General features: G+C 36.3%; 2 protein-coding genes across 2 annotated transcripts; one reads left to right on the top strand and one right to left on the bottom strand.

Annotated features, from left to right (window-relative positions):
• Positions 1–26,798: 26,798 nt before the first annotated feature.
• SIGA (sigma factor A) lies at positions 26,799–37,923 on the top strand. Its single transcript, XM_006878597.4, has 10 exons — positions 26,799–27,170; positions 29,990–30,792; positions 31,621–31,819; positions 31,944–32,036; positions 34,895–35,023; positions 35,834–35,887; positions 35,977–36,054; positions 36,146–36,208; positions 36,896–37,008; positions 37,579–37,923. The coding sequence occupies exons 2-10, from the start codon at positions 30,137–30,139 to the stop codon at positions 37,685–37,687; spliced, it is 1,494 nt and encodes a 497-aa protein (XP_006878659.1). The 5' UTR covers positions 26,799–27,170; positions 29,990–30,136; the 3' UTR covers positions 37,688–37,923.
• An 8,056-nt stretch (positions 37,924–45,979) lies between these two features.
• LOC18422718 (S-adenosylmethionine decarboxylase proenzyme) lies at positions 45,980–47,587 on the bottom strand. The gene has a single exon (XM_006878595.4). The coding sequence runs from the start codon at positions 47,406–47,408 to the stop codon at positions 46,275–46,277; it is 1,134 nt and encodes a 377-aa protein (XP_006878657.1). The 5' UTR covers positions 47,409–47,587; the 3' UTR covers positions 45,980–46,274.
• Between the last annotated feature and the right edge of the window lie 16,007 nt (positions 47,588–63,594).

Raw genomic sequence — 63,594 nt, 5'->3', positions numbered from 1 at the left:
ATCTCAAGACGATATTTGCCGTCATTCGATATATTATTTGATGTACATAAGAAGGGCAATTAGGCCTCGAGATACAGGAAAACAGATATGTCTTTTTTAATGTTCCTAAGCTCTATGCACTCGAGCTTGGAACCCTCACAATAGATACCAGAGTCTTAATAGTTTAGAGAGAGATATATAAAATCGAGTAGAGAGAGAGTTAGGCTACTGGTTTGCTTGTTGGAATTACAGAGAATAGCCTATTGAGAGATGCTAAAAAATTGTTTTAAGTATCCCAAAAAATGTATGGGTTGGAGGGCCCTTGTTATAGAGCACCAAGAAGTTGCTCATTGAATGTTGTGGTGGTTACATGCATCACCCAACATCTATATGTTACATGCACCTCAGCAGCTACAAGTTACATGCACCTCAACAACTACAAGTTACATGAGTTACATACACTTGGATGCTATTACAAGCCTCCATATCATCAACGGCTAGATGACCATTGGATGTCCCACACGCATCAACGGCTAGATGACCGTTGAATCTCCCTACGAGTTGGGCTCACAAAAAGATAACGAGCCACAAGCCCAACCCACTCCCGTGCTCTATGAGCATGCGAAGTGCGCAATCAAGTGCCCTAGCGCACTCGCACACTTCACCTGTTCCGCACAGGCACCTTCTTTCACATTTGTACTTAAAGTATATTGCATGAGAAAACGTGCTCTTAAATACGGTTCAACAAACTCTCTCATCTTCAATGTGAAACTAAAACCGACATCTTTCTCTCTCTACGAAAGCATTTTAGGAAAGTAAAATGTTTGTTTTGAAATATATTTAAGCATTTTTAAACCAAAAATACTAGCAATGAAGACTATAAATTAGATGGATTCTAATCAAAATTTCTTAATTTTAATTGAGATCTTCAATCTTATGGAAGATAACAATTTGGAAGTTTGAAGTTACCTTTGTCCAAAAAACATAAAAAAAAATTAAAATAAAATTGAGAAGTCCGAGCGTATTAGGTTTCCTCCAAATATATTTCCAAACTTCACATGAGGCGATCCAAATTAAAAATAGTTGTTGCTATCACTTGGGGAAGAGAAAGAAAAATGTAAATAGAAAGGGAGTGAACTTTTAAGAGAGGAGTAAACGGTAATGAATGAAGAGGCGAGTGTAACGATTCTTTTTAAGGAAGAAGTTTATATAGAGCCGACGCTCTATACAATCAAATTAGATCTCACCTCAAAATTTTCATTAGAAGAAGTTTGTTTTGGTGCCTGAATTTCCTCAAATTGATCATCTTGATACCAAGATGTATGGACCCGAAAAAAAATGGATTTCAAGTTTTAGAAATAGTGCATCTTGTATAATTTTTTACTGTCAATATTTAAGATTTTCAAGTTTTCATATATATGTTCGATCTACACTATTTTGAAGCTTTAAATTTTATAATTAAAGATGAAAAAATATTTTAAAGCTATCAATTTAATTTAATTTTAGACAAGGAAGGCAAATAGAGAGATTTTCGGAGGTTTGAAATAATTTGACATCCTCCAAATCTAATTCGAAAAGGGAAATTTCTCATGTTTATCCAAACTTTAGGGCCTGTTTGGGTACATGGATTTTAAAGCATAGATTTTTAATATCTTAGATAGTACCAAAATCCACCGTTTGGATTGCTTAATGACTAGAATACTTAAAACAAGAAAATCAAAATCATAATCACAGAAATAAGACTTACCTTCCACGATTTCATTTCCGCACCAAAATCTGCTTTTTTGAATTTTCAAGGCCCATGAATTTCGCTCATTGGCTCACTCAACCCGAAACATAGGGAACATTTGGCAGGTATGAAAATTTTAGAGAGAAAGTACCTAATTTTTTTTAAAGAAATAAAAGATCTCAAAATTTTTAGAGAGAAAAATTATCTCAAATTTTTAAAATTTGAGAGAAAGAAAGTACCAAAATTTTTAGAGAGATAAATTATTTCAAAATTTTAGAGAGAGAAATTATCTCAAATTTTAAGTTTGTGAGAGAAACTATCATATTTTAGAGAGAGAAACTGTTTCAAAAAATTTAGAGAGAGAAACAATCTCAATTTTTATTTTTTAGAAAGAGAAACTATATCAAATTTTAGAGAGAGTACCTAAAACGCTTTAGAAATAGAAACTATTTCATAATTTTTAGAGAGAGAAACTACATCAAATCTTAAATTTTAGAGAGAGAAAGTATTCTTAAAATTATGGAGAGAGAAACTATTTTTAAACTTTTAGAGAGAAACTATTATAAATTTTAGAAAGCGAAACTAGCAAAAAAATTTAGAGAGAGAATTATCTTAAGTTTTTTAGAGATAGAAACTATCTCAAATTTTGAGATTTAGAGTGAGAAAATATATTAAAATTTTAGAGATAGAAATTATATCAAATTTTAGAGAGAAAAACTACCTAAAAAATTTTAGAGATAGAAACTATTTCAAAATTATTGGAGAGAAAAACTATCGTAAAATTTATGCTGTAGAGAGAGAAAGTATCTTAAAATTTTAGAGAGATAAACTTTATCACTTAGATAAATAAAGTACATGAATTTTTTAGAGAGAGAAACTATCTCAAAAAATTTACACAGAGAAACTCTCAAAATTTAAGTTTTGGAGAGAGAAAGTATCTCAAATTTTAAACTTTAGAGGGAGAAAGTATATCAAATTTTAGAGAGACTATATCAAATTTTAAAGAGATAAACCATCTCAAAATTTTAAAGAGAGAAAGCATCTTAAAATTTAAGAGAGTAACTATATCAAATTGTAGAGAGAGAGAGAGTACATAAAAGATTTTGGAAAGAGAAACTATCGCAAATTTTTTAGAGAGAAATTATCTCAAATTTTAACCTTTAGAGAGAAAGTATCTTAAAATTTGAGAGAAAAATTGTCATAGGTTATAGAGAGAAACTACTTAAAAATGTTTAGAGAGAGAAACTATCTCAAAATTATTGAAGAGGGTAACTATCTAAAGCATTAAGTTTTCGAAAGAGAGTATCTTAAAATTTTAAAAAGATAAACTATATTAAATTTTTGAGAGAGAAAACACCTAAATTTTTTACAGAGAGAAACTATCTCAATTTTTAGAAAAACAATTTCAAATTTCAAGTTTTGGATAGAAAGTATATTAAATTTTAGAGTAAGAAACCATATCAAATTTTAAAAAGAGAAACTATCTCAAAATTTTTATAGACACGCTATTCCAAATTTTGAGTTTTAGATAAAGAAAGTATATTAACATTTTAGAGAGAGAAACTGTATCAAGTTTTGTTACCAAACAATGGACATGGAAGTGATTTTAAGGAATCCATGAATTTTGTACAGTTTATCCAAACAAGAGATTTGCAGAATCCATGACAAAATTCCTTGATATTGAAATTTCATAGATTTTCTTGGATTTCAAATACCTAAGATTCATAATTTCCTCCTATCGAAACGGGCTTTTAGATTATCATTATGCAAACTATTAATCACTTGAATCCACGGCTTAAGTCACACTTAAAAATATCATGTATAGTTGCAATTATAATGTAAAATTACCGTTTGCAATACCACCAACCAGTGTTTCAAAAAATGTCGAGTGGCTCCTAGGCTATCAAGGGTTGGCCCCCTAGATTAGTGTGGAACATGAGTAATACATCATGAGTAATACATAATTAAGAGAACATCATTTTCTCATATGCAGGTCCTTCTGGCATTGCCGCATCAAACTATGCTAAGTTTTTTATTTGTTACAGGGCCAGAAGATTATGTTAAATAAAGGGATTGTGGGATCCATAGTTATAGAGGGAGATTCTTTTAACATGATAATCTGGAGCACCTATCAGTAATCAGTTCTCTCATCTCTTCGTTCTATTTGGCTACAAATCCATGATTTATGCTCTGCTGGCTCTTTGTTAGTTATCTTGTTCATACCAATGTAGGAAAAATCGAACCAGAATGGATAATTGGACATGGGGTTGAAAGCGGTTCAACTGGCTCAATCGGTAAATCGGTTGGTTCAACCGGCCTAACTGAGCAAGTTCAGGGTGGCAAAAAAAATGTAAAAAAAATAAAAAATAGAAAACAAATCTAATAAAATATAAAAGTATATTTAAAGTATGATTAAACAAAGCACATCCAAATGAAGTTGAAAATTAATGAAAAAAATGTATTTTAAAGAATCGATTTGTGTCGCAGGGGTCTGTTTGAAATGTACAAAAAAGATGAGAAAATATAAAAATAAGTATTAATAGCCAAAAAATTCAAATATTTTCCAAAATGATAAAAACATTAAAAAATACATTACAAACAAACTCCTTATTTTTTAGAAATTTATATAATTTTTTTTGAATGTTTTTAAATACCCAACCGGTTCACCAAAACCGCTTGAAACCAGAAATCGCCAGTGGCTGGTTTCGATCTATCCATATGGTTACAGTTTGAACCGCCTGATTTTTCCCACACTGGTCCATACTTAGAAGACAAGACAATGAGTTGGCAAATAAACTTGCAAAATTTGGTGGCTCTCTACCTACCATTCTCATAGTTGATGATCTGATCTCTTCATTGTAATTCTTTGCGTTATGCACATTATCAATCAAGTGATTTAATCTTGTCAAAAAATACATCATTAAATATTAAAAATTTAATATTCAATAATCTAATGTTCCAAACCATTGCAAATGTATAATAGACTACTAGAAAAATCAAAAATAAAATATAATAGTAAATTAGTAATGCAGACACAATCTATATTCCATACTTTATAAGCTATACTCCATACTCCACAGTTCATACCATTCCATAATTCATAGTTCCCTCTTCAACATAATACTCACTATCCTCTGTTTCTTATGAATCTACCTCTTCCTCCTCTTCTTCTACCTACTCTTGCTATGTGCAGATGATCTAGATGCCTTAAGAGTTTTGACTGCTCTATGTAATGCTTCTTTACCATTTCTTGTTTTTTGTGTTTTATTAAACTCAAATATTGATTAATTTCCCTCGTAGTAGCTTCAACAACATTTTTATAAGGGGTAATATCTCCCCTAATATCGGCAAGGTGAAAATACTTTCATTATTATTTTCATGTTAATATTCTTTCCATAATTATTATACTTTATACAATTTTTGTTGGCCAGATTCGGGTTAGAACCATACTTCCAACCGGGATCACTACTTCTAGAAGAACCTCAAGATTCCATATAACAACACTCATTTTATTTCTTTTCTAGTTTTACCAATTCAAATATTGTCTAATCTTATCCCTAATAGCTTCAAGAACCTTATGACAATAAACAACACTACTTTTAATACTAGTAATGTATTTTTTACATCGGTTAATTCCTGCATTGATATCTTTTTTATAAAAATTACACCTTAGATAATTTTTATCAATTGGATTCAGGTTATAATTATACCTCCAACCTAGATCACCATTTTTAAATGAGCCACAAGAAGAATTATCGAAATGACTCTTGAGCGTCTCGTCCCATGAGGGAGCGGCACCAATGTAAATTGCCAAACTAGAAAAGAGCAATTTTGGAAAGTAAAAAAAGGATAACTTATTAACCAAATCATTATCTCATGAAAATAAGAAGTTTTACGTGATTAATAAAGGGATATGGGTATAGATATCATCTCTAAAGTGATATCCTGTCCCATATGAGATGATATAAAGATAAATATGGTGGTTAAATATTCCACCCTATCTATTCTAGAGAGAACACACCATAAAAGTCCATCACGTGAGGGTGCCATTGTTTGCTTGTGTTTTAACCAAAGCCACATCTTCTACGCCATTTTTGGGCATGTATCTCTCTTGGGCCATTTCTTTGGGCAGACTCTTTTTAGTGTATTGAAAAATTATTAGTGTATTAAAAAATACATAAAGCTTTTTGTTGCAGAGAAGAAGAAGGGAGATAAAGTTGTAATTCTCTTAGAGAGAAGAAAGAGAGAGAATTATCCTTCTTGAGAGAGAAAAAGAAGAGAGATAAAGTTATCATTCTTCTTAGAGAGAAGAAGAAGATGAGAGAGAGCAAGCAATCCTATTCTTAGCCCTTTTTTAGTTGAGGGATAAGAGAAGAAAAATAAGAGAACGATAAAACATTTTCTTTTAGAGAGATAAAACCTCTAAAAAGAAAAGAAGTCTCTAAGAGCGAAAAGAATACCAGAGAGGGAAATCTAGAGAGAAAGTCTTTAAAAGAAATCAGTGAACTCAAGAAAGTTTGTTTCTTGGAAAAGTATTGTAACCATTGTGTTAATAGTGATTTCATCTCTTTCTCCCGTGGACGTAGCCTGCAAAGATGAACCACGTAAAATCTTGGGGCTAATAAGCTTTATTTCTTATTTGCTTTATTTGCATGTTTTTCCACTCATACATATACACACATCAACTTCGACAAAATTTTGTGTCCCACATATTTGCGTTCTGCTATGCGCATCTGCATTCGTATAAGAGGGATCTAATTGGGTGAGCCCAACAATGATGATGCTCATTTTGTTCTTTTAATTGTTTTACCAAATTCAAATATTGATTAGTCTCCTTCCTGGTTAGGAATATTTTTAGAGAAATTTAAGTACGGGCAATATTGGAGGGGTCAATTTCAAAATGAGAATACGGTTGTCCCAAATTAGGGGCGGCAAACACCCCCCCCCCAGGTTACCCCCCTCATCGGGTAAACCAAACACCGGACAATTGATGTTTTTAGGTTTAAACAAAAAACAATTGTCTGATATTTGAATTACCGGACAACTCTTTAAGCTGCCCCATGTCCGGCAATACAAATACCAGATAGGGGCTATTATTTCATAGTTGTTAGGGATGGCAGTTAAAGAGAGAAAATGAGGTAGCGAGTGTTTACGATGAAAATCTGACAGATCTTCCGATGAAGATCTCTCGAATTTTAACACCTTAAACTAATTAAAAAGTTGTAAATCAAGTGGTAGAGAAAGTGGGATATATCGAATTCACATCTGAGGCCAGATTTGTCCGGAAACGAGCAGATCTACTCTCAGATCTGTGGTAGAGCCAGCATGATCCAGAGCATTAAAGTACGATTTTTAAGACAAGTTAACAGATCAAAAATAAATAAAAGAAGCAGAATAGTAAAAAGAAGAAGAAAGATAGAGGAATAAATAATACCAAACCGGGCCAGCCGGCCTCGGGATTCCAGAGCCTTCGAAGGCTCCCCCGCATCAGAACCGGTCATTTTTGCCTCTCTAATTCGGATGTTCACCAACAGATCTCTGGTGAAAAGGGTTAGATCTAGGGTTGTTGTGCCCTAATTCTAGTTTTGATCTAGGGTTTTTGTGCCCTAGGTCTAAGTTTTCTCAGTCTAGGAGGTCAGGACTTCAAGAGACTAGGGTGTCTATCTTCTCTAGGGTTTTCAATCTAGAGATTTTTCTAAAGCTGTCAGTCTTTCTCGGGATTTGGATGAGAATTTCTTTAGTTTTCTAAGGGTTTTGTGATCTTCAGAGGTTGAATATGAATTTTGAGATTTTCTCTAATTGTTTTGAGATTTTTGGGGATTTTTTCTAAAATTTTTGGAATTTACTAAGGGATTTTTCCTATTTTTGGTATTTTTGGGTAATTTTCCTATTTTTGAAAATTTCTAAGGTTTTTTTGGTCTCTTTTTCTCTCTCCTTTTGGGTTAAGGAGACAGAGTATTTATAAGATTCAATTGGTGATTTTTTAAATTTTTTTTGGAGTTTTTTCGGAATGTTTTTTATTTATCTTGAAGTTTTAGCCTTATCTAATTAAAGAAAATACGTTTATTGCATCATAAAACACAGTAATTGCATCATAAATATCGCATCTGCATCATCAGGCCGCGTCTAGGTCTGTCGAGCCCGTTATAGCCTGGCCTGCAGCCCGACAGTTGGGTCTCATAGGGACTAAATTGTTATTGTTGTATCGTTTTATCTATAGGTCCGATTCAGGCGATTCGTGGACCGTTGGAAAGCTCTTGGGCTCTACTTCAAGTTGGGATAGGTTTTAGGTTAATTAAATTGAGTCTACTAAGATAATATAGTCCTGAGGGTTAAAAAAACTATAGAATTTGTCAGATTTAAATTGAGGTGTCTATAGTTGCTCCTATTTGGCACTCTATGTCCTTCGAGGGATAGGTGAGTGGCAAAGAAGTAGACACTTTGGTGTTCCTTGTCCTTCGAGGGGCAGGTGAATGTCAAAGATAAAGCAAACATTTTAAATTTCTTCCTGAGGTCACGTAGTCAAGGGGCACACCAATTATCCCTCCAAGTCATTGTGCTCACCGAGCCCACCTACCTAGGGCATTTTTCCTCCTAGGGTTTTCGACATGAGATGTTGATGAGTTACACAAGCTTGAAACTCGAGTTGGATTTTCTAGCCATGTCACTTAACTTCAGGGGTTTTTGTAGTTTGAATTTTTAACCCTGGCATTTTCTTCAATCTCCTTAGGGTTTCCTAAGGCTGTCTATAGGAAAAAGGATTTCTGTAGGAAGAGACTTGTTTGGCTGAATTCGAAGTGAGAGACGAGGCAGCAACGGGACAATTGCGGTAATCATCATATATGGGTGCCTAAGTTCCTTTGTTTTTTAAAGATCCGTTTTAGACTTTTTATAAGTAGGGGGAGATTTGAAATAGAACCCGGAGCAAGGACATGTTACGATTTTAAAAAGGAAATTAAAGTTTTTGAAAAACACAAGAAACATAGTGAAATTTTTGAAATGAGAAAGATATTTCAAAAAACAAGGTTGGTTAGCCGTTTTAACTCTTGCAACCATAGAGCTCCCTAAGAGTTTAGCGTCATGCAGCGATGAACCATACACTCGACCATTTTACGTCAATATGGGTATAGACGGAATCCATCGAACACGGTGGTTGTGCCCTGGATACACCCGACCTTTTTGAGTCATACGGGGCTAGACGGTACCTACCTCAGCTCTTTTACGTCGCACGAATTTGACTTTTTCCATCGAACAGGGTGGTTGTGCCTTGGATATACCCGACCTTTCACATCATACGGGGATAGACGGTACTCGCGTCGGATCTTTTACGTCACATGAGTTTGACGTTTTTTCATCGAACAAGGTGGTTGTGCCTTGGATACACCCAACTTTCATGTCATACGGGGATATACGGTATCTGCCTCGACTCTTTGACGTCACACGAATTTGACGTTTTTTCATTGAGCCATGACAGTTGTGCCCTGAATACACCCGACCTTTCACATCATACGGGGGATAGATGGTACCTGCCTCGGCTCTTTTATGTTGCATAAGTTTTGTTGTGCCCTGAATGCTCTCGACCTTTCACGTAATACGAGCGTATACATATATATACATAGATATGTATGTACATATGCATATATGATATCTGCCTCAGCTCTTTTATGTCGTACGAGTTTGACGTCTTTCCTGTCTCGGCTCTTTAACATCGCACGGGTTTGATGTTTTTCTTGTCCCGGCTCTTTAACGTCTCACGTGTTTGATGTTTTTCTTGTCTCGGCTCTTTAATGTCGCACAAGTTTGATGTTTTTTTCCTGTCTCGGCTCTTTTAACGTCACACGAGTTTGACGTTTTTTTCCTCTCTCGGCTCTTTAACGTCGCACGAGTTTGACGCTAATCATGTCTCGACTCTTTTACGTCGCACGAGTTTGATGTTTATCATATCTCGGCTCTTTTACATCGCACGAGTTTGACGTTTTCTGATTAGACTTTGGGACATCATACGCACACATGGCGATGAGCTTGCCTCATTTCACCTCAGGGGAACTAGTCGAGATAAAAAGACTCCCTGACTAGCCAATATCGTCATTGGCGGGGTTCACTCATCTCCGATATGTGGTAGTTGGTAGTTATACTCATACAACCATGGAGTGCCTGGCTAGTTTCAAGCCTTCATAACAAGCGTAGGAAGTTGGCTTCGAGAGCGAGGCCAGATCAACTAACAGTTTAACCTCTTTTAGTGATAGAGGAAGTCCTTTCTAAATTTGGAAAAGGAGGGTTTTAACAATCAGATTGAAAAAACATTTTTAAAAGGGATGACCTTACAGTTTTGCGACCTGTGGCCCCTTTGGTGGTCATTTTCTTTATTATATTTTACACAAAGATGATGAAAGGATTTCCTTGTGGGATCGTGAGAACTCAAAAGTCTCGAAGTTGTCTTTTTGCCTTTGGAGCTTTCATCCTGTGCTTCGCGGGTCCATGAAGAGTTCTCTGGATTATTGCTGAGCTTCCATCTTAGAGAGGTCCCGATGTTCTTCCAAGATTCGATGAAGTCATTTCGGTTTTCCTTTCATATCAAACTCCCACATCTTTTTGAGTTGGTTCTGTTGAAACTTGTAGGGTTTAGGAGGAATCTTCGTCCTCAGGGGCTGCTTGTACCGTATTGTTGGAACTTGCAAGTACTTTGTTTGTACTTAAGTGTTTTTGAATTAGAAGCTCCTTCTTGGAGTTTTTTATTTTATTTATTTTATTTATTTATTTATTTTTTTATCCGTGATGTCCTTTCAGGTTTTCACCATGTCCATTTTATTTTTTTTGATGCCTTTTCAGGTTTTCACCACTCTTTTGAGCCCGTTACAGGTAGTATTTTATGAGATACTTCGCATTGATAGGGTCGTTGGGCTCTCGCCCCTCCTGATTCTTGATCTTGTAAGAATTGTTTGCATGCACTCGAGTGACCACGAATGGCCCCTCCCAATTATGTTTGTACTTGCCTAAAGGGTGTGGGTTTGCAGGAGTGTGGAGATTTTCTTGAGTACCATTTCCCCTTCCTTAAACTGTCGAGGAACAACTTTACTTTGGTATGCCCTCTCGATTCTACGCTGGTAAGCAACAATATTTTGTGTTGTTCATAGTCGTCTTTCATCCAAATTAATGAGGGCAATGATTCGTACTTCGATCTTTTGTTCCTCATCTGAATCTTTATGAATAAGCATTCGGAGAGACGATATCTCAACTTCAATGGGTAACACTGCTTCCATACCATACACCAATGAGTACAAGGTCATGCCAGTAGGAGCCTTCTCAGTTGTCTGATAGGCTTATAGTGTGTAATTTAGCTTTTCGTGTCAATCTTTGCCACCTTCTATTATTCTATCTATAATTTTGAGAAGTCCTTTGTTTGTAGCCTTTGCTTGTCCATTTCCTTGAGGGTAGTAAGGTGTGGAGAATTTCTGCGTTATCTCAAACTTTTTGTACACCTTAGAGACCTTTTCATTTTTGAGATTGGATCCATTGTTAGTAATGATTGACTCAGGAATACCTAACATGCATACAATATTGTTCTTTACGAAAAGGGCAACATGTTGTCCCTCAATTTTGACAAATGATGCGGCCTCTACACATTTGGTGAAGTACTCTGTAGCCGTTAATTTAAAACGGTGGCAGTTTGAGGCTTTCGGTGCGATCATTCCGATAATATCAAGACCCCACATGGCAAAGGGCCATACATGCAGTGTTGAGTTGAGTGGTACGAACGATGCATGAATGAGGTCTCTATAAAGCTGACATTTGGGACACCTCTTTACGAACTTCCAACAATCTTTAGCCATGGTAGTCCAGTAATAGCCTTGGTGCCTGACTTTCTGAGCTAAGGCGGCTGCGCCAGAATGACCTCCTTCATTGTGTAACTCTGTCAATACTTGGTTGATCTCTGGCTGATCAAAACATCATAGAATGATGCCATCGACGGACTTTTTGAACAGGAGATCACGTCTCACTAAGAATCCTATAGAAAACCTTCGAACGACTTCTTTATCCTTTTTGATGGCTTCTTCAGGGTATAACTCATCTTTTAACAAGGACAGAACATCATGGAACCATGGTTTTGCCATAACTAGCGTATCTGAAGCCACGAGAGACACTTCCCCATCGTTCTCATTTTCTTGCTCTATTTCTTCTTCGATCCTTGGTGGGGAAGGATCATGTTTGTTCCTGATATATAATGGCAGCGTGGTGATTTCTGGAGGAATATCAACCATTGAAGCAAGGGTCGCAAGGGTGTCAGTGAATCGATTATTTTCCCTAGTTACATGTTGAAAGATGATTTTCTTGAAATATGGGATCATCTTTTCCACCTTTTCTTGATAGGGCTTGAGCTTTTCTTCTTTCACCTTCCAAATCCCTTGAACTTGGTTTACGATAAGTAGGAGTCACTAATCACTCGTATTTGTTGGATTTTCATTCCCTTGGCGTTCTCGAGCCCGACTATCAAGGCTTCATATTCAGCAACGTTATTGGTATATGAGAAATTCAATCTGATGGCTGTTGGCATTAAAATCTTCTCGGGTGAGCATAATATGACTCCTATACCTGACCCGTATTCATTCCTTACACTATCGAAGTATAGCTCCCAAATTGATTCCTAAATTGTGAAGAGGTTCTCATCAAGGAGATGCTTGGTGACAGGAGTATTATCTGACAGTGCATGTTTAACTAAGTGGTCAGCAATGACTTATCCTTTGATTGATTTTTGAGTAACATATTCGATCTCGAACTTGCTCAATAGCATTCTCCATTTTGCCAAACGTCCATTCAGGATTGGTCTCTTAAATAGGTACTTGAGTAGGTCTATTTATGAGATGAGCTTGACTGAATGAGATAAAACATAGTGTCTTAACTTCTGCATGGCCCACACAAGCCTCAAGCAATGCTTCTCCACATCCGTGTATCTTGTCTCATAGTCCACCATAGTCTTACTGATATAGTATATCGTTTATTCTTTTCCATGGTCATCGTATTATCCTAACATTACTCCCATGGTCTTGTCTCTCACCGACATGTATAGGAACAAGGGTTTGTCTGGACTAGGAGGACTAAGGCTGGGAGGATTTGTAAGGTACTCATTGATTTGATCAAAAGCTTCTTGGCATTCATTATCCCATATGAATGGGGTATCTTTCTTGAGTAGTCTATTAAACGGCACACACTTGTCTGCTAGTTGTGAGATAAAACGCCGTATGGCTTATATGCGACCTTACAACCCACGAATTTTTCTGACGTTTTAGGGAGAGGGCATTTCAGTGATGTCTCGTATTTTGGACGGGTCCACGTCAATGCCTCTTTGGCTTACTATAAAGCTTAGTAATTTGCCGGATTCAACCCCAAAGGTACATTTTTGTGGATTGAGTTTGAGTTGATGTTTTTGGAGCCTTTCAAAAATGGTTCTTAGTTTGGTGAGATGATCAGGCTTGGTCTTTGACTTGACCAGAATGTCTTCGACATAGTCTTCCATGATGGTGTGCATTAAGTAGTGGAAGATGCTAGTCATTGCCCACTAATAAGTTGCCCCTGCATTTTTTAGGCCGAAGGGCATGACTTTGTAGCAGTAAGTTCCTCATTGCGCTATGAACGAAGTCTTGGTCTAGTCTTCTTCTACCATGAAGATTTGGTTGTATCTTGAGAAGCCTTCCATGAATGACAACATCTTGTGCCCCGCAGTGTTGTCGACCAATGCATTTATGTTTGGTATTGAAAAATTGCCTTTTGGACATGCCTTGTTGAGGTCTATGTAGTCAACACTGACTCAGATCTTCCCGTCTTTCTTGGGTACGACTACCATGTTGGCCAACCATTCTCAGTAATCGACGGGGGTAATGAACTTCATTTTGAGCAGCTTGTCGATTTCTTCTTTAATTTTGAGCTCAAGGTGGGTCTTCTGACATCGAAGTTTTTGTAAGCAGGCTTGGCCCCTTCATTGAATATTAGGTGATGTTGCACCAATATGGGATCTAGCCTTGGCATATTATCGTACGACCAGGCAAAGACATCGCGATATTCCTTGAGAAAGGAAATCATATTTTCCCGCTCCTCCGGAGATAGGGAGGTTCCAATCTTGGTTAACCCTCGGTCCTTCTCAGTTCTTAGGTTTATATCGATCGTCTCTTCGATGATAGCCGTTGGATGAGCACGTTTGGCTGTATAAGAGCCAATTGTGCATACCTTCAAATCCAAGTAAGCAAAAAGGTCTTCAATTCCCAGTTCTTGTGTGTGCTGAGATGTGGAAGAAGGTTATTCCCTGTTGGGGATTCAAGGATCACCTTAGGTCATTTTGAAGGACGGGTATCGAGAGGATCGAGGCTTTGAATGCCTCCAGATACAAAGCCCGGATAGCTTGAAGGCTTCATCCAGCTTTGCAATAAGGTGAGAGAACACCCGAGACCTCTTTGATCTAGGTTTTTAATTTTGGCTTCGAATGATTCAGAAATGGCCTCTATTATGCCTTGCTCTTGACTATCCAAGCTTTGGTCTGGTTGGAAGCCTTGGGAGAAGAGCATGTGCCAAGCTTCAAGGGACCCGAAACCGTATCGATGTTGACATTGAATAATGTCATCCATCGATGTAAAGTTTGCAAAATTTGAGGAATAAGGTTGCTGGCCTTTAGGTGTAAGGTAGCACAATCGGCTTACTCGAAGGAAGCGAACAGGATTTCTCCGAGCTTTACCCTACAACTACCTTCCCGTTATGTGTACTAGGATTGAGAAAAGCAGGGGGTTCAACACATACCTTTGCGATGCCATTTTTAGTTGGAAATTTGAGGCATTGATGGAGTGTAGAGGTGACCACGAGGTTTCATTCAGCCACGGTTTTCATAACAGCATGTTGAAAGAAGTTTTTATGTCCCAGACATAAAACTTTATCACTTGGATGGTAGGGTCGATCTTGAGTGTGAGAGGCAGTATGCCTTCATCTTGTCTTTTGGTTCCGTCGTATGCAGCGATAGTTAGTTGACATGGCTCGAAGTCATCTAGGCTTTTGCCTATCTGCTTCACTGTTTTCGTAGGGCATATGTTTAAGGATGCCCCATTATCAACAAGTACTCTTCATATCTCATATCCTTGCATGAAGACGGTGATGTGTAGAGGTTAGATGAGAAATCAATTGAAGCTAGCTGGGATGTCATCGTCTGTGAACACAATTGGTATTGGTGCCATCAATTGGTTGATCATTCCGTACAATTCATCATGCTGTGTGTTGCTTGGGATGTGTGTCTTGGCAAGGACCTTCTCAATCTGGGCTCTATGTGCTGGTGAATTGGCGAGTAGCTCCAAGATGGAGATTTGAGCTTGGATCTTCCTGAGATGAGCTGGTGGATCGTAGGTGGTTGCAGATCCTTAAATTTCCTTGTTCGGCTCGTGATCTACGACATTTGCTGGTTGTTTGGTTTTTGAGGTATTTCCCATTTTTTCATCGAGAGTATCGGCCATCAATTGAATGGTTTTGAACACTCAACCTCTTCGAGTTAAGGAGTCGACCTCCCCAGCCTGAAGCTCGATAGGGTTAGCCCTAGCAAGAGTAATGGGAGACTTTGGGGTGTTGGCCCCTTGTTTGGAAGATGAAGTCTTTTCATTGGTCCTAGCCATATCAATATCTAGTGTGTCATCTTCGTTATATCAGTCCCATTTGGGAAGGCTATTGAGGTTTGGAAATGAAAGGCTTCCTCTTAGGAGGCTCAAAATATCTTCTTCGGGTTCTTGAAAGTGATGATCACAAACCAATATGAACTGACTGGGATCCTCTTCTTCGTCTCCACATTCAATCATGTGAATGACAACATTCTCTTTCGAGTTGTCTTGAGCTCCCGACTTTTCGATCATTATGACCATATTTTGAGGAAGAGGATTTATGAAGATACCTATCTTTTGATTAGGCTATTCGACAGGTTGATTTCTAGGTACGACAGTGATGTCCCCCCTATTGATTAACCCTTGAATTGCCCATTTCAAATATATGCAGTTTTGAGTATCATGAGCATGGTTTTGATGCCATTAGCACCACTTGCTCTTATCCGTGACTTGAAATGGTGGTTCAGATGGTGGCTGGAGATAAACCATATTCTTAACCAAGAGTAATTCCAACACTTTTTCTAATGGGTCTTTGAGAGGGGTGAAATTATCCTATCGCATTTGGTTATTATTTTGAGCGTTGGCTTTAGGCTGACCCCTTCGGTTTTGATTCTGATTGTTGTGTTGAGCAGCTAAACCTTGAGTCGATTCGTTAACGAGGATCTCATTAACCTAAACGGAAGTATTCCCCTTGTTTTTGTTCTTATTTAGGGAGCTGTTATCGACTTGTTGTCGGGCTTGGCGCTGAGGGGTGTCCCTTTGACTCTTCCATGTCGTGCCACTCGCTCGATCATGGAGTCGAAAGAGTGGGGGATAAGACCTTGACTGAAGAAGGTCTTGTACTCGGAAGTAGCATTCTTTAAGACTATGGAGATCTTGGCTGGGTCTGTAAGTGGACATTCTATGACCCGCATTGTCGCCTCGCGGAATCGACCGATGAAATCCTTGAAGGATTCTCCTTGGTTTTGTTTTGTTGCACTGAGTTCGCTCAGGGAAAAAGGTCTTGGTGTCGACCCGCGATAGTGAGAGACGAATAGGTTGAACCAATGGCTTAAAAAGCGGATCGGTGACCTGGATCGGGCACCTCAAAAACCGATCCAGATTGGGAGTCGGTTGAATCGGTCGGATTAAAGCTTCAAAGAAATCTGAAAAAATTATTACAATTCATTATAAATGTTGTTTTTTAGGAATTCAATAAGAAATGAGGGTACATTATTAACTTCCATTGTTTTCATCAATTTATGAATATTGAGATGTTCTTTCCCTGTATGAACTTATGTTGACCATTAAATTTACATCACACAAAATAAATCATAGAATTATCATGGATTAAGTATATCATCATATATGAACTACAATAAATAGTTGACTAAATCGATGAAAAATTGGCCATTAAAATCTCGAATTGGTAGAAAACCCTAATCCGCTAAAAAAACCCAAATTATTACAACCTAACTAACTATAATATTATATGACAACAATATTTTATTATATAAATAATAACAAATCTAAAATATTTTATAATATCATCTAATTTTAAATGTATTATTGACAACTGTAAGAAAAATAGTACACTACATGATTTATAATAAAAAATTAATAAATAAAATAAAAGATTTGGTTATCAATGTAGAAATTATTAGAATGTGTATCAATTTTCTTTAATTTTTTAGGATTCTAGAATAAATTAGTGGAAGAGATTGTTAGTAGAAAGAGAGAGATTTCAAATGGCCTCATTGTATGAATCCTATCTTTAAATTAATATTACTAAATTTATGTTAAAGACCATCATGTTATAAAAATAAAAAATATAATTAGACCATTTATTCCTAGGTTGTATTAAGAAATACCTTTTATTTTTTTGACAAGAAATACTTATTGTGTTATCTTTTATTTTTTTTTTAACAAGAAAAATATGATACTTGTTGACTATCTTTTTTTTTTTTTTTTGACAAAAGAAGAAGATGTTGTACTACATTTTTTTTTCTTATTGTATTACTTTTTATTTTTTTTATCCTATGAGCTAGTACTAATTTTTTAATCCTAATTAACTAATTAATTAATTATTACTCATATAATGGAATAATACCACGATATAGTAGCTTAATAGAGTTTTTATGTTTTTTTGGTAAGTAAATTTAAATTTTTTTAGTGAAAGATAGGGGTGATGGGCACCTAGTTATTATTTTTAATAAATTTTTTTTTTTTTTATCATCAAATTTCATTGCCACAATCAGACATACAACTTTCTTATTCATGACGAGCATACACCGTCGTGCGTGCACCATCGCACGTACACTATCTCACTGCAATTTATCCCAAGCTAATAATATTTGCCAGCGTTTTTTCAACTCACAGATATATCCCACATTGAAGCGATATGAGAAGAGTGAATACTATTAAAAAACCCAACAAGCTGATTTGTTGTATGTTGTCTTGGCCATGTGAGGCGTGCGTATTGTACGTTGAGACTTTTTAAGCTAGCAAAAATTTGTCAATCACGTGGGGGGGGGGGGGGGGGGAGTAAAGTGGAGAGTAAGGTGGCAAAAATTTGTCAATCACGTGAGGGGAGTAAAGTGGAGAGCAAGGTGGCAAAAATTTGTCAATCACGTGGGGGGAGTATAGTGGAGTGCCAGTTGGCATAAATCACATTTCAAAAAAACTAGGGTGGGTTCATAAAAAGAAAACCGGATTGAAAAAAAAAAAAGTAGAAACTGCCCGATTTTACCGATACTGCATTTGGATCGGTTATAATCGATACCCGATCCGGATCGCCCGATTCCGGATTGGATCAGTGATTTTTGAAACTCTGGGTTGAACATTTCGTCTGGAGTGATGTGTGGTCGAGCAGACATTATTCTCTGATGCCAGTTCAAGGCCTCACCGGTCAATGTTTGTGAAAAGATAGCCTTTAGTTGGTTAGGTCTGTCTCGCAAAGCCCGAACGGAGAGGAGGTATGCAATGCTGTGAGTATCTAGATCGCTCTTCCCATTGAACTTGTTTCTAAATTATGGGACGACAAATCCTAGGGGAAGGTCTTCCATGCCTCCAAGGGTCTCATGAACATAAGCCTTTGGGGGTATAATTTCATGCATGCCCATTCTTACAAGCATATCCTGAATTGCTTTTAAGGTGCCTTCTTGTTGAGTATTTGGCATGGCAGTAGGCCCACTGGTTAGTGGGTTCCTATTCGTAGACTGATAAGTTGAAACTTGGGATATATGTTGGCCATCATGGGCTTGAGATTGATGAGCCGCAGTCACCAGGGCGGTTTGATACATTGGTGCTTGAGGGACGTACTGACCTATAGGTGTCGCCACCGGTTGTGGAAATTGCACAGTTTGTTGGATCAGATGAACCAGAGGGACCGATTGAAGAATCGTTTGACTCGTCTGTAGTAAGGGTTGACCTATACCACTAACTTGGTTTGGGATCGACCCGTAAATTGGGGCATGAATAGTATAACCTTGGTCAACTAGACTTTTGAGATCAGCTTGGACGCTTATCTCTCCTTCGGGTCTGTTTGAGTCGACACCTCTGCTTCGTACAGTGTTCAAGACATCATGAGCTGTACTATAGTGACTCGAGGTTGGGTTAGATCCCCTAGACCTAGGTGGGTCTTGGTTTTGAGATCGTTGCAACTCAGAGTTATCTTGGTTCGAGTTACGAGAATTGGCTTTAGATGTTGCATGAATTTCTTCCCTCACTCGACTTCTACTTTGGTTACCTAAAATCCCCTGTAAGACGACACCTGGTCGGACTCCCTGACTATTCAAGGTTTTTCGAGTGGAGCCGGCTTTTCAAGCCACACAGATCTCAGGATTAGGAGTGGATGCTTGGGACTGCCTTTAATTGAAGACTTGGGCGTTGGATAATGGATTGTCCTGAGGTCTGTCTATAACTCCAAGGGATTGCAGCATACTGGTACCCTAGGTTTGGGCATGTTAGGCTTAGAGTCGGTCGTGGATCAGTCATCATGGTTGCCTTGAGTGACTGACATGGTGATTGCTTTTGGATGGGTTCTAAAATCTAAACTTAAGTAAGATTTAAACTCGATGACTTAGGGCAAACCTAGCCTGACACTAGGGGCAAAACCTTAGCTAAGACTAGACTGGAACCTAAACTTACTATACTCAATGGATTTTGGTTAAGACCCTGAACTAGGGTAAGCTTAGTCTAGCTCCAGAGGCAACTCTTAAGCTTAGACCTATGCTAGAACCTAGACTAAGATCTAGACTAGATGGTGCATGAGTCTTGGCTCGGGCCACGAGTGGGTTTAGGTTTAGAGGGGTAAGCAACCCTAATGTATATATTTTTTAAAATTTTTTATCTTTTTAATTTTGATGAAACACATGTAAACTAAGCATGGTGAAAGCAGTGAAAATATGATTTCGGTCAAAATTAACAAACTAAAATAAAATCAAAAGGGCAGAAACAGAACAGACCTATCTGAAGTAAAATATTTTTTTTTATATTTTTAAATTTTTTATTATAGGTAAAAAATTGGTCAACAGGGAGCCAAAAGTCCCTGGAATGGTCTTGTGGGGTCCCATAATTTTTCTGGGACACTTGCAGTTGGGCGACACGGGTGGTGTCGCCCTTGCAGGGTGGGTGACATAGTTGGTGTCGCCCAAAATTTATTAATTTTTATTTTTTAATATTTTTATCTTGTTAATATTGATGAAAAAAGACTAATTTAAACTTGAAAGAAGTAGGAAATAAAAATATTTCCGATGAAATAAATTAAAATAAAGTAAAATAGAAGAGTCCAGATTGAACTAAAAATATTTTTTTTGTATTTTTATAACTTTTATTTTGATTTGAATTTTTTGTACATTCACAAAAGAGTCACTATAATAGGTCCACAAAGTTACAGCGGTTTCTGAGACCTTTGAATTTGGGCGACACTGGGAGTGTTGCCCAGAAAAAAGTAAGGTTTTGAAGCACCGAAACCCATGATTCTGGTCACGGCCGCCTTTTGGGACATTTTGTGACTGAAAACAGTGAATAAAAATCGTATTTTGAAGCTTGGATCACCCTACGGTGGGCACCAAACTGTTTACGATGAAAATCTGATAGATCTTCTGATGAATATCTCTCAAATTTTAACGCCTTAAACTAATTAAAAGGATGTAAATAAAGTGGTAGAGAAAGTGAGACATATCGAATTTAGATATGAGGTTAGATTTGCCTGGAAACGAGCAGATCTACTCTCAGATATGTGGCAGATCCAGCATGATCCAGAGCATTAAAATACGATTTTTAAAACAAGTTAACATATCAAAAATAAATAAAAGAAGCAAAACAGTAAAAAGAAGAAGAAAGAGAGAGGAAGAAATAATACCAAACAAGGCCGAATGGCCTGGGATTCCCGAGCCTTCGAGGGCTCGCCCGTATCAGAATCAATCCTCATTGCCTCTTTGATTCGGATGTTGACCAGCAGATCTCTGGTGTAAAAGGTTAGATCTAGGGTTGTTGTGCCTTAATTCTAGTTTTGATTTAGATTTTTGTGCCCAAGGTATAAGTTTTCTCAGTCTTGGGGGTTAGGACTTCAAGAGGTTAGGGTTTTTATCTTCTCTAGGTTTTCAATCTAGAGATTTTTCTAAAGCTGTCGATCTTTCTCGGGATCTGGAAGAGAATTTCTTTAGTTTTCTAAGGGTTTTATGATCTCCAAATGTTGAATATGAATTATGAGATTTTCTTTATTTTTTTTGGGATTTTTCCTAAATTTTTAGAAATTTTCTTAGGGTTTTTTCTAATTTTGGTATTTTGGGTAATTTTCTTAATTTCTTCTAAGGTTTTTTTGGTCTTTTTTTCTCCCGCCTATTGGGTTAGGGAGATGGAGTATTTATGAGATTCAATTGGTGATTTTTTCTAATTTTTTTTGGAGTTTTTTTGGAATTTTTTGTATTTATCTTGAAGTTTTAGCCTTATCTAATTAAACAAAACACATTTACTGCATCATAAAACACATTAACTGTGTCATAAATGCTGCGTCTAGGCATGTTGGGCCTGTTACAGCGGGACCTACTGCTCGACAATTAGGTTTCACAGGGACTACGTTGTCATTTATTATATATTTTTATCCGTAGGTTCAATTCAAGCGATTCTTGGACAGTTGGAAAGCTCTTAGGCTCTACTTCAAGTTGGGATAGGATTTGGGTAGATTTAGGTTAATTAAATTGTGTCTACTAGGATAATGTGGTTTTAAGGGTTCAGAAAACCATAGATTTGCCAAATTTAAAATAGGGTATCTATAGAGAGAAACTGTTACGTGCCTAATATGTAGCTAATTTTCTTTAATGATAAGTATGATAAATAAGGCAGGCATGGGTATGTATATCTCATGTAGAGTTGTGTTGGAGTAGTTAATACAATCGTGTATATCGGGTTGATGGAGTCTTTGGGTAGATTTATATGAGTAGTTAATAGAAGCTGATATTTTGGCTATGTTTTTGGGTTTATCGGGTAGATTACATGGGTAATTAGTAGAAATTGATCTTTTGGCTATTTTCTTGTAATCAACGTCACTTGAGTATTTAATGAGAAGTAATCTTGCAGGAGGGGAAGCTTTTGAATCCCAACCAACACTTGTATGTTAACAAAGCCAAGTTTTCTCCATTAAACCAGAGGCCAGGTTTCTTCCATTAAACCTATTTTACTCACTACTCATTAGTTGTTATTATTTTCTATTGCATTAGTAAGATATGTACGTCAAAGAACAAGAAGAACTCTTCTTAGTACGTACAATTGTGGCATCAAAGCAAAGACATTGATCAACGAGGGGAGAAGTTGGAAGATGATATGAGCCCTCTCAATGTTAGATAACAACAGATAATGAACAAACTTAACGAGTTGTTCAAAAATATTCGTTCACGTCCAGCTAATAGTGAACCTGAAGTAAGGGAGAACTCAAGGGCTCCACTCTAGAACCATGGAGTACAACCTGGGAACACCAATGGAAACCGTCAAAATGGATTGCAGCAATCCTTTGCTCCAAAGCTTGTCAAACTCGATTTTCCCCGCTTTAATAGTAAAGAAGACACGACGAGTTGGACTTGTAAGGTGGAGCAATTTTTTCAGTTCCATCAAACACCAAAGGAAGAACATGTGGCTCTTGCGTCCTTCCATTTGGAGGGTGACGCTCAGCTGTAATACCAACTATTAAAATAAGAAGGAGGCAAAATGACCGGATGTTTTGTGACGGGTTGTAAGCTAGGTACAGTCTCACAAAATTCCAAGATTTATTTGGAGAGTTAGCTAAGTTGCAACAAATTGGAACTATTCCAGACTACCAAACTTAATTTGAATGGTTACTCACTAAGGTGGGGTATCTTCCTCCTAATCTCCGAGTCAGCTGTTTCATTAGCGGATTAAGGGACAACATCAAGGCAGACGTGTTAGCAGGGCGGTCTACGACCTTATCAGCAGCTTTCGGACTTGCCCGTTTGTACGAGGCCCACAATTTCTCGCAGCGGCGAGATGTTCCAATGTCCGATGCGAAGGAGTCCATCACAACCAGCAAGGAGGCAACCAACATCGGTCCTATGCTTCCAGTTAGACAGATGACACATGTTGAATTGCAAGAGAGACGTACAAAAGGGTTGTGCTATAATTTTAACGAGAAATTTGTGACGGGGCATCGATGTAAGAAGTTGTTTTTAATTGAAGCCTATTATGAAGAAGAAGATAACATCGTTGCAACATACCAGCAATTTCCATATTTTGGTCTTGAGGACAAGACCGAATTTTAAGGAGGGAGGAGATGTTACGTGCCTAACATGTAGCTCATCTTCTTTAATAATAATCATGGTAAATATGACAGGCATGATTATGTATATATCATGTAGAGTTGAGTAGGAGTAGTTAATAAATTCGTGTGTATCCGGTTGATCAAGTCTTTGGGTAGATTTACATGAATAGTTAATAAAAGCGGATATTTTGGCTATTTTCTTGTAATCAACGTGGCTTGAGTACGACCGAGTCTTTAGGTAGATTACATGAGTAGTTAATAGAACCTGATATTTTGGCCATTTTTTTGGGTTTATCAGATAGATTACATGAGTAGTTAGTAGAAACTGATCTTTTGGTTATTTTTTTATAATCAACGTAGCTTGAGTATTTAATGAGAAGTAATATTTCGGGAGGGGAAGCTTTTAAACCCCAACCAACACTTGTGTGTTAAGGAGGCCAGGTTTCCTCCATTAAACCAGAGGTCATGTTTCCTCTATTAAACCTAGTTTACTTACTACTCATTAGCTGATCTTGTTTTTTGCTGCATTAGCAAGATATGTACGTTGAAGAACAAGAAGAACTCTCGTCACTATGTGCCAAAAACACAACAATAGCCTAGTTCTTATGGACGGTAGCTAGAGAAAGAAAATGAGGCAGAGAGAGAAATGCAACAATGGCCATGGGCCAAAGCCCATCATGCAAACAAAGAGAAGAAGAAAAAGAGGAATGGGAGAGCTCTTGGAGGTTTTTATGCAGACCTTTTGAGTTTCTATTGTAAGGTTATAGGAGAGATATAGGTTACGGGAGAGAGAGATGATTAGGGGGGAGAGAGTGTGAGAGAGAAGGGTTGAGAGAGATAAGAGTTGAGAGAAATTCACGATGTTTGGAGAGAGAGGCTTGTTGGTTTTGGGGATAGCAGATAGTTGTCTGGTATTTTAAACACCGGACATTTGTTTTGCTTTGCACGATATAAACTCCACATATCCGATGTTCACATTACCAGACAGGGGTAACTTGGAAAGAAAAAAAACCCCATGAGGGGGGGTTTCACCTGTAATTTGGGACACACGTGATCCCATTTTGTAATTGACCCCCTCCAATATGGTCCATACGTAAATGTCTCATATTTTTATGAGGGAAGCATCCCCTCTAATAATGGCAAGGTGTTTTTTGAACCAGTTTATACTGCCTTTCTTCTTTTTCGCTCAAAAGAAAGGCAATCTCTAATGCTCCATAATTTTTTGTTGCTCATGTATAATTGGTTAATTAAATTGATTTTGGTATTTTCTTTCTCATGGTATCTTGAGGATTAATATGTTTAGGATATGTTGTGCGCACTAGTTTCTATCGGTTGAAAAAATATTATCTTCAAATAACATCCTAAACGTGCCTCAAAACTAACACCATCTCTTTTTTTTCCTTTTCTACCAATAATGCACTATGGTTATCTCACTTGCCTTTGGAGGGACACTTTTTTTCTTTGTCCGTTTCACCAACTTCCGAAGTTAACATCATCATCCATGGTCTATTCCAATTATTTGGAGTCGGCTAGATTATGTTCCTACATTATTCTCTATCAAAGGCCATACCCACTTCCAAAGTCCAACATATAAAATTTCAATTGTCAACCGATTTACCCTATGCTTAAAACACATCACATACAAATTGCGTGTAAAGCATAGGGTCAATGAGACCATTCACCTTTGGTACATGATGTTCACAATTGCTTACAACCATCCAATGTGAAATCTGATAGCTTGGGTGTGTCACAAGTTCGAAAAAATTTCTTTTAAACTTTCAGCTTAGTCAAAGAAATAAATGCAGCCAACCAATTTCACATCTAATGGTCAAGATTAATTGTAACCACCTTGTACTAAAGGTAAATGGTCTCATTATATACTCTCCTTCAATTTCACACTTAGTCATTTATACATTTGCACAAATTCATGCGAAGTCCTGGGGAATTCTTCTCTTGCAGAATTAGATTGCAAATGCTGGATCCTACTCAAGACTGTATCAACAGTTGGTTAGATATAAAATAGATGAATACACACACAAATCAAGCTCAAAAAATGAAGATTCAACACAAAATGGCTATGTCCTTGGCAAGTCCAAATATGCTATCAATCAAAATCCATGCCCTTTTCAAGAGATATATCTCTTTGACAAAATCAGTATTAATTTTGCCTTCTAAACTCAACCTGCCAACTAATTTTCCGCCAATCAATCATCCTCATTCTTTCCGTTATTAGAAGAGAACATTGAGAGCAACTAAAAACTTTTCCCTAAATGGAAAGTTAACCACCCAAAATCCCATGAAAATGTTGCCTTAATGTAGGAGGCTATATCTCTCTATCCAAAATGTATCTCTCAATTGAGATCCTTTTTTGTATGACTCCAAAGGGGGAACCTTCAAAGGATAAGGATCATGATCGATATACAAAGCTTACTAGGGTTTAGTCCTAGGAAACCCTCTTTATTTTTACTAAAAACTACAATAATTTCAAGTGCAATTGTTTTATGGGGACTAATATGCGATCCGAAGGTATAAAGCATCCATCTTAAAGATGGATGCAAATAGGTGGTCTATTTAAAAACAATTGAAACTAATGGTCCAAATGTTTTTTTAATATTTTTTTTTTTTTCAAAATTTATTTCTTTTTTCATATTCATGATCTCCATGTTAGATATTGCATGTCCCATTACAAATTAAGTCCAAAAATCCATCTCAAAAATAAATTTTTAAAAAGTGACTCATTTCTACATGGACTCATAGAAACTGTTAACCACCCAAAATCTGACAAAAAAGTTGCCTTAATGTAAGAGTCTATATCTCTATCCAAAGCGTATCTCTCAATTGGAGATCCTTCTTTCTCTGACTCCAAAGGGAAAACCTTCAAGGGATAAAGATCACGATCGATCCCTTTATGCAAATCTCACTGGGGTTTAGTTCTGAGAATCTTTATTTTCACTACAAACTACAATAATTTTAATATTTATAAACATAAGGGTGATAAATTGAGCAATCATAAAAAATTTCAAATCAAATTTTCATAGAAGAGCTTAAGTAACATCTCGGTTAGGGGTGGCAACGGGTCGGGCATGGGTTGGGTTAGGCTGGGCCTAGACTCAGATATGAATGTATTCGGATCTAGGTTTTGTACCTGGACCCAATCCGTTGGATCAAAAAGTTGGACCCATACCCATATCTGTCGGGTCCATTGCCACCCTCACTATAAGGTTTTTTTTTTTTTTTTGCTATTTCTTTACTATCATCAACCTAAATTATTAGCAACAAGGTCACAACCTGCCAATAGATTTCAAACCATATTATTTTTCATTTAATGATGATTATGAATTGCAAACTATCTTATTTTCCATTTAATAACTAAAAATAATTATGAATTTTTATTGCATACGATATTTAATATACCCAAATGAATAGGACTTAAGTATTTTATTTCCAACCGGTTATGGGTACTGAACCCGAATAGCATTCGGGTTTAGGTTTTGGACTTGGACCCAACCCGCCAAGCCCAAACGTTGGACCCATACCTAGACCTGTTCGGGTATACCTGGGTCCGGGTCCATTGCTACTCCTACTCTTGCTTCAAATAGGGCTGGAAATGGAGGCTCAGCCAGGCTGAACAACCGCCAAATGCGGCGACAAAAAGGATGTTGTCAGCCACGAACTGATGACGGGTAAAAAGGTATTGAACTACCCTTTAGATATTGCCCTAAGAAACAAGGGTATTTTGGTGGCACTATGTTTAGTATCCTCCGCCAAAATTTGATGTCATCAGATAAAATGAAGCTGGCGGCCTCTGCACCACTCGAACGCTTTGGGAATATCTCCTCAACCAATGGCCTCCCTCCAATCCCATATCTCACTCTCTCTCTCTCTAGCTTCTTATTCCTCTAACTTCTCTCTTCGTCTTTCTTTCTCTCTCTTCGCCATCTCTCTCCCATTACCGTCCTCTCTCTCTCTCTTTTTACTCACAATTCCCTTTGCTTTTCCTTTTCTCTCTCCTCTCTCTAAATCATTTAAAACTGCACTGCCCATTGCTCCCTTATTTTCGCCAGGAGCACCACCTCTTACTGTTCAGGTGCGCCATTAACGCCCCTTCTGATACTATTCAATTTGAAGCAATTTTTTTTATCTATGATATTGGGTTTTCATGATTCATCTGTAAACAAATCCTGATAAGGTGTTTTAGCTTGCCATTTCGATGAATTTTAATTGTAATGTATTTGCCTTTGGTATTTGTTGCAATTCGAGTTTAGCTTTAGTATTTGTAGCAATTCATGTTGTTGTGAGATGATCTGAATGATATTCAATATTGCATCGGAAATTTATTGGGATGATGTATATGAGAAATTGAAAATAAGTTTCTCTTGAAAAGAGTGTGACTGTATGAGAAAAGGGCTTATATAGTGTTACTTTGTAGTGAAATGATACTGTAAAGTTTTTTTGTTTATAGACTTCATGCTTTGTGGAGTGCTGATCATTGTGTATTGCTGGCTTTTGGGTCCTTAACCAAGTGCAAAAACTACAGTGTTGAATTTGAGCATAGAGCTCGTACTTCTCTGTAGGAATGAACACGAGGTTCACGCCCAGGCTTAAGGATCGAACTTCGAAATTGGAACACAGGATTCCAAATAGGGCGAAAAACTCGTAAATATCCAAACTTGTTTTGAATCTTTGGTTTAACAATGGGCCCAGAGGCACTAGATGCTCTTACTGTCTTTGAGGTATTAAGTACTCCGAACCAAGATTATACCCCCAAGGAGACACCTAACCTAAGCTCAGGGTGGCACTGTGAACATTCTTCTTTGAGTTGCATGCTTAATGGAAGCCCCTAGAAAGAACAGTCACCCAACTGAACTGGCTTTTAAATTCACTTGCTTGAGTTTGTTTTTTATTCGGAAACAAAGGGAACGAATTTGAGTGAGAATTTTGGAAGAAATTGGCTGCTGCAAAAATTCGTAGATTATCAGCTAATCGTAAAGAGAAAACCACAAGTTATCAACTTACTGCAGTGAAAATTAGCTTTATTATGGTTCGAAACAGTGCATATTTTTAGAGGTCTCTAAAGCTAAAAGTTGAATTCTATTGGCTGCAAAAACAGTGGCAGCACATGGAAAAATCATGCCACGTGGCAAGAGGTCTGGGCAGTGAAGAGAGTGAAAACCTTAACCATGGTGAAAGTTCAGGAGCTCCTTATAAAGCCAGTGAGAAGTTGTGACTGTGGGGAAATGGTTGGGTAAGCGGCTTAACTGCAGTGAAAGAGTACATCAGCAAAAGGAAATGTCCAAAGCCTCGCCTCAACCACAGGGACAGCCTGCTTGGCTGGCCAGCCACTCGCACTCCCTCGCGTGTGTCGTAAGTACGCACAACATGAAAGCACCTAAAACCCCCTTCCCACTTATAAACCCATTGACACTCTTGTCTCTAAGCACTGTGGCTTTAGCCATACTTTTCCTTAGCCTAGAAAGAAACCCAAATAAAGGGAAAAATCCCATAGTTGTTTTCAAACACCCTTAAAATACTAAGATATATACCAATAAAACATGGCCATTGTGATAGTAATGCGAAATTATGATACGCTTCAACCAAAATGCATTATATGATCTTTTTGATTTGTATCGAAGAATAATATCATTTTAATTGGTGGCAAATGTCACTTAATTTGAATTAGCAAACTGGTTCCCCCAGGAAATTTTTGCCGTTGGAGCCAATCATTTGGATAAAATTGAATTGCATTATGTGATCATTTCTTCTGCAAACCTGAATTTTGTGTTATTTATTTATTTATTTTTATCTGTTGAAATCACTTATTTTAGTGGCATAAGTTGAGAATGTGGGAATCACTCTTATCTGGCCAAACTTTCGGTCAAAGATATTTTGATTTGTATCTCCTGTAGCAGCAATTATATATCTTTCGTAATTTGTTTTACCCCTTAACACTATTTGAATTAATTCATTGTAGCAATTATGTGTTCAATCAAAGGCTGTAGGGATTAATAATATTAGGTTAGACTTTGAATTTAATCACAATACTCAATTGTGTAACTTGCACTTAAGTATAGTTTTTTCATGAACATGATTTATGTTGACATAATTTAAACAAATTCCCATTAGCATTTGCTCATTAAGTTGAAGGCTGTAGGGTCAATTCATTGAATGTAAGTAACTTTGTCAGTGGGAACCACATATGTCCATCTTTTGTATCTCTTCATGGTCTGGGGACAAGTTTTTGAGGTTTTACATGACTTGCTTTTTATAATTTGAGTCCCGAGTGGTTGACTTTCAATACTTTTTCTTTGTGTAATCGTTTGTGAACTCATTGGGCCTATCCAGCTTATCCAGCAAAACCGAATGAGAAACAAACCGTAAAATTTAAAACTCCCCACTCCGTGGAAATGAACTCCTTGTATCAGAATTCATAAGTAAAAAAAAAAAACTGTGGTTTTTTCAAATTCTCCAAAGGATAGTGATTTACTTCTTCTTCTTTTTTGAGAAAAGTACCAGGGGTAAGAACTAGAAATTCAAAAAAAAAAAATTAAAAAATTCTGGAAGACAGTGATTTAGTAATGATTACCCTAGCAATATTAGTTTGTTCAAGCTATCGTAACAGTTTACGAGGATCAAGCTGCATGTCTTGTGGTGTGGAAACAGTTATCATTCGTAGGTTAGATTGTATCTATCATAGTAAGGTAATAGTCAGCTCCGTATTAGTGGACTTTCTCACTGTTCATTTATGTTCCTCATGGTGAATTAGTTCTAGTACAATAGAAAAGTTTTTCATGAAATCACTTGGAAAGTATTAAGCCTTCTTCCAGTAATCATGAAGAACTATCTTTGTTTGGCATGTTTTCCTCTTATGTATGTGTTGTTTAACTCTCTTTTACATTTTCTCTCCAGGCTTTGTATTCTAGTGATTACAGTGTCAAAGAAGCACTCCCTAAGTTCTCTAGTTGGTAGGCAGTCTCTTAACAGTTCACACAAGGGGGCATGTTTCTAGATGCACATGCTTTTTAATGGTTGTTAAGTTCTCCAGTAAACCACATAATGGCTACTGCTGCGGTAATAGGAATCAGCACAGGGAAGAGGCTTCTAAGGTCTTCCTTCTTGGCATCTGATATAGAAAGGGTCATCCCCATCTATGATTTTGGGGCAACACAGTTTCCAGCAGTTTCACATAAAAGTTTTATAGTTTCAAAAAAGTCACCTGGGTTTGGACCCAATTCTCCGTCTAATAGACAGACCCAATACATAAATGCTATAAAGGAACATGTGAACGCACCTTCTTCTTCTTCTTCTTCTTCAACTACAGAGGCAAACCCCGACTTCGAATCTTCTCTAGAGGCTCTAATTTTGTTGCAGAAGTCTATGCTGGAGAAACAGTGGAACCTTTCTTTTGATCAAGCAGGAACATCAACTGATTTATGTGAAGAAAGTTGCAAAAAGTTGGGAGTAATCAGTTCAGGCGCATCTGCTCGGCAGAGGAGAAATAGTTTGAGGAGGCCGTTAAATCAGAGGGCTGGCACTGTTTTGGTGCGTAGAAAAAAACAAGCCACACCAATTGTGAGCCCGGAATTGCTTCAGGGTCACTTTAGAGGTTATGTGAAAGGCATTTCTAATGATAGTTTGCTTTCTCATGCCGAAGTCGTGCACTTATCATGGAAGATTAGAGCCGGCCTTTCTTTGGAGGAGCACAAATCAAGGTAAATTTGTGTTTTGCTGTGAAGGATAGGGTACTTGTCCTATACTTTATTGCCAGTATTCCAGTTTTGTTTTACTGATTGAGTTTACTATTATTAGAGCAATTGAATAAAAGCCAACATTTGAACTAGAATAGCCTGGGAAGTGATTGGGAGAAGTTTTACTAAACTAAAATTGAATATGTAAACCCTTAATCCTTAGGGATCATAATCGTCAATTGGGATTATGGATGATGATGGATAGATAGTGAGAGCAACCATTGGGATCATGTCCTGTTCTTGTGGGTCCCACTCTTTCTCTCTCCATCACATCCATCATTTCATATACTGGTGATACCCAATGGATTATGATTACTTTCCTGTGATTGGAGATTTCATCTTTGAGCATCATGGAACACGACATTTTGTGCCTGCAACTATTTTTTGGGAAATCCATATACATGGATGCATGAGGTTGAACAAGACATATGGACGTAGAATCAGGTCATACCATGATTTTTCATATCATGTTGTCATGTTATAGAGATGCAAAATTTATTTTGTAAAGTGCATAGCATCACGGGACCAATTAGACTTTGAGAAAAGAATACAAGATTGAACATAAACATCTTCTTGTATTCCTTGAGGAATTTCCCCCCTGGACATTAGTCATTGCACCATTCTGCATACCCTTAGTGCCTCTTCAGGTGCATTAACGCAACAAATTCTTTGCTCGAGGATGGTAAATTTCAATTGAAGGATTGTCATGGATTAAAATAGTCTATTCATAACGTATCCCTTAATTTAATATTTACAAAGAAATATGAATTTTGAAACATTTAATCATTTCAGGTTGAAGGAGAAACTAGGGTTTGATCCCTCTGATGAGCTGCTGGCTTCTTCTTTGAAAATATCTCGCTCTGAATTGCATTCAAAATTGATTGAATGTTCTTTGGCGAAAGAGAAGCTAGCAATGAGCAATATTCGTCTTGTGATGTCTATTGCTCAGAAATACGATAACATGGGGATTGAAATGGCTGATCTGATTCAGGTAATCTCTTTTTCAATAATTTTGACATCTTTGTGAGCATTAAGTCATAATTTAGAGTATGTTTGTATCCTTGGTGCTAATGTATGAAAGATTTCGTAACGTGCAATGTTTCTGACTAATGCAGGGTGGTTTGATTGGATTATTACGTGGTATTGAGAAATTTGACTCCTCAAAGGGCTTTAAGATTTCAACGTATGTATATTGGTGGATACGCCAGGTAAGAGCTCGTATCTTTTTGTCACATATGCCTTAATCGTATATGGTACCTGCGGTCTCAAATCTCTTGGCCAAAGTCATGTTTCTTTTTTCCCATTTTGAGTAATCTCTAAGGAAAATATTACATTTTTTTCTTCTATTTGGATTTGGACATTCTCTTGGAAATTTGACCTTTCTCAAGCATCTACAAAGATCTGAGTGAATAACAGGGAACTCCAATAACTAACATGCATATGCCTCATACCTAAGGAGAATAAGTTTTTAGCAGCAATCTTGCTTTTGAAAAATATCTTCTTATTCTTGTTCCATTTTTCCTTGAGACACATCAGTAAGTTCAATAATATTATGAAGTGATATATATATTCCCAAAAGGTTGAAAAGTTAATATTATATCAGCTCACTTCTCTCAAGAATTAGCCGAAGTTCAAATTTCATTTAGGTGAATAATGTTGTGGAGCAAATTTATCTATTTTCTTACATCCTTAGAGTGACATGCAAACTGCATGATATCTCCCATTTCAGTGGACTATTTTTCTAGACTATTTACCAAGCACCTCCAATGTTGTGGAGCAAGCACCACCAATCTTAGCCTATTGAGAAATTTTTATTTTCCAGAGCTTAAGCAAAAGTCTTTCTTTCTTTCTTCAAAAATGTTGATATTTATGGGAATTTACAAAGAATAAACACTGTTTTGAAGAAAATAAAATGCAAATGATTTATGTTTTTGTTTTTGTTTATTTTTTGTATGTTAGACACTTCCAGTGTTTAATATTTCATGTAGAAAGGTAATGGTAATTTGGTTATGTTTATGAAGTTTGACATGGTTAGGTTCAACAGCAGCTGATCATTTTTGATAGTAGGTGAGAAGTATGACTGTCACTGACTTTGAATCCTAAAGAGATTTTATAGGGTTCATAGTAGCTGAGAATTATGACCGCTACTGACTTTGAATCCTTAATAAAAACTATAGGGAAATATTGAGCCATATCGAACAATCTAATGTGATACAAGAAAAACGTGAACTAACTGCAAGAAGAATTTAATTGGGAAAATATCCCCGTACTCTTTTTTTTTAACTTCTATATCTCATGATACCCAAGAATTGAAAATATTACTTGTAAGCAAAAGGTGTCCATCTTTTCTATCTTACAACCCCCTAGATCCCTTTGACCACAAATTTTTGACCCAAACAATTGAAAAAATGACAACCTATCCTTCTTCTCTGTATTTCGAACCACCCACTCTCTCTCTCATCACAATCTCTCTGTCAAAATTCTATTTCTTTCTCTTCAGTGATAATGGCAGTGGGGCCGCCAGCCGTGGCTTCTTTCCCCCACCCGCTGCAGCCCCCTCATTGGTGACTGCCGCAGCCATGTGCCTTCCTCTTCTCCTAGCTGCCGGCACCCATGTGCTCTTCACGTGGGTGGCGCAATCGAACCCTGGGCTCTTGCAACAATTCCTGCACCTCCTGTGCAAGCAATCCTTCTTAGCCTGATTCCCGCAATCCTGGCATGTGGTTGTTCCTCCCACTGTGTTCCCAGAGCTCTCTCCACCACGCCGTTCCGGTCCCTGGGAGTGAGAGTGTTCAGGCACCAGCTGATGGCAATAGGAGGGCCCACCAGCAGGGCCGGAGGAGGCAGAGGTGGGGTCATGGAAGGGGGAGTTGATGAGAACCATGGGAATGTCCTGGAGAAGGGGGATGCTGCCGTAGTTGAGGAGGCGCAACCAGCTGCTACCAGCAGCAGACGGGGCAGAAGCTGAGCTGCCACTAAAGCCAAGGCAGAGTTCACCAGCCACGGCAGAGCACAGATCAAAGGGGGGGCTGCTACCGGCGCCCCAGTCTGGCACCCCCTCACCAGGCCTCCTCGGCACCGTCCCTCCCCTCACTTGATTTTCTCTCCCTTTTGTCCCATCTCTATGAGTCTGAACCCTTTCTTTCTCTCTCCTCCCAAGGTGGGGGTGGGGTTCTTCTAATCAATCTATAAGTTAGGTTCCCAAGTCCCCATCCAATCTTCCTTTCTCTCACCTCTTTTCTCTATGCCTGACTACCTCAGTTTCTTCTGGCCGGGGCGGGGGCTGCAACTTGGATCTCTCTCTGCCTCCCCTCTTCCCTTCTCTGAACCCCTCTGAGCCCCGGTCCACAACAAACCGCCCCTAACCCCCCAACCCTCTATCGATTCGTCCTCTCTCTCTGTACCTTTTCTCTCTCTACAAACTGCCACATTTAATTTTGTTACTGCCCCCACTGCCATTATCACTGAAGAGAAATGGAATTCTGCCCCATTTAATTTTGTTACTGCCCCAACTGCCATTATCACTGAAGAGAAATGGAATGTAACAGAGAGAGAGACCGTGATGAGAGAAAGAGAGTGGTTCCAAATACTCACGTTAACGGAGAAGAAGGATAGGTTGTCATTTTTTCAATTCTTTGGGTAAAAACTTTGTGGACAAAGGGATCCAGGGGGTTGTAAGATAGAAAAGTTGGTCATCTTTGACTTACAAGTAATATTTTCAATTCTTGGGTATCATGAGATGTAGAAGTTAAAAATAGAGGGTAAGGGGATATTTTCCCAATTTAATTATCATTTAAACTATAGTCATTCGACTGCGAAACCTTAAGGATGGTTTTCTGTTGTAAATAGTTAAATATCTCATGCTTCAAAACACTAATACCCTGAAATTTTATGTTCCAAAACACTAATACCCTGAAATTTTATGCTCAAAAACACTAATACCTTGTTATTTTAATGTACTTAACTCATTGCCCTTCTGCATAGTTGCATGCGTAATATATTCTCAGTAGGTCATATTCCATCTTAATCATATATTTATGGTGCCTTTATCTTTCTCTTATTTCAGGGAGTTTCAAGAGCAATGGTTGAGAACTCAAGGACACTAAGATTGCCTACACATTTACACGAAAGACTAAGTTTAATTCGAAATGCGAAGATTAGACTTAAAGAACAAGGGCTCACACCTTCCATACATGTGAGTTAGAAGTCTAGACACTGGGGTTTTTCTAATTTATATTGTATCTGTTTGAAGGTTTTGCCATCTTTTGTTCATGCAGATGGAATCTAATTACACTATGAAAGTGCACATGCCTCTTGTTCTCATCGAATTTGGTTCTATATATTCCCTTTTTCTTGTTCCTCCCGTGCACGCAGTATTTTCAGAATTCAAGCATGTGTTACTTGATTTCATAAGTAAAGAATTTGTCATCTGCCAAATACAACATATTTGAGGATAATATTAAACTTTATCAAATTTTGAATGTTGGTGAAAATATTTCCATTCAAGAAAAGGAAATGGAAGAAAATTTTCTGGAAAATCTTGAATTTGTCAAATTTCAGGTTCTAGTGGGTTTAAATGTAGGAAAAAGAGTCCCAATTGGTACCCTTCTTAGAAATGTCTATCTTTGTTTTTTTTAATGATATAGTTTGTTTAATTTCAAACTGTCATCAGACCAATTTCTGTTGACAAACGATTTAAAGACCTTAGATGAATTTGGGGTTTTCCTTTTTTCTTTTTGTGGTTGAGATAATTGTAGGCATTAACCACATAAATTACTGTCCACTGAAGGCTGACAGCCTGACACTCTTAGGCCTGAAATATCATGCCATCCCAGTTACTTATCAGTAATTTTAACTTTCCATTTGTGTGGCTCTACATCAGTCTACTCTTAGATTCTGAGTGTAATAATTTTGAAGATTTTGGGTTGGGGCTGGCTTACTATTATGAATGTCATATTGATGATATTAAGTCTTTACAATGTGAGTTTGTTTCCATGAAATGCAGAGGATAGCAAAAAGCTTGAACATGTCAAAGAAGAAAGTTAAAAATGCAACTGAGGTATCAAGATATTAAGCCATCCATTTGTTTTAGCTGCATTTTGTGTTTTAGGTTTATTCTTTTCTTACTTGTAAAAAATCTTTATGCAGGCAATGACAAAGGTATTTTCATTGGATCGAGAAGCCTTCCCTACACTGAATGGTCTTCCTGGGGAGACTCTACACAGTGTACGTTCAAAACCCTGCTTGTGAATAGCAGAAGATAAGTTGTGGGTATCCTACTCTGGTATTTCTAATTTTAGACTCTTTTGATTTGCAGTATATTGCTGACAACAATCTCATGAACAACCCATGGCATGGAGTAGATGAATGGTTGCTGAAGGTAAAGTACTGATCTTTCTTCCGAATTTCTTCCCCCCCCCCCCCCCCCCCCCCCGTTCCCTCCCCACCCCCCTCTTTCTTTCTTCCTCTCTTTTCCTTGCCCCACCCCCTACTCGTCCCCTGTCATGCACACCTGCATTATGTTACCCTTTGCTCCTTTGAAATATGGTTTGCAATATAGGGCAATGGCATTTCTTCTCAAACTTTAACATTTGGTGAAGGTATCCTATGGAGTGAAGGTTATAGGGGTACAATGAATAAATATTACATAATTGCTTGCATGAACTTCTTTTAGTCTCGAATTATCGAAAAGAGAATGGAACTATTTTCATCTTGGGGACTGTTTACAATAAGCCCTTTTATTTCTTGATTGACCCCTCATCTTGATATCCCTCATTCTTTAATGACATACTGCAACTCTAGCAAAATCAACTTGAACTAGCATTCCCAATTTTTTGAAGTAAAAATCAAGGAAAGACTAAACTGTTAAAGCAACTAGGGTTGAGGTATTTCATCATTACTTGTTGTTTTAAATATAGTTCTTAAGCTTCAAGTAATATCTCAGATAGTTTTGAGTAATCATTTTTTAAAAGCTTTAGGTTTCTTCCTTAGGCCAAATATGAAAATCATCTGACGCTTCCATTAATGCCTTAAACTTGATATGGGACAGTGTTTTTTATTTTGGCAGGCAGAAGTTAACAAGCTTATAAGTTCAACCCTAGCTGAACGGGAACAAGATATTATACGGCTTTACTATGGACTGGACAAAGAATGCCACACATGGGAGGATATCAGTAGAAAGTGAGTAACATTGAGTGTTTAATTATATGGTTACTGAACTTATTGCTATTATAGGGGTTTGCTACCTTCCTTATTCATTGAGTACAGTTTGTAAACCCCTTGAAGAAATTGGATGATGTTACACCACCCTCATCTGCAGATCATTTTTGGGCAGGTGTCGTTTACGTCCAAAAACCTTGGAGTTTTACAGACCTCACTTAATGATTAGTATATTAGTTAATCTTAAACACACTCACAGGCACAAAATCCGTGCAAGCATGTTTGTGCATCTGTACACCAATAATAGTCGAATTTGTATCTCTAACTCTCTCTTTCCTGTTCTTCTTAAAAATCACTGAATGGATAGTATTTTATTTAATCACACATATGTAGCTGATTTTTGTACATCTCACTTTTCTTCCAATTATTTTCCATATATGACCAGGAAAAATACACTGTCATCTCTAAAAAGTCACCTCCATATCCTTGAAAATCTTCATCAATTATTTCTTCCGACTCATTATCTCTGTAATTTTTTTTCGAAATAAACAACAGGTGAATCTGATTAAATTACTTGCTTTCTTAATTCAGAATTGGGTTATCTAGAGAAAGAGTTAGACAAGTTGGTCTTGTTGCACTGGAGAAATTGAAGAATGCAGCAAGGAACAAGAGGTTAGAGGCAATGCTGGTGAAACATTGAATTGGTTTGTTTCTGTATCTAATTGGCCATCCATTTATGGTTGTATATATATGACATCAATCTCGTTGTAAGGAGTTTGATACGACAAACACATAAGATCCCAAAAGCTACACCTAGGACCTCTCTCCTTGTAACAGAAATCGTATCCCCAGGTGTTAGCGTCAGATATTTGAGAAGCTGCTATTGTCTAGCAAAAACACTGAGAAGTTGTATAAAATGGAAATTTTTGTGTACAATAGGAAATAAATTTATTTTTATTTTCTTTTTCCCCATTAATTCTTTATGTGGATTAAGATCTTAATGAGAGCTCAGAATAGAGTGCAAAACCACGACTTTGGGAGGGGATTTGGCCCATGCCCAAGCCTGAGTAACTCTGGTCAAGTTTGAGTTGCTTGGTCCAAGTCAGGCCAAGCAAAAAAGTGTTAAAAAAATAAATACAAAAAAATCCAAAAAAATAGGAAAAATATGTTGAAGGCATAAGTAAACAAAGACACATTTAAATGCGATTAACAAGTGGTGAAAAAATGTATTTTGAAAAAATCAATTTGTGATGGGGGTATTTTAGAGATAATATAAAAAGAAGGGAAAATGTAAAAATAAATACTCATGATCACAACAATTTTCCAATCTTTTTCAAAATGATAGAAAATATATACAAAAAAACTATATTACAAATAAAATTATTATTTTTAAAAAAAATTATAATTTTTTTTAAGATCCCAAGTCAGACCACCAAGGGATACTTGGACTCTGAGTTACTCGGGTGAGTCCTTGGTTTGCCCTGGCTCAAAGGGAGAGATGAATAAATTGCAGGCACATTTGCAGTTGGCAAGCAGTCTACGTGCAATGAATTGCAGCTTTCATAACACTTGCATGCGTGAATGTGTTTTTCAGAGACGAAATTGCAGCTTTTGTTGAGGGAGTGTCCATGCATGTGTGTTGCAGCTTTCACATGGAGAGAGAGTGGATGGTCTATGAATGTTGGGATTGATGCAAAATCACCACCCTGGTGTCTCGTGAGGGGTTTATGGTTAAATAAAAAAATGATTTTTATGGCAACCATCTGGTGTTTAGGGTATGTTAAGGGAAATTTACTTCAAATTGAACCTTGGGTGCGTCTATCACCACCTTCCACGAGCCCTTTTACATTTTCATTTTTTAGGGGAAGTTATCAAAAAGGTCCTAACAGATGAGCTATTTGATATGTCCTCTATGTTTAAATTTAATTTCAAAATGCTCATCGATAGATGCATCCATGAATTATAATAGTTGATATTTTAGGTGTGGTGTGTTAAATATTTTTTTTAATAAATCCATTTGAGCTGAAATTTCAGGAAGACATGTACAAGAAAAATAGAAAGGGAAAATATCTCGATACCTCTATTTTTATGTTTCATTTCACAATAGGCCTAAGGTTTTAAAAGATATATTTAGGTATAAAAATTGTAGATTTTATTTTTTCTAATCCCCTGAGCTAATTTAAACCTGTTTTTTTAGGTCAAACAAATCTAAAAGATATGCCTTTTCTAAAAGCCATCATCTCAAATTTCTAGAGAGACAGTGAGAAGCGCTTCATGGAGTTGAGAAGTTATCAAGAGGGGAGAGAGAGACGTATTTGGAAAAACACGGGATGAGAGAGAAAGTGAGAGACACACGAATAGATAAAGAGAGAAGTTTATGGTATATAAGTGAAAAGAGAGAAATGATTGGGTTTAAAAAGAGTATGTCTTTCTCACATTTGTTTAGGTTAAAAAATAGGTTTAAAGTGGCCACGGGGTTAGAAGATGACTTTTGAAACTTTGGGTTTATCAATAAATAAAACTTAAAAATAGGGGATATTAAGATATTTTACCTATATATAATACTAAAAGAGTAAAAAACTATGTATAAATTACACGCATCATTTCCTTGGTGTAACATTTTTATTTGGTAAAATATCTCCATATCCCCTATTTTTAAATTTCATTTCTTGATAAACCTATGGGTATGGAGATATTTTCCTTTTATATATATATATATATATATAGAGAGAGAAAATAATCCACTATTCAAAACCCTAGGAAATGCAAAATAAATGTTAGACTTATAAAAAAAAAAATGTTTGCCATAACTTGTTCATTAAGCAATGATTTATATGCAATTATCACTATAGGATAAATAATATTTTATCTTAAAAGTTTTCCTAAAATATAAAATGCTTCATTTATAGGTGAAAATTATAAAGAAGGTTGGTCAATCTGCTTTCTTTATTGTTTATAGAATTGTTCATCAGTCATCGTGGACATCTTTAGACCAAGGGGCAAGTTTGAAAAAAATAAAAAAGGCAGGTTGATCGATCTTTATAATTTCTTTATGGAGCATTTCGTATTTTAGAAAAAATAGAAAAAATAGAAAAAAGAAAAAAAAAGGGTGCATATATAAATCACTCCAAGATATACAAAAAACATTGACTTTTTGATAAATACATCCATTACAATCCGTTCTATCATTAATCCTAATATTTTGATAGACAATTAACTATAGACCAACTCTATACATAAACATGCGCATGTGAAGAGAGTCCCTGACTGCTTAGAATGCGTGTGTGAAGAGGGTTTGTGGTTGCTTAGAACTCTATACATAAAACATACCTTGTGATTTGGATTTGTAAAAAAGTAAATTGAAATTCAAATACGATGTGAGGTCATGACTGTCAGATCTGCCCAAATGTGAGATGTCAATTCTTCTCATCAAGTTGCACCTAATAAAAATATTAAAAAAATAATTTGAAAAAATAAATTGACCAAAATACCTATATTTTGGTCAATTTATTTTTTCAAATTAATTTTTTGATACTTTTATTAGATTCTTTTTTTTAAAAATAATACATACTCAAAATTTTAAGTGATTTAAATTTATAAAAAATTAAAATAAAAATACAAAATGCAATTGTGACCATTAGAATTTGAACCATTGAGCTAACATTGTAGATGTTAGCTAGTGGGCTAACCTAAACTTTTTGGATGGTTTAAAGTTTGTCACAAAATTTATTTATTTATTAACTTTGAACACCCCCCCCCCCCCCTTGGGGCCCAAAAAAAAAAAAAAAAAAAACCGAAAATTGATACCACATTACAAATTCTTTTTTTTATACCATATCACAAACTCCATAAAAAAATTTTTAAAAAATATTTTTTGTGCGTCTACCCCTTAGAAAAAATGCTACTAATTTTTAATGAAATTACCCTTCTCTAAAGCACATTTTCCTTTGTTTTTTTTTACTCTTTTGAAGCCGGTCTAACACAATATGTGCAAACCGACTTGTCGCTATTGAAGTCAGTCATTGTACTGGACTTCCTTCATTCTTCAATCTTTATTATGAAGCTGGTCGAGCATAATGTGTGTCGTATTGGGTTCAATTGGGCAAGCTAGTCCGACACACATTGAGCCAATCGGCTATTGTTATAATGAAGCCGATTTGGCACATTAACTAGTTGTGGACCGGCTCCCAACTCCTATTAAATCCGGTTTAACACACATCGTGCCATTGATGCACTGCCTTGGACAAAAAAAAAAAACCAAAAAAAGAAAAATATTTTAAAGAAGGAAAAAGTTTATATAAGGGCAAGGCTCTAAACAATCAAATTTAGGCGCATCTCAAAAAATTCAGTAGAAGAGGTTGTTTCAATGTCCAAATATCCTTAAATCGATCATCTGGACATCAAGATTTATGAACATCATAAAAAATGGATTTCAAGTGTTGGAAGTAGTGCAAGTTGTAATAAATTTTTAGGAAAGTCAATTTTCAAGATTTTTAAATATTCCTAGATCTACTTGATCTACAATATTTTTGAAATTCTAAATTTTATAATTAGATGTAAAAATAAATTTATAGGCCATTACAAAGACTTTCAGTACTGAAATATCTTTCGAGCCTGGCTTCGATTATTTCGGGCCTCAGATTTGTACAAACCACACCGAGAGTTATTTTCATTAAAGAAATAAACTTTTTACTTGGTGGGGTCAATGCGAAAGGGGTTAGTGCCGTGATTGTTTTGTTTTGTGTGCGTGATATCATTCTTGATATCCAGATTTGGCATTTTGTACAATATATGTAGATCAATTAAATTCAAATTAAAAGCTTATGAATTCAAATTGCATAAAGAATAATATCAACAACTTCTTAATTTAATATTTCACAATATGTTTTATAAAGAATGACGCTTTTTGAGTCCATATGCACAAAATATTATAAATATGGCAATAATTATACCCATCAAAAAATATATACATATATAATAATTATAGTAATATATTCATAAAAATCTTCACAATAATATGCATGGGCAGTTATCCATACATTAAAGAGCGCATGCGTTATAAGAGTCTCATTAGACTTTCATGCATTAAAGGCATGGCATACCTGAACATATGCATGACTTTAATAATTAGGAAATGTTCATATAGAGCTGATGCTCAAAATAATCAAATTAGAGTCTACTTCAAAACTTTCACTAGAAGGGGTTGTTTTGATGTCCAAATATCATCAAATTGATCATCTCGACATCAAAACGCATGAGAAAAAATGGATTTCAAGTTTTGAAAATAGTGTATTTTATAATACATTTTTGAACTGTCAATTTTCAAAATTTTCAAGTTTTTATAGATTTGTCTATCTACACTATTTTTGAAGCTTTAAAATTTATAAATAAAGATTAAAATATATTTTAAGGCTATCACAAAGATTTCCAGTATTGAAACCACATTTTTCGATACTATTTGAAGGTAGGTTCTAATTTGATTGTTTAGAGCCTAAGCTCTATACAAACTGCACCCTTAATAATACCTTCTCATTGCTCATTACTTTTTGTTTATAATAAATGAATCATTAAGTATTTATAGCATTTGACTTAGTGGATACAATTCATAAATATAAGTAACATATATACTATAAGGAAAAGTCACCTATGCGTCAGTGGTTGTAAGAGCTCACTGATTCACTAACGTTCATCTCTAAGTTGGACATTGTAAGAAACCCATGGCGTTAAAATGAAAATAGACAGTGTAGAATTTTTTTTTAAAAATTACATTTTAAATATAGAAAATTTTGTTTAACTTTCATATTCATGATCATCTTAATCTATATCATGAATTGTTAGAATTATGGATTAAAAAATCCATTTTTAAAATAAGTTTAAGGAGTCCTGCATATGTATCACTCATATGAACCCCATCCGTACTATAATTATGGATAGTTCAAATGGATGGCGCGGCAAATATTAATCTCAAAATGATTGTTTACAAAGAGGCGATTTATCTTTTATACATGGAGATCACAATTATTTTTGTCCGTTAAATTTCAAAATGAGTGTTGTAAGAGTGTCATTGAATAGACGCAAAGTTCAAAAATAAAAATTCTCAGACTTCGTGATTCAGCTAATGAGTGAGAATAATTTTGACCTCTATGTACAAAAAATAAATGATCTATTTGTAGGCAATCCCCGATTTTAATGGCATCTCAAATGATCATGGGTTCCAATCCCTCAAATGTACGACTTTCAATATAAAATCAAATAAGCAAGTGTCTAAAAATTCAACAGATTATCTAATATATTAACACATGGTGTTAGGATGAAAACTTAGGCAACACATACAAATTAAAGGTGTCCACATATCTACAGTGTTGCCACAATTGACATGCGATACCAGAGACGAAAGGCATCTGGGTAACACTGGTTATACGAAGGCCGTTGATAGCCACTAATTGGGTTTTGGCCTTGTCACTAAAATTCAATAAACTTTCCGGATAAACTTTTAAAGCACCACACCCATGTGGTTGGCGTGGTGGCCACCACTTGACCAAAGAGAAGTTCATATAAGACTGCAATTTTATTTGTAAAAATAATATAACATTAATTTGTAATGTCTATTTTATTTGAACGGTATAAATTTGATATTATTTTAAATGATATTATTTTTTAATGTTATTTTCAAAAACGTATTAAATCTATACTATCTAACTAAAATAGTGCAAAACATCGAAACATAACATTGAAACCGGCTCTGCCATGGCCAACTCTACTTCCTATAAAGATGGCTATGACCCGGCCTTACTCCTTGCAAGACCACACAAGCCCCGCTCTGCTTGGCCCCAACTTGACCCTACTCCCTATAGCGCCGGCCCGGGTCTGATCTGGCTAAAGAGGCCCTAGCCTAAGCCTACTAGCTTTAGCCCTTGCATGGGCCCACACTGTTCCGGCCCTCAATGTGGCCCAAGCACTAGTTTTTTAGGGCCAAGCCACCCTTGGTTGCCGTGTTTTACTGTAACCCTTGACCACTTTGTAGAAATGGTTACCAGCTAATGTTTTACTGTAACCTTCGACCACTTTGTAGAAATGGTTGCCAGCTTATACCCACCGCATCCCTTGACCATTATGAAGGTTGCAATCATATTAGGCTGGTAATGGGTTGGGCCAGCCCTGGCCCTGGCCCTAGCCCCACCCCGATCTCAGGTCCAAACCTGGTCCGACAGCTTGTGCCAAGGAAAGCTGGGCCTGAAACAGAGGAAAAAAGAAGGAGAAAAAGGGAAATAAAGAACTAAACATGGCTGGGTTGAAACAGCCCTTATGCCTTGGCCCAGACCCGGTTCTACTCTCTAGTTGTGGTGGCTCGGCCCCAGCCCAGCCAGCCCTCAGGCCACCATTTGTGGCTCAACGCCTAGTTTTATGGGGCCGGGCCCGGTCCTCAGCCCATTGCCAACCCTATACCATATACCAACCGTTGCACTCCTTGACCAATACTACAAATCAATGATTTAAAAATCGGCGAGTCAAACCGGACTCGCCCGGTTCGACTCGAAAATTGGTACAATCCGTGCCGGTTCTAGCATAAAACCGGGAACTGCTTGGTTTTAGATCAAAACCGTTGGTTCTCACCCAGTTCCGTCCCGGTTTTAGCTTCAAAAGCACCTTCACATGTGTGTATGCGTCACGCGTGCGACACTCACCACTCCCACACATGAGTACGTGTGACGCGAGCAGTACACACTCCCACACGCGCACACACACTCCCACACGTGCCACACACACATACACGCGTGCACATGTGCACCGGTTCAGGCCTCAAAAACACTTTCACACGTATGTATGCGTCACACGTGCGACACACACCACTCCCACATGTGCCACACGTGCGACACACACCACTCCCACATGCGCCACACGTGCAACACGCACATGCACGGATGCCTTAGTGTTTTCACACTTGCTTTTATCTTCCAATTACATAGTTATTTATATAGCATATTTGAATATACAGCTTTCGATGTAGAATAATTCCCAAACATCATTAAATGAAAACATAATGTAAATATATGTTGTTAATAAGCAATTGAAATATATATGTTAAGGAGGCATATTTTATTAATTTTTATATTGATAACAAAATTTTTTATTTTATTTATTAACTTTTACATTATAAATTATGTAATGTACTATTTTTCTTGCAGTTGTCAATAATACATTTTAAAATATATAATATTATAAAATATTTTTAATTTGTTATTATTTATCTAATAAAATAATTATAAAATATAAACTAATAATTATAATTTCAATATATAATATTATAATTAATTAAATTGTAATAATTTTGGATTATAGTTAGTTACGCTGTAATAATTAGCTTTTTTTAACGGATTAAGGTTTTTCGCCAAAAATGAGATTTTAATGGCCATTCTTTCATTAATTAAATCTACTCTTTATTATAATTCATGTATAATTATATATTTATCTATAATAATTCTATTATTTTTCTTTTATGTGATACAAATTTAACACTTAAGTTTATACAGAAAAAAAACATCTCAATATTCACAAATTGATAAAAAAAATAAAAGTTAATAATGTAGTACCCTTATTTCTTATTAAATTCTTAAAAAAAAAACACTCATAATACATTTTAATAATTTTTTCAAATTTTTTTGAAACTTTAATCCGACCGATTCAACCAATTTTCGATTCAGATCGCCGATTCATCGATCCAGATCGATTTTTAAAGTGCCCGAACTGTATCACCGATCATCCTTTTAAAAGGATTGCTACAAACAATGTATTACCCCGAGACAAGGAAGGCCCCGGGCCACTTCCATTGTCTCAATCACAAGCCACTTCCATTGTCTCAATCACAAACAGATGGATCCTTTCAACGAATCTAACCTTTACCGCGCACGCAAATTTTGTTCTCTCCCCACCACTCAATCCAACGTGCAATGAATGAAGTACACAACACTACATTAGAAGAGTCAATACAAAATTTGTTCACAATACACAAAAAAATATATAAGCAAATATTCAACTGCACATCACATCTTTAACTACAGGACCTCGAGCATGTCAAAAGAAACCCATAATAAGCACCATATTACAACCCCACAATACTAGGAGAGACCCAAAGGGACCACACACAATAAACCAGAATAAACCCTAAACATACCAACATAGACTCACGGCCATTATTCCATAAATGCCTATATATCAATATGCTTATTCATAAGTGTTCCTCTCAGTAACCTAAAGGACAGCAGGCCATTCCTCTACAGTCACAAACCCTAAAGCCCCTCACAACCACCACAGTTTACTATTGTCCTCACCTCCTCACTCGTGAAATCACCTTCGTCCAGGCCCCAACACCCAAACACCGATCTAGGAGAGCAACTATCCATCAAAGAGAAGCTTTGATAAGCAAGCTTGCCTTCACCATTCAATCCCTGATCCACCACTCTCTCGCAACAATAACCTGGCATCGCATCCAATGCTCCACCCCAAGAGTACGCACCACCCCTCCAGCATGCACCACCCGAATAGTGCACAACAATTGTAAAGTCTTTTGGCAAAAAGCACCGAAGGACCCTCTCCACCAGTTCACCGAGGTTAACCTTCTCAGTATCAAGCCCAGCCACCTCAAAGCTTGCATAGCTGAACCCTTCCTCAGGGGTCACATGAATAGTGGAGAAAGCTGAGTCTTTAATCCCATTCATAGAGTACCCACATGGGTCAAACTCATAATCACATATTTCAAATTCAGGAAGAATGTTAGATATGCCGGAATGCTTAGTCATTGTGGAGGCTGAGCTCCCATTGTTCTTGTAGAACACTGAGGCGCACTCTCGGTCGAGCCCAGTCATACACATCTCGAGTGTAAAAACAGGGGGTTGGCCCTCGGTATGTTGTGCCATTGCCGTGTATACATGCCAGTTTTGGTTGGGCGTTTTTGGGTCCCCAATAACATAGGCCTCGCTTTTGAGCATGTTTCCAAAGAAGCTTTCAAGGGTGGACACCTCTTCAGTGAAGCTACGATGGGGCACTGGTTGGACCCCAGCGAATATGAAGGAGCCTCGAGAGTATTTGACAAAGATCGGTTCGAGAGAAAGAGAGGCGGCATGCTTTAATATTGGAGAGATTGAAAGAAGCAGCTTGGTGGTGCCACAAGTTTTGAGGATGATTTTTTGGGGGTACACAAAGAGGCTGGACTCAGAGAGAACATATGAGTCCAAAAGTGGGTTTGAGAGGTTGCTCACAATGGTGCACTCAGCTGGAGCCAAAATTTCATCAAGGTGGGGACGGGTTAGGGCTCGAAGGCCGAGGCCTTGGGGGTCAGCAAAGATAGGAGGCTCCGAAAACACAATCTCGAGGCGCTTTTCATAGCCCTCAAAACCAATTGGGGATTGGCTTGCGAGGGCCATTGTGGCTGGGGTCTTTTATTGGAGGAGAAAGGGCAGGCGTTTGAGAGAGAGAGAGAGAGAGGTACAGTTGGGGAGTCCTTTTTTGCTTATTATTTAAATAAAAGGAAAATGACAGTAGCAGATTGTGTTCCTACTCCACAGTAGATGCTTGAAGAGTATCAGGATGGCTTCCGTGCGCACTGCATATAAAAAACAGGAAACAATATCAGTAAATTGCTTTGTTGGTTGAGAGAGAGAGAGAGAGAGGGACAGGGAGAAGGGGGGGGGAGTCAGGGGTTGAATGATTGAGAGTAACATCAAAATAGAAGAATTGTGAATGTGTGTGGGCAGCAAAGAAGTGAATGGTGAGTCTATGTTTGTGTCTTTGTGCTTTTGGGGAGGGGGGAGAAGAGAGAGAGAGATGGCCCTACGTTGGAGTAAGCAGCTGAGCGGAATTTCTTGATGCCACCATTCGGTCGAACATCCTCAATGCAGTATCCAAGGGGAGCTTCGTATTGTAAATGGGATTTACGTGTCTTCTTCAGCCCACTTTTACCCTCCATTACAACATTCAGACCTGCAAATACAAAAAAAGAACATCAAAGCCTGTAAAAACCTAATGGCCATAGAACTCAAATAGAAACAGATGCTCGATTTGCATCAAAGGATCCATTTCCAAAGAACATAATTCAATTGCAAACATTTCATATACAAAGTTCATAAGACAAAAAAGAAACAATGAAATTGCATGCATATAAGTCAAGACACTAAACGTATTCAAACAAAAGAAATCCACTTGATTGCACAAATAATCAGAACTCCATTCATTTTGAGAAACCCAAGGAACTAAGATGACCAACAACAAAGAATACATCTGACTTTTGTATTTCTTTAATTGGCGGAACTTGCACTCATTAATATACCACAATATTACAGAGAGAGAATAAATGAAACTCAAGCAAATACTTTTTCTTAATTTTTCTTCTCTATTTTCATAGAGAGACAGCCAGTTAACATCAAAATTACTACATTTCATAAAAAATGGAACGTGTTACTTAACCAGTATACTGGACATGTTCAAAAAATTAATCCAATCTCCCAAAAAAGGGGGAAAGAAAAAAGAAAAGTCACAGGAAAACAGTACAAATCGATCGGATACTATTTTTCCACATTTCTTCATAGGCATACAATAAATTGAGATGATCCAGATAAGAGAGGAAAAGCTCAGATTTATACAATTTTCATCATAGATGTAAATCAACAGGGCTAAAGTAATTTTGCCGGAATAAAATAATAGCATTCAAGAACACCATTCAATCTATGCAAACATATAATAAATTGGCGTTTGGTCGAGAACTCCCTCCCTCAGAAATCATATAATAAACTACTAGTAATCATATTTCTATAGAAGATGATTTGTTATTTCAATCATTTTTACCATCACAAAACTTTATCTAAACCATTCATTTATCAGTCTGCTGAAGATCCAGCAAGCAAAATGACCATGCAATGAAAAAAACTCAACTGATTAACAGAAAATATGTAAAATATTCCATCGAAATGAAGTTTGGAATAAACTCAAATGGTGTTTTCACCACCAACATCAACAAATAAATCCACATAAAAGTGAGATGTGAACTACTTTCAATGTTCCATGAATATTTTGAACAATCTTATTCCACAAAACAACTGATTTGAAGTCATAAGGCCCTAATTCCTCAAAGAAAACAGTTGGATGCCATGCAATCAGATGTCAAAACAGATTCACAGCCATAAGGCCCAAATATTCTCAGAAAACAATCAGATAACCGATATCTAGATGATTCAATAGTTTTGTTTCCATGAAACGAATGATTCATAAACTTCCAACCATAAAATCTCAAATCCTCAAAAACCAATCAGAAAACAGACTTGGATATGAGATAACATATCTTTTAGCCATGAAACTCCAAGAAACTCAAATAAAAAACCCTAAATCCCAAACGAAGCCGCGCATTAAAGTAGTCAAAGATAACAAAAAAAAGAAAATCATAAGAAAGCTTAACCTTGAAGAAGTCGACAAGATAACTGCTTACAGATAACAAAAACTAATTAGCAGAGACATTAGTAAACAAATACATTCAATCAAAAAACCCTAACCTCTATGAAACATATAAACAACAGCTTACAGAAAATGCAACCTATTTTGCAGAGCACAATACAAAATTAACAGATCCAATATGAAACCCTAACCTCGATGAAACAATCAAAATAACAGCTTACAGATAATGCAACCTCTGTTGTAGAGCTACATACAAAATCAACAAACCCTAACCGTGATGAAAGCAACCATACAAAAGCTAACCAATAATGCAACCAATTTTTCAGCGATCAATATTAGATATAATCCATCAATTCAACAGAGGAAGAACTTACAAACAATAAAAGAAGTTTTTGCCCGAGGTACCGCTAGGGTTTCCGCGTTCACCTTAAAAAGGAACTCCAAATAAAATAGTTCCAATTGATGGCCGCTAAATTTTTCAGAACTCCAAATCAGCGGATCAAGGCCCCGCTAAATAGAACGAAATTCAATTAAAATAGAGAGCAAATAGCAGATAAGGAAACCACGCGTTAATGGCTTTCTTAAGGGGAGCTCCGAGGAGAAAGCTTGAAAGCCCGGTATTTATAGCTTTTGACTAAACCCTAGAACCAAACCCTAGCCTTAGATGCCAACGGAATCCCGAACCTAAACCTAAAAGCCGAGTCCGAACCTAGGGTTGGGGTTCCACCTGTGGTCCAAGTCTTTAGGGATAAGTCTCCCATTTGGACTCGGACACGTCGTAGAAAACCCTAATTTTTTAATTGGCTCTACATAAAACACGTGGCCTGTCGGGGACAAAGAAACGTTTTCATTACTATTCATCTCTACCGTTTATCGTTGAGGATCGACGGTAAAGTTCTGCCCACGGACTATATCTTACACGTGGCGTATATAGTGTGAGGTTGACATCTTAGGTACGGTTTCTGTGAAATCGACGGAGGAAAATCATTTTGAGTGGGAACCGTTGCGCCGAAATATTCCAATGGTCGGGATGAGGTGTCGGGAAACGGACGGTGGGGATCATGTTCGGAAGAATATGGGAAAGGAAAACTTTTTACGGTGCATATGGCATGCGGATGCATCCGTAGTTGTAGAGGTAAGGTGCATCTTCAAATTTTATCATGATATATAATTTTGATGTAAAATATTTTTAGGATTATCTAAATTTTTTTTTTATATCTAATTATAAAATTTTAAATTTAAAAAATGGTTAAAATCAAGTAGATCTTAAACATATGAAAATCTTGAAAATAGACAGTGTAGATAATATGTTGTAAAATGCACTATTTTTTAGACTTAAAATCTTTTTATTTTTCATGGTCATACATTTCAATGTCGATATGATCAATCAAAGGGTTTTTCAACATTAAAACTACTTTTTCCGATGGATTTTTTAGGCGCATCAGTAGTTCTACATTGTAAGGTTGCATCCTTATATAAACTTTTTCCAACTTTTTATGTGGACAGTGGCAATACTATAACATGGCTCGGGCACCGTGTTCTGGCACACGCTACTCCGGGCCGGACTAGGGTGGGTCAAAGAAAATATGCGCGGCCGGGCCTTAGTCCCAGCCTGGCACATGCCCTACGGAAGGGACCGTTGTCTTATCTTTAAGGACGGTTTTAAGCGGGCACTCGCGAAACTCTTTAGCCTTACTCTTTACACAAAGAGCGAAAGAACACGGTGTGAACGTCATTGTTTCTCTCTCCTTTAATCGACAATGTTCTCTCGTATTCCACATTTTCCCGTGGACGATGAACCAAAAAGAGTTGTCTCATTTCGTTACTTCTTTGTTCTTTTGGATCTTGGTCAGGTGAAATGAGGCAAAAAATAGTACGATTTCAAAAATAAGAATTTGAAGACTTCTTGTTTTTGGATATGCAGGAGTGCTAATTTAAGACAATATTTGCCCCATTCGAATTCGTCTCATTCCTAAGCTCTATGCACCCGAGTTAAGGGTTTTTTCAATATTTCTAAGCTCTATGCACCCGAATTTGGAACCCACTGAAAGTTTGACTACATGATCACGGTGTATATAAATTAAGAAATTTCTTTTTCTTACACCGGCAAGACCACTCATAATGTCCAATTACTCGTTTATTACCATGAACATAATTCCTTAAATCAAAACATTAACTGATTGATTTATGGGAAGAGAGGATCAAATCACAAATAAATATTTAAATAAGTAAAACACCTCAACCGGCTTAGTAGACCCATATCGAGTTTCTTCTTTTCGATGGTGATCGGGATCTATTATCGGTCTCTTGTCTCCTAGATATATGACAAAACCTTTTCAATGACATATGGATCTTGATTTAAAACCAACTAACTAAAGCATCAATAATCAAGCCATTTGGCTTGACATTTGGAGTCATGAATCTCATCTAGAACCATTGGAGTTATGGATCTCAATCTAAAACCAACTGCCTAAAGTCTCAATGCCTTAGTCTTGCTCAAGCCCTTTGGCTTGATCTATCTTTGAAGAGATGAGAGATAGATTAAAGAAAGAGCAAACCGCCACAAGCTAACTTTAGCTTGGCGTGCCTAGAAACGGTGTGCCTAAAAACAAAAACTAACATTAGCTTGGGCATGCCACTTAGAATCGAGAAACGGAAGCTATGCCACTTAGAATCGATAAACGAAAGCTAATCTTAGCTTGGGCGTGCCACTTAGAAATGAGAGAGATAACTTGGGCGTGCCCCTTAGCTTTGAGAGAAATTTTGGTTGAGGTGTGCCCCTTCTAAAAAACGTACGAGATATTTTGAAAATCTAAATGGGGTGTGCTATATATAGAGAGATCTTTGAGAGAGAGAGAGAGAGAGATAAACATTTAAAGAGAGGTCTAGATTTATTGAGGTGGGATAGTCTTTTTTATATAGATTTTGTATGTCTTGGCGTTTGCTTCAATTTGTAGGGTCAAATCTTGACTGTCGATCTAAAGAGATTGGTGGGATGAGATATTTGAGTCATCAATCTCTTTAATCTACTATCAAGATTCAAAAAGATGTGCTAAAGCCTTATCCTCAATTTCTTAGATCTATTCCAATCAAATCTTTAAATAAAGAAAATATATATCTTATTTTCTAATTTATTATATCCAATCATTATTTATTGGATCAAACAATATTGATTCAAATATTTACTATATATTTCAAATATTCAACCTTATAAGTTGGCCATACCCAAAAGGAGATAACTATCACCCAATTTTAGAGAACACGTCAGTGCCTTAGGGGTGGGTACCTGTAAATCTATTACATGACAATCAATTATGAGGAAATATGACATTGATTACATGATAATTGATTATGAGGAAATATGACATTTCCACTGTTTGGGTACACTTTATAGTAAAGAAATGGAAAAAGATTACTCGAGATTTCCCCAAAAATCATGAAACACATTGCGCGTGGTGAAAGGTGAAAAATCTATTATGCGAACCTTGTTGAAAAATCTATTACGCGAACTTTACTTTTCATAAGAAGAAATAAGGAAAAGAATGACAAAATAACAAAATCAGTTGTTTACAATTTTGACACCAACACAACAAACAACAAACAAGACTCAAGAGAAGGAATCAAAATTAATGAAAGAGCGCAGAGCCCAGTTCAGGCTCGCTTTGTAGACTGAACGAGCCGAACTCTATGGCTAGCTGCTGGTAATCTTTAGAAATCTTTCACGTGCGTCTCTCTCTACCGTATTACAGCTTAATAAAATGCCAACCCGCGTACTCGGTTTAGATAGGTCTCTCTACTGTATTACAACTTAATAAAATGCCTACCCGCCTACTCGGTTTAGATAGGTGCTCCCTCACTTTCTAAGTCAGTCCCAATTCTCTAGAACCCTAATAACTGGTATGCACTTGAACCCTAATAACTAGTTTGCATAAGGTGTTCACACTCTCTTTAAGCCCATTTTTCTCATTTGTAGTTTTTCTTTTTAATTTTTTTTAAAGCCCGCTCTATTTTTAAGCCCCTTCCTCTCATCTGGACTTTTTCTTCTTCTTTTTAAGTCCCTAATCTCTCATGTGGACTTTTTCTATTCTCCCTCTCTCTTTAGTATATCCATTCTCTTTACCATATTTAATCAATGAGAAATTACACAGCTCTAATAAAAAATTTCACCCAACATAAGAAATTACACATCACAATTATAATAAAAAATTTCACTCAATATAATCCTAAAAACTCAATTGAAATTAGATACCTCTTTAATTTCCTCCATTACATCAAAATTTTCTGCTGCAATTACCAAACTTTCTAGTTTACTAATCAAACTTCTTCCAATTTTTTAACTTGTACCATAAAGATTTTAATTTAGTATCATAAATTTATGGGTGCAGTTTCTATAAGGATGCAACCTTAAACAATCCAATCAAGGCGCACATTAAAATTTTATCATAACATGTAATTTTGTTATAAAAAATTCTTAGTATTATCTTAAAATCTATTTTCATACCCAATTAGAAAATTTTAAATTCTAAAAATGGTTAAAATCAGGTAAATCTATAAATATATGAAAATATTGAAAATGGACGGTTTAGATAATGTGTTGCAAGATACACTATTTTCAAGACACAAAAACTTTTTTTTTTTTTCATATTCATACATCTCAATGTCAAGATGGTCAATTAGAAGGTTTTTTCAACATTAAAACAACATTTTCGATAGATTTTTGAGGTGCATCTGTGTTTCTAAATTTTAAGGTTGCAACCTTATATAAACTTTTCCCTAAATTTATTGCTTATTTGAAATTATATAAATAGATGTTTGAAAGACTTCTATAAAAAATAAATAAAAATAAGGCTTATTACAATAAAAACATATTATTCCAATCATATTATCCAATGACTTATCATGTTGAAATCAAAGTCTAATCATGTTAGAAGACGTGATTCCATGTAAGTACCAAATGCATGCAAAATAAGTAAGAAATTTTGTGATGATGATTTTAGAATGATACAAGTTATTATTAGAAAATATTTTTGGAATGATGATGATGTTATTATTAGAAAATGTTTTTGGAATGATGTGATGATGACTTTAATTCCACATTTCAGTGAAATTTTGTGACAAAAAAAATAAAGAAATGATAGTTTATAGGCAAATGGCGCTAAAATATTGGTAATGCATTTCCCATATTTCTTTGGGACATTGCCAAACATTAGCCATGTATTTCTCTGGTTGCATTTAAATGCTATCCAAAAAGTAACAATCCATTTGCAGGTAATGTATTACGCTAGTAATATATTTCATAAACAATATATTTCCAGGTATCCAAACGACCTCTTAGATAGCAAGTTTGTCCCGATGGCTCGGGCATGCCACCCTTTGGTTGCCACACGTGCCTCACCCACTCCCACATGTTCTAAATTGGGCCTCCATATTTATGGAGGGTCCATATAATTTTATAAAATATTTTATTTTGTATTTAGAATTTTTAAATCTTATATTTTATTTAAAACATTGAAAAATTAATTTATCTTAATTTATAAATCCAAATGATAAAAATAAAATATCAAAAGATTCACAAAAGTTCAAATAAACATTCTAGAAATAATATATCATAAAAATAATTAAAACTAATTAATTTTGATGAGAATCAGATCCGTTAGATTTAGGAATTTATCAATATACAGGAGCACACCGCCTTCAACTGCGAATCACGATCCACCTAGCTTTTTCAAACTGACCCAGTAGTTCTCATGACCCATAGCCCACTGCACGGGCTCATGATTAGACCTCCAAAGTCAGCCAATAGATCAGAGGACGCAATCCTAGTTTACGGATATCAGGTTCTCCCCGATACAATCATGACTCTATGGTGCATAGGGGTAATCTCTCACACATGTATACTTTCACCCTTATTGACGAATATTAAAACGATTATCTATGTATATACAATGTGTTGATATAACGATGATGTTTTAGCCATGTCTCTAAAGGCTATTCATCACACACAAAGGCCACACAGTCACTCGACACTTATCTAGGCATATTCTGACCTCATTAAGGGCTAACCCACTAAACCATTCTCGGTAGATCCCTATGCTCGAGTATTTTGGGTTTTTTCAAACTCAACTGGCTTAGTACGTCGAGCCTAGTCCGAGTATCGACAAATCGTATTTGCCTAGTATGGTCTACAAGATGATTTGAGTTTATGCTTCACTATATAAAATGCTCATACAAGCTTTCATAAAACCTTTAGAAGCCACATAAACCCAACACCTACATATAAAACACCAGAGTCTTGATAGTTTGAAGAGGCAAAAAGAGGTAATGTAGAGGTCTTTTTCAATGTTCATAAGTTCTATGTACCCGAGTTTGGAACCCACACATAAGACACTCGAGTATTGATAATTTAGAGAGAGAAAGAGATAAAATCGAGTCTTGATAGTTTAGAGAGAGAAAGAGATAAAATAGAGTAGAGAGATAGAGAGATAGCCCACTGGTTTTACTTGCTGATATTGCAGACAATGATGTGTTGTTGAGAGACTCACAATTGCTGATAATGCAGATAATGATGTGTTATTGAGAGACTCACAAATTGTTAGGAATTGCAGATAATGATGAGAGACTCACAAATTGTTAGGAATTGCAGATAATGATGTGTTGTTTAGAGACTCACAAATTGTTAGGAATTACAGATAATGATGTGTTGTTGAGAGACTCACAATTTGATGTGTTGTTGAGAGACTTACAATTTGTTAGGAAATGCAGATAATGATGTGTCGTTGAGAGACTCACAATTTAATGTGTTGTTGAGAGACTCATAAATTGTTAGGAATTGCAGATAATGATGTGTTGTTGAGAGACTCACAAATTGTTAGGAATTGCAGATAATGATGTGTTGTTGAGAGACTCACAAATTGTTAGGAATTGCATATAATGATGTGTTGTTGAGAGACTCACAATTTGATGTGTTGTTGAGAGACTCACAATTTGTTAGGAATTGCCGATAACGATGTGTTGTTGAGAGACTCACAATTTGATGTGTTGTTGAGAGACTCACAATTTGTTAGGAATTGATGTGTTGTTGAGAGACTCACAAATTGTTGTAAGTGTCAATCTATTGAGAAGCTCACAAATTGTTCTAAATGTCCATCTCATATGGGATAGAGGCCCCATAATATAGAGTTATAACGTGGTTTTCATGCAGCCCCTTAATTCATTTGTAGTGATGGTTGATGCGAGCGAGCATATGAAGTGCAACACTTCAACTGCCCATGCCCTTACACGCGTATGTACATTATCTCTCCTTCATACTTATAGCATATTACATGGGAATACGTGCTTTTAAATACAGCCCAACAAATTCTCTCATCGTCAATGTGAGACTCAAACACACATCTTTCTCTCATTACAAAGCAATTTAGGAAAGAACAATAAAACCAAAGTTATTGTTTTGAAATACACTTGAGTATTTTTCAAACAAAAAATACTAACACGTTATTTCTAATTAATTCACTTCAAGACTTTTCAAAAAAAAGGAAAAAAATAAATCAATTATCTTAAAGGCCGGTTCTGAACGCCGTAATATTCTAATAAATAAACCTCTACCCTACATACCGTTTGGTGCGGCCACTAAAAAATAACTTAGCTTATACTCTAAATTAAAAGGCATTGTCTTGCTGAGTCAGCCAACTCACCTATTACCATGTTGTCCCTTGTCTATCTAACGTTCATTTTTAAAATAGATGTTAAAAAATGTAGCATCCATTAGAGGTTAAGATAAGTGGTAAAGAATGGAATTCAAAAAATAATATTTTATATTTAATTTTTTTTAAAAAAATTCAAATCATTGTTATGATTGAGATTATTAAACTCTAAAAGTTTGGATTGAAAATATATTTTTGAAATTTATTTTCTAAGCTGACTGTACAATAATAGTGTGAGTCAGCCGGCTCACCAAACACTTCTCCCGCATTAAATTATACGTGTATATTACATGACTAACCTACTAGAGCGGAGAATTGAGAAAGAGAGATGTGGTGGCATAGACAAGGACTAGGTGGGTGAGTCCTCACTTGAGTTATTTGGATAACCAGGCAGGCAGGCAGGCAGGCAGCTGAAGTCATATTTGACTAAGAAGGAACTCCAAGTGAGACCGTCTTGCGCAGCAACGCAACGAGAGTTTTTCCCTCTATCATCTTCTATCTGGTAGACTACGTAAAAGGGCACTCCATTCCCAAGAATGACCGCTGCTCTGTTTTCACAATGGGAGGAACATAGAATGGTGATCAAGGCCGGAATGGATTGGCTGGTCCGATTATTTGGACCGTTGGTCGGTGCCTCTGCTGTCTTGTCCAAAGACGAATACCAGTTTGGTCGAATATTGATCAACAATGAGATAATTTTTTTGAATTTTAATATTTACAAATCATAAATATATATATATAAAAGAAAAGTTTATATAACGTTGCAGCCTTAAAATGTAGAATTACAGATGCACCTCAAAAATCCATCGAAAAATGTTGTTTTAATATTGAAAAACCTCGTAATTGATCATCTCGACAACAAGATACATGAATATGAAAAAAGAAAAAGATTTTGAGTCCCAGAAATAGTTCATTTTGCATCACGTTATCTAGATCGTCCATTTTCAAGATTTTCATATGTTTATAGATCTACTTGATTTTGACCATTTCTAGAGTTCAAATTTTTTTTATTAGATATAAAAATAGATTTTAGGATAATCCTAAAAATGCTTAACACCAAAATTACATGTTACGATAAAATTTGAAGGTGCGCCTTAATTGGATTGTTTAAGGTTGCAACCTGATATAAACTACACCTTATATATATTTCTAAAATTGGGTCTAATAGATTGAACCAGCAGTCATGCTTATTTGAGTGGTCCATACCATTAGTGATTCAATAAAGACTCCACTCGAGTGCAAATGAGCCGCATATGCCCAACTTATTATCTTCTCTGAACCGCCCATGTTCCATTCTCTTTTGACATGCAATTCATGTCATCACCATCACGTTTTTAGCTACAAGTTTCAAGTGTGTTTGGACCCAGCATGGGCGGGCCCAACACCGAGTTACGACCTTTGAAGTCTGTCTGGACTTTCGAGTAGTTTCCGGTTGGCCACCTGATTTTCGTTAGCTGGAGGGGCAGAAAGGGGATAGGGGTGCAAACTGGTCGGTTGGGCCCAATGCTTGGGTCCGGGTCAAAATAATTCACATCTGAATGGTTTCTGCTTTGGAGAATGAAAAGAGACACACGATCCTTATACTACCTGTGCCAAAAGCACCCCTTATTATGGTGTTTTGCATTTATTAGGATCAACCATTCTCTTGAGATGCCATGGCTCTTTGTCCTCGGCATTGCTAGGTTGAATGGCAATACGAGCAATTTTTTGTACTACATGATGGGTTAGGTGGGACATGGATAAGGCGAATACGTGCCCTTCCAACTTTCTTGCCCGTACTTAGCCTAACCCGGTTCACTCCCAGCAAGGTTAAGACTCAATTTATCTCTTAATTAAGTACTTCTAGACCCAGATCCAACCTGCCAGGTTCAAAAGTTGGGCTTACACCTCGACCATGTCTTCACAATGGATTAGGAGGTTTGTCCAACCTCAATACCACGCTTGCAGTGAAAGGAGAACGGGCTTCGAAGCTTGAGGGAAAGGATGGGTAAGCAGGGCTAGGGCTAGGTCTAGCCGAAGGTGACCTGGGGCCCAAGGGACCTGGCCCAAGCTAGAGGGTGGTGACCATTGTTCAACTTTATTTTAGGCTAGGTGTCCATACTCACCCTGATTATTCGTCCGAGCCAAACTCGTTCTATTGAGATTGACTGACCCAAGCTAGTTAACTTCCAGTTAGACCAGGATCCCACTTGAGTTCTTCTCTAGGCACAGACCTAACCCTTCGGGTTTAGATGTTAGACCTAGACCTGGTCTACCCAATTGGTTTGGAGATCGACTCAACTTAATTGCCGAGCCCAGAGGGAGGGATAGGGGTTAGTAAGCATTAGGGATAGGATGGGTTAGGGTTGGCCCGAACTTTGTCTGGACCCCTGGGTCCAACGCAGGCTAAAGGGTGGTGGCCTAGGGCTAGCCATGCTTGTGGGTAGGTGAATTAGCCGAGCCTTACTATTGGATAGGACTATTGGGACTGGCCCGACCAGGGCCGATTTAAATTTTCTAGAAGTTATAAAAGTTTAAAGATGGGTAAGAGCCGATTTGAACTTATTTGAACTCCATTTTAATTATAGGTATTTGTAAAAGGAAAAAGTTTATATAAAGCTGCAACCATAAAATCTAGAATTAAAGATTCACCTCAAAAATCTATCCGAAAATGTTGTTTTAAAGTTGAAAAACTTTCTAATTGATCATCTCGACATTGAAATGTATGAATATGAAAAAAAAAAAAAAAAGATTCCGAGTCCCCAAAATAGTGTATCTTGCAAACACATTATCTAGATCGTCCATTTCAATATTTTCATATGTTTGATTTTAACCATTTGTTGAGTTTAAAATTTAATAGCTAGATATGGAAATAGATTTTCAAAATAATCTTAAGATTTTTTATCCCAAAATTACATGTAATGATAAAATTTGGAGATGTGTCTTTGTTTACCCTCCGATCTGCGTCGATATATGGGATGAGATCTGCTCAAATCTTAACAAAACCAGAATTACTTTTGAAAAGGTAGAGAGAGTGGGGTCACTTGAATTATAGGCTCAGAAAAATCCCAGATCTATATCGATCCGGTTTTTTTCTGAATCCACTGGCAGCGCTTGCTCCAAATCCATATTTTGACCTAAAAATGCTTAATTTTTTGAAAAGAATAAAATAAAACAGAGAATTAAATGAAGAAAAACAAACTAAATTAAGCAAAAAAAAGTGATACTTATCTCAAACTACCCGAAACTCGGAGTTTTGGGCTTGGATCATGTCGTTCTTCCGATTTGCGCCACCATCTCTTTTTATGGATACTTTTGCTCGTTGGAATTGATAGATCTAAGGTTCTTTGACCTATATCTAGCATTCCAAAGGCAAAGGGGAAAAGCTGAGAATTTTAGGTAGGGTCTACTTAGGTTTTTCTTACAATTGGAGAGGAATTTCTCTTAGTTTTCTAAGTTTTTTGGGATCTTCAGAGGCTAAATATGAATTTTATTATGTTTCTCAAATTTTTAGAGATTTTTTGGGATTTTTTTAAATTTTTTAAAAATTTTATTAGGATATTCCTATTTTTGGGTATTTTTGGGCAATTATTCTAAATTCGAGAATTTCTAAGTGATTTTTTTCTTTTTTTTGGTCTTTTTTTTGTCATATTTTTGGGTTAGGGAGAGGGGGTATTTATATGATTCAATTGGTGACTTTTCTTGATTTTTTTGAAATTTATTTGAAATTTTTTGGATTTATTTTGAAGTTTTAGTCTTATCTAATTAAAAAAAATGCCTTTACTATATCATAAAACATGTTGACTGCATCATCAGTCCACGTCTGCATCATCAAGCAGCGTATGGGCCTTCCAAGGCACGTTATAGCCCGGCCTGCGGCTCGACACTTGGGTCTTACATGGACTAAATTATCATTTGTTATATTATTTTATCCGTAGGTCTGATTCAGGCGATTTTTGGACCGTTAGAAAGATCTCGAGCTCTACTTCAAGTTGGGATAGGACTTGGGTAGTTTTGGAGCAATTAAATTGGGTTTAGGTTGTCTATGGTATATTAAAGTTTGTGTGATCCTTTAAGACTAGAATTGAGGATTTTAGGAGTTCCCTTAGACATAATTTTGAGGGGGGTATCTACAGTGGCCCCTCTTTAGCATTCACCTTGGGCACTAGGTGAATGACAAAGAAGTCGATACCTGAGATATGGTGGGAAGGAAAACATTTATCGAGGGATCAATCTTTTGAATGATCGCCAATGGATGCTTTTGATTCATAAGACATCGAAATGACATTGTTATCTTTGAGTCAGTGCGGTTGAGAGGTCTCCGACAATCGAGATCCAAAGTAACAGTCAACAGAACCGTGCTTTCTTTGAGACGGTGACACTCTTTATTGTAGTCACTCCAATGCTACTTGAGAAGCTGCTAGTGTAGTCATCTTCGACTTTAGATCTTTTTCTTAGGGTCTGATTCTCCAATCGAATGGGTTTTTGATTTAGAAGAAATGATGGGATGATAAATTTCTTGCTAATTGAACTTCTTGTTTGCATTCGATTCTGATTCTTGGGGTCCATAGGTTCAGGATTTTTGGTATGGGACTGTATGGGTTGGTTTCTATTTTCCTAAGAATTTGCAAGCAAGGCAATCCAGGATTTTATGGCGGCGGACGCATCATATCCAAGCCTCCATGAAACTCCTTTGTTTTTTAAAACATTTTAGAAGGTTTTGAAGATAGATTGAATTTTGAAAGAAAAACAGAGTTTGAGGTTACGTTTAACCAAAGAAATTAAGGTTTTGGAAAACTCACGAGACATATAGGGGAAACAAGATAAAGATACATCTAAAAGAAAAAGATTTTTTTTTTTTCTAAAAAAAGAAAAGATAATGTCAAGAAAATTATAAGCTATGCTGATAAGGTTTAACAACAAAAGAGAAGATAAAAAAGAAAGAAAGATGAGATCTATTTTTAATCTAAACAGATAAAGCAGAGAAAGCTTAGATCTATCTTTTTTTTTTCTTCGTTTTTTTGAAAAAAGTATTTTATCAAAAGAGGTAATTTTTTTTTTAAATTAGGAAATATATAAATATTCTTTCTAAAAGATGTATTCTAAAAAGATAAAGATGCAATTAAAAAAGATAATTATGATCTAAAAAAGATAAAAGATATTTAAAAATGATAGACACGAATGAAAGAAGATTTGAAAAAGATGATATCAAGATGAATCTAAAAGATGTTCTAAAAAAACAAAGATAATAAATATGATCTAAAAGATTATCTAAAAAGATAATTTACAAGGTGAATATAAAAGAAAGATCTAATTATAAAGATGATAAATAAGGGATCTAAAAGAAAGATGATATCAAAAAATAAAGATGATCTAAAAGATTAATCTGAAGAGGATCTAAAGATAACTATGATCAAGAAGGGATCTAAAAGAAAGATGATCTAAAAAAAACATAAAGATGATCTAAAGATTGAGAGGAAAAAAATCTTAAATTTTTTATAGAGATAGAGAAAAAAAAAAAAAAAGATCTAGAAAGAAAAGATAGAATCTAATAAAAAGAATTTTTTTTTTAAATCTACTTCGTTTTCCTTCTTTCTTTCTTTTTTTTTTTTTATTCTTTTTTATTTATTTTTGTTGAAAAATAATTATGAAAAAAAAAAAGAAGCTTTTTTAAATCTAAAATACAGATCTGAAGTTCAAGGTATTCCATGGTGGGCACCAAACTGTTTATGCTCTGATTTGCGCTGATCTCTAAGACGAGATTTGCTCAAATCTTAGGAAAAACCGTGTTACTTTTGAAAAGGTAGAGGGAGTGGGATCGATTGAATTATGGGTTCAAAAAAATCCCAAATCTATACCGATCCGGTCTTTTTCTGAATCCACTGGCAGCACCAGTTCTAAATCCATATTTTGACCTAAAAACACTTCTAAATTTAATTAAATCTAATAATAATTTAATTTTCACAAAAATAAAATAAAATAAAACAAAGAATTAAATGAAGAAAAACAAATTAAATTAAGCAAAAAAATTGAAACTTACCTCTAGGGATATGAAATCCGAAGTTTCGGGCTTGGATCAGGCCGCTCTTCCAATTTGTGCCACCATTTCTCTTTTTTGGATGCCTTTGATCGCTGGAATTGATAGATCTAAGGTTCTTTGATCTAGATCTAGGGTTCTTAAGGCAGGGGGAAAAGCTGAGAATTTTAGGTAGGGTCTGCCAAGGCTCTTCTTGAGATTTGATATGAATTTCTCTTCGTTTTTTAAGGTTTTTAGGTATTTTATCTAATTTATGGAGATTTTTGTTGATTTTTCCTAATTTTTTAAAAGTTTTTAAAGGGTTTTTCCTATTTTTGGGTATTTTGAAGGGATTTCTTTTTCGTCCTCTTTTTGGGTTAGGGAGAGGGGTATTTATAAGATTGAAATGATGATTTTTCTTGATTTATTTGGAATTTATTAGGAATTTTTTGGATTTATCTTGAAGTTTTA

The sequence above is a fragment of the Amborella trichopoda genome, chromosome 3 (genome assembly GCF_054954075.1).
Source record: "Amborella trichopoda isolate Santa Cruz 75 chromosome 3, AtrichopodaSantaCruz75HAP2 v2.0, whole genome shotgun sequence".
In the NCBI taxonomy this organism is placed as follows: domain Eukaryota; kingdom Viridiplantae; phylum Streptophyta; class Magnoliopsida; order Amborellales; family Amborellaceae; genus Amborella; species Amborella trichopoda.
The sequence above is the reverse complement of the archived record's forward strand: the minus strand, read 5'-3'. Positions and strand labels throughout refer to the sequence as shown.

Excerpts from the sequence above, each read along its gene's own strand:
- SIGA (XM_006878597.4), top strand. The coding sequence starts at position 30,137 with ATGGCTACTGCTGCGGTAATAGGAATCAGCACAGGGAAGAGGCTTCTA. Across the intron at positions 32,037-34,894 it reads TATATTGGTGGATACGCCAG|GGAGTTTCAAGAGCAATGGT; the intron begins GTAAGAGCTCGT and ends CTCTTATTTCAG. Across the intron at positions 36,055-36,145 it reads CTGGGGAGACTCTACACAGT|TATATTGCTGACAACAATCT; the intron begins GTACGTTCAAAA and ends TTTGATTTGCAG.
- LOC18422718 (XM_006878595.4), bottom strand. The coding sequence starts at position 47,408 with ATGGCCCTCGCAAGCCAATCCCCAATTGGTTTTGAGGGCTATGAAAAG.